This window comes from Apteryx mantelli, chromosome 8 (genome assembly GCF_036417845.1).
Source record: "Apteryx mantelli isolate bAptMan1 chromosome 8, bAptMan1.hap1, whole genome shotgun sequence".
Taxonomy (NCBI): Eukaryota; Metazoa; Chordata; class Aves; order Apterygiformes; family Apterygidae; genus Apteryx; species Apteryx mantelli.
This window is the reverse complement of record NC_089985.1, coordinates 41714415-41785775: the sequence shown is the minus strand read 5'-3', so window position 1 is coordinate 41785775 and position 71361 is coordinate 41714415. Positions and strand designations below refer to the sequence as shown.

General features: G+C 38.6%; 3 protein-coding genes across 6 annotated transcripts; 2 read left to right on the top strand and 1 right to left on the bottom strand.

The window, feature by feature from the left end:
- Positions 1-21283: 21283 nt before the first annotated feature.
- On the top strand, positions 21284-34403 carry DEPDC1 (DEP domain containing 1). Of its 4 annotated transcripts, none has more exons than XM_067301390.1 (12): positions 21284-21380; positions 22372-22637; positions 23282-23432; positions 24596-24714; positions 25177-25307; positions 25648-25692; positions 28167-28307; positions 28809-29687; positions 30340-30512; positions 31509-31685; positions 31955-32140; positions 33999-34403. In XM_067301390.1, the coding sequence occupies exons 1-12, from the start codon at positions 21333-21335 to the stop codon at positions 34137-34139; spliced, it is 2457 nt and encodes an 818-aa protein (XP_067157491.1). In that variant the 5' UTR covers positions 21284-21332; the 3' UTR covers positions 34140-34403. The 4 variants fall into 4 exon arrangements, with proteins under 4 accessions (XP_067157491.1, XP_067157492.1, XP_067157490.1 ...); XM_067301391.1 differs by having other exon boundaries at positions 25645-25692; positions 28809-29624; XM_067301389.1 differs by having other exon boundaries at positions 25645-25692.
- A 7888-nt stretch (positions 34404-42291) lies between these two features.
- Positions 42292-52426, top strand: RPE65 (retinoid isomerohydrolase RPE65). Its single transcript, XM_013945118.2, has 14 exons — positions 42292-42302; positions 43882-43964; positions 44344-44494; positions 45184-45291; positions 45389-45530; positions 46249-46396; positions 46702-46783; positions 47217-47349; positions 47476-47615; positions 48390-48519; positions 49489-49603; positions 49702-49796; positions 49912-50023; positions 51506-52426. Exons 1-14 carry the CDS (start codon positions 42292-42294, stop codon positions 51655-51657), a joined length of 1602 nt encoding a protein of 533 aa, XP_013800572.1. The 3' UTR covers positions 51658-52426.
- An 81-nt stretch (positions 52427-52507) lies between these two features.
- Positions 52508-66063, bottom strand: LOC106486525 (methylcrotonyl-CoA carboxylase subunit 2). Its single transcript, XM_067301388.1, has 13 exons — positions 66044-66063; positions 64768-65094; positions 62877-63073; positions 61577-61755; positions 60554-60634; positions 59940-60118; positions 58222-58414; positions 57703-57794; positions 56652-56808; positions 55729-55851; positions 55008-55156; positions 54434-54515; positions 52508-52726 (listed from the first exon to the last, which is right to left on the bottom strand). The coding sequence occupies exons 2-13, from the start codon at positions 65088-65090 to the stop codon at positions 52643-52645; spliced, it is 1839 nt and encodes a 612-aa protein (XP_067157489.1). The 5' UTR covers positions 65091-65094; positions 66044-66063; the 3' UTR covers positions 52508-52642.
- Between the last annotated feature and the right edge of the window lie 5298 nt (positions 66064-71361).

Sequence of the window (71361 nt, the reverse complement as noted above, 5' to 3'; positions counted from 1 at the left end):
CCAATTTCGTTTGTCATCTCAGTGCCATGAAGTAGCTGAATTATTCTCTCCTTGATGTAGCATTTCAAACTCCCTTTTCTGTTGGACTTTATCTGGCAAAAGGTTACCCACTTTGAAAACTGAGCCTTTTGATGCTCACCTTTTTATTGTAGTTGTGATTTTACGCACCTCAGTAGAGGCTCTTGCCATATTGCATAATCAGGGCATGCCATTCAGCCTTTATCCCTACTTGTCAGTCACAATATCTGTATTGCTAATATAAAAGCTTCACTTTCATATCTACATTTGTAATCCCATAATAAATACTATTTTTGCAAATAAAGTCATTGTCAAGTAATATACTATCTGGCACTGCTCTTTTTAACTGAATAATTTGCCAGGACAGATTTACTATAGCCTGTATTAAATGTTGAGATTATTGAACGTGTGCTTGTACAGAATTAATATTTTATAGCTTCTAGGTCCTGTGTGGGCTGGCTGTTCTCCTGGAATGCTTTAGCACCATGGAAACGTTGGGAGATATTTTCTCTTAATTGCATGAATGGTTGACAGATAACAGTACAGTACCATGGAATTAAACTCCGATTGCTGATGAATTCTGATGAGCTGGTACACTCTTTCTGTTGTTTTAGTTTTATTTTTAAACTTGGCAACATCTGTCCTTGTCCATTATAATTTCTTAAAGCTTTAATGTCAGTAGGTATTGTATCTGTATGACATGTAGCATATAATTACCACAACTATAACTCACACAGAGGTAAACTCTTTTAACTTAGAATTTCAGTTTTTGAGAAAGAACAGAATAAAAAATTCTTGAGTGATTAAAACCCTAATGAAATGTTTCTTTTCTTTTTAATTGTTATTTTTATGGCAAGACTCTAATTCTCTAAATGATTATGATAAGGCCTTGGTTTTACAGTTGTTTAAAAATATAGTATTTAAACACTGTTATTCACAACCATTGACAGCAAATACAGGTAACTGTATGGTTATAAATTGACTTTTTGTATTTTCCAAGTTAGAATTGTTCACTATTTTGTAGGACTGAGTCCTAGAAATCACTGAGAATTATTACATCATGAAGCATTTTTATAGAGCATCTTGGGTTTTTTGTGAGCATAGTATGCACTGTTTGCTTCACCATACTGTAACCATTTGGGATGCATGTTTTATCTAGATAGATAAAATGAATGTACAAAAGAGCCTGAGAAATAATAAGTGATAAGTAAAAATTGATAATCTTATTAAAATACTTTTACAGCTGTGTAATTTCCTCAAACATGGGTACTAGAGGCTAGTAGGTGTGCTGTTACCACCTGAATTCAGTAAAATGAGTAAAAGGAGATGGTGGGCTTGGTCAGTTGATTTTTTTCTGATAATTACAGTTCTTGTCTCATCTGTGTCCTCTTTTTTGTCTGAGTTTGCACCTTTCAGATCTCAGGGGTCTGAGTTTCTCAGAGCTGGAGCTGCCCAATTCTTAGGCCTTAACAACAGCATCTTAAATACCAAAGGGTTTTATTATGCAAGGTCAAGTAGGCCTCCACATATTGCCCAGCCTTCTAGCAGCCTGATACTAGTAATTCAATGATCCAGCCAGCCTTCTTGAAACAGAATTTTTTAAAGCTTTACAGTATGAACAGCAACACATGAGTAAAACAAAGAGGATTTTAAATCATAAGAAGTCCCCCACACCAATCTAGCTTACCAGAGTCTGTGTAGTCCAGACCCCAAATCTTCAGTAATCGCAGTTCCAGTTTGCTCAGCTCTTCCCTCTGTAGAAAAGACATGTCTTTACATTCACTGACTCCAAATTTAACTCCAAATTAATACTAAATTTTGTTACAGCAATGAGATAAGCAATCACATAAGTAATTAAAAGTATTTCTATATTACAAGTTAACCATACAAAAATGATGTAAGGCATTCAGCAGTTTTCTATAGGAATATTTTACTTCCTTTCTCCTAGTAATTTCTTTCTATAATAATTGGAGGCAATAGGAGGCAACAGAGGGAGGGAAGGAAGGAGAACACTTATGAAAATTATTCCACCTTCCAGTTGCTTTGAAGTTTTGTGACTTTAACCACAAAAAATTTAGGATCATGTAAAAAATAAGGAAATTCTGCTATATACAGCTATCCACACTGTGTACTAATAAAAACAGATGGCATATTATCTTTGAAAAAATATTTAATCTGCCCATATGAACTTGTGACATATATACACCTTCTCTGCATCACTTGTTCTACATTACAGAGTATCACTAAGGTAGCCTAGGTACATTTGCTTAACATCATGGGACTATTTGAGGGATAACATAAATTACAGTAATTATCCCTAACTATACAAACAAAAGAAATGCATTCTTTGTAGAAGGCTAAACATCTAGTACCAAGACTAAGCATAGCAACATTCCCTTTTCAATACAACAGTAAGTGTGTTGTTAGTATTAGCAGTTGAATATACAAGCTTTACAGTATGCTTGAAGGCTTATGATATGAGGACTGTGAGTTCCCAAAGCACCTTCCACTTACGAATGCAAGCGTTTTTCATGTCGTTTGCATGCTTTAGTGCTTTGTCACTAATAGGTTCAGGGCTAGATATTTCAGCCTACTCTAGAGGCTGGGAATCAGAACAAGAAGGAACAGGTTTTGTTTTGTTCATATTTATAGAAATCTTTGGACCAGCACATTATATTCCTTAAGACAACAGAAATCATGTAATAAATTTAGCTAAATTGCATGAAGTTTCTGCCAATTTTTAAAAGCAGAACATTAAAAGTTCCATCACTAAAACTATGGCTGAGCCTTTGCCCTAACTTAAATACTAATATAAATTCATACCCTGGATGTAATCTGAACCAGATACTGTTTCTAGGATCCATTGCTACCATTTCCTCAAAAGTTTTCTATAGGCACTTTAAACAGCAAATTCTAAAGTATTTTCAGAAGACTTTTCTTGTTTCTAATCAAAGTATATCACACATACACAAGAGGAAAAACTGAATTCTCTTTATAGGTGATAGACTGATAGTCTAGAAGGGAATGATAGATTTTTATTCACCTTGTCCCTATAATAACAGTTACACAGAAAGTATTCACATGATAATGGAGTAGTTTTGAGAGCTCAGAGATTTTTTCTGTCTCTGTGTCCACTTGCTTCATGGTCTCTGCTAAAACTCTCAAGGAGTCGATGTTTAAGAAAGCCAAAGGTTATTAATGCTATTAATATTATTATCATTAATATTAATATGCCATTAGAAACTTCCAGTAAAACCTTTAGATAGTAAAACCTTTTACATGAGATGGATCTGAGCCAAATCCGAAACTCCAAACAAGATGTCTCTAAAAAAGGGGGGGGTTACAGTTCTACACTTGGATCTAGATCTGATTTTGTCACTGGCCCCTTTTTTAACATGTGGAAGTAAAGCCTGGGTCTAATCAAGTTCTCAAATTTCTAGTTGTTCAAAATCCAGATTTGGGCTTTACACTTTGAAGTCATCACTGCTATCAACCAAGAACAGTATCTAAACAAAAGCCATGAGGAAAAAGACACTCTTGTACATCCATTCTTTTAATATTCCCTACATCACGAGGTGACTCCTTATCTTTCTGCATATCCAGCTGCACTGTGTTACACAGACTGTACAACAGGAATAGTGTCTGCCTCTATATTTGAAGAAGGCAGGACACTTATCCTACAGAATTCGTTGAGCCTTGACCTCAGTAACAGCAGGATACAGTCCAGGTTACCTACCTTCATAAGACCTCCACTTTTTTTGTGCTATGATACAACAGTACAAATATATCAATAAACACATGATCAGATATGAATGCACTGCCACTGAATCCTCACAATGTTCCTTTCATAGAGGACTTCCTTTTATAGTCTGAAAGGAAAGAGGCCTGAATTTGCTAAAACAGGTGCACAATATGCAAATGTATATGTTTACTGCAACTACATTTTCACAGAACACATTTCTAATCATACAGACATATATACAGGTGAAACATATCTGGGGTCTCTTTCAATTTTGGAAGACCCGAGTAACGGCAACACGGCCCTGCTACTTATTGACACAAGTTCTACAGCTCCAGTAATAGACGTTTGTGTTCCTGGTGCTAGAAGTCCTGGAGTTCAACCCTCTCCTTTGTTTGGTTCCTGCATACTTTCTTTTGAAAATACCAAGATGACAATCATGTCTAAAATGTCTAAATTTAGTAAAACAAGCTAAACATAGTCATTTCAGGATACATCTGTTTATTCTCCATAGTTGTTAAGAAAATGACACCATTATTTATATTTTAAAACACAGTAAACTACCTTCAAAATGCTCATCTGTCTAGGAAGGAGTTTGCTTTTTCCATGAGAGTTATGGTTCCAGCAGAAGAAAAGCTTTTCATTAGCCAAATAAGGAATTTCTGTAGTTCAACTGCAGTAATTTGTCCTGTGTTTACAGGACTGTAGGTAAATACATACTTAGGAACTGCCACATTCTATGGGGGAAGTCTCCCCAGAGCATTAGTTTCATATTTTCTTATAAATTCATCTATAGGAGGGCAGATGAATTATGGTCTAATAGCTTCAGAAGTTGAACTGCCTAAACCTGGCACTTCTAAGAGGAAATGTTCAAAGTGTTGGATGGTGTTTGACTTGCATTGAAATTAAGAGTAGCTGTGAAACCCTGCACAATGGGTTGAAAATGTAGGGATTCTTGTAAATATTGCATGGCTTTGTCTGATCAGTGAGTAGAAAAGCGTTTAACTCCCTGTGTGGTTTATACCCAGCCTGAATTCAGATTACAGATTTAAGGAGTATGTTTCTGTCAACTCACATGCACAACTCCCATTCACAGCAATGTTAATGCCCTGGAAAGAATAACGTTAACATTAATGAAAGAAATTCATGCACAAACAGAGAAATAGGCCCCTTTGGTTGAAAAGCAGACCTCAGTGGTGTAACTAACCTACATACATCAATGAGAAGTAGTCAGGTAACCAGATACTTTTTCTGCATACACTGAGCTGAAAATATACGTAACTGGCAATGCAAAAGCATGACTCCTTCGGATTGCTCTTTGACAGTATAAATGTGGGTAGTTTGGCACATTTCCACCAGCATCATTCAAGACTAAATCAAACCAATTTTCAGCATATTATTACACCACTTTTGGCACTGGTAAATCTGTGTACGTATATCTATTCTAAAATTAGAGTTGTTGAAAATGAGTAATTGGGGGGAAAAAATCTAGCTGAAAAGAATTGGAAACCAAGCTAATTATGAATGGGGTTGGTTGCATTTCCTATTATTGAGATTGCTCAACACTTAAGACTGGGTCTTTATACGAAATAGTTCTCATATCAGAAAACATTTGGTATTTCATTAGTGTTTACATTCTACTTCAGGTATAAAAGAGATTGCCTATGATATTTTTTCTTCTTCTTTATTGTGGACTTCTATTAAAAAAGACTCACTTTCCAAAAGCAGTGTAGTTCAGGTACTCGTATGGAACAGATGAGAGCTCCTTCAGGGACCTGAACACGAACCTTGACATGAACTTCGATCTACCGTAATCCTTATGCTACCAACTCGTCTGCACTGGTTGTCTCTAAATCATTCCTGTTGTGCTGTTTTACTTTGCATAAATATTGCATCAGGCTAGAAACAGAGAAGCTAAAGAAAAGCCAGGACATAAATATCTCAGACCGGCTAAACAAAGAGATTGTAACAACTGAGGTCTGAAGGAAAGACACGCATCAGGCATATACCTACAGTCAGAGAAGCCAAAGTATTGAGATGGACGAAAGGGTTTGTATCTATTAGATTACATCCCCAAATGGGGTCTGACATGAAACCCAAGATCACTACCTACAAGTTCCCTGCTATCCTCTGGGGCAGTTCTCAGTTCCATCATGCTGATTTCTTTGCCGATCTGTCCTTTCCCTTCTATCTTTCTAGGCTCTCTAGTTATTCACAAGATTCTTCTTAATCCAATTATTTATACAGCTAGAGCTAAAGCCCTTCCCTTCCTCTTCTCAATTGTCCCAACAGCTGGCCCTAAATGTGGCAAAGTCCTGGGATTTTTTTTAGACTCTCAAGTTCATCAGTTCAGTTAATGTTCTAGCACTTCTTTCAGTTTATCAAAATCTGCTCTACTGAAATTGAGAACTTTTATTTCTAGCATTCTATTTAAACAAAATCACCTACTATTATATGAAGGTCATTTTTAACAAGCTCTAAAATACTTTTTAGAACAGTATCACCTCTTTTTGAATCAGTGAATATTTGACTAGAAACTGAATAGCTGTAATCTGAAATAAAAGATACCATCTGATAATAATGTGGACTGTGATCTAGAAAAAAACTAAAAAGACTGACATTTTTGTAGAAAGCTTACAAAATAATTAGGAAATTTGACAAAATATTTATTCCATGCAACTAACTCAAACCCTATTCATAGTAAATTACACTGTAGTGTTACTATGACACTGAGGCAAGTATGTAAGAGAATTGCATTGACAGAATGCTCATGGAAAAGTACTATCACAGTGTTAGAGCCTGTAAAGTAGAGATAATGCTGTCATCAATACCAAACAGTGAACACTTACAAATATTATGAAATGCTTAAGAAGAATATGGCTATTCCTCATTCTATCCTATGATAATTATGCCTTCTTCTCTTTTTAACATACATTGAAATGAACATTCATGTTAATACAACAAAATAAATTGAACTACATATGACAAGCAGTATCATCAACTGCAAAATGTTTCATTTTATCTTTGTAAGAACTAATACATACATTATCAAGATCAGAATCATTAGATAACGTAACTAAAGTGCACATAAGTGAATGGCTTCCTTGGGGGAAGAAGAGGAGGGAAAAAACTCAACAGCACTCCCAATCTCTTGTCAGAACAGTGGTACTTGTATGTTAATCATACAAATGTTTATCAAGCCTCTCACTTCCTCAGTATATTGATCCTGTCCTTGTTTCACATGGCCAGTTTGTTCCCTCTGTCTTTCCTCTAGGATTTTTCTTAGAGTCCATTGTTTCTAATCAAATCACAGAGTTTTTCAAGTGGCTTTTCTCCTATTTAGCTAATTTCAGCTTTTCTGTGTCAGCCCTCTAAGAAAAATATTTGCATAAATAAGGTCTACCCTCTAGAGATTTTCTGCATATACATCACCCAGGAATCAGCAGGAATAATAGTAATAGGAATGCCAAAAGCATACAGAGGAAGGAGAGGGGCAAAGCTGGTTGGTACAGAACAGGAACTCTTTGTATCATCCCTTATCTTCTGCGCATTGCCAGTGCTCCCAGTCCTGGCAGCTACTTGCACAGATACTTCCAGGACTCCTTCTTCATGGCCCTGTACCTGCCAGGCTTCCTCCTGAAAGGAGACTCTGTAACAAAGGAAAGTCACAGTAGTGATGCAAGTGCTTTCACTGATGTTGGTGCTTTTGTTGCTTTCTCTTCTTGTCCAAGGAAGCATTCTGTTTACAAGTAGGACAAAAATAGAGAAGTATTTCAAGGTCAACAGTTTTACAGGGTCCATGAAAAACCCAAATAAAAGTGTCATCTGCCCATACCACTAAGCTACAACACACAAGAAGTGTTCAAACTAAGACTATCAAGGGATGGAAAAGCATGAACTATGTCACTTTTACAGTTCTTTCATTGATTAGAATCAAGTTTTTCAGTCGAGTTACTAAATCCCCAGCCCATAGACACAGAAAGCTGAGAACTGCAGGATTTCAGGGACTTTTCAATTACCTCTTTTTCCCATAGTTTTCTCTGGCTACTTCCCAGACTTTCAGGAAGGCTTTCATATCCTATAAGTTCTTATAAGAGCCAAGTAGATCTGGGCCATACAAGCCTACTTCACGAGCTCAGGGACAGCATACAGCAGCAACTATTGCCTCTGTGTGCTACTGAGCATTATATGAATCATTCTGCCTGAGCAAGCTGGTTACCAAGCTGACAGGCATATCTCTGGAGATTTCAGCCTGTGCTAACACAAATTTGAACTAATACATTTCTCATAACATGATGCCTAAACTGCCTTTTCACAAACAAGAACTTTAATTACATAAAGTGATGTCTAATGACTCCAAGCAAAGTGTTGATAAGTTCTCTTTGAAAAAATGGCTTATCCCTTTTCCTCGGGGGACAAAATAGTGACAGATAAGCCAAGTGCAGTAAAAATGTTAGCTGCAAAGGACTGGAAAGCAGGAAATAACAACCTTGCTAATGTACAATGGATCTGTTATATATTGAAAGCATAGTACTAGTATACTCCGGCTGTAAAAGTAACATGAAAATTGCACGAACATTTGTTAAACCAACATGTTATCATTAAGTTGCATTAAACAGATAAGAGCTGGTTTTCACATTGCTCCAGCTGGTCTCAAAAGCAACTTTTCAAGATTAGAGGGAAAAAAAAAAAAAAAGCAACACCACCACCATGCGGTAGAAATCAATCACATCACAACAAAGTCATGCAGAAAGACAAGCCCTGAAACCAGAAAAGCAAGGACGTGCTACATCTTGTTTTTAAATGGTCAGAGGTGCTAGAGTAGGTTCCTGAATTCATTTGAAGAAATCAAGGCTTCATACAGTTATATGGACTTCCACTATTACTTCCCACTGCAGTACAGGACACTGTACTTTAAATTCTGGGAGTCACGGATTACTTGTCTGCTTTGATTTTCTAGCATACATTGCTTAGTTGGTCCCCAATACTCATTAGATGTTTCAGGTGTTAACAGATACAAAACTGTTGATATTATACAAAGTTACAGGGAATACCCCTGGAATTATAAGGTTGGAACAGGGTAGACTCTGGCCCTGTAGTTAACCAGTTAATTCTGGTATTGACCACATTCTGCCAAACAGGCAGGTAGAAATAGCCTATTTTCAAAATGTTGCTTCAAATTATGACAAAGCATTCTGACAACAAGACGGAAACAATAGCTTACATGCAGGTAATAAGCCAGTCATTAGGAAAATAGCTTCCACAGGCCCAGTAGTCCCATGTCTGAGCAGCCCCAGGCAGAAGGCTTGCTCCAGGTCAGCATCCCAAAGAGGACGGGGTGCCCTAGAAGCGCAGTTTCCTCTCCCCTTTTCTTGCTTGTCTGATAGGAGACTGCTGTCAGTTTGGGCATGTTTCTCCCACCAGGCAGAACACACAGTAAAGCTGCCTGCATACGGCTCCTCGACTCTTCGCATGCCAGAATGTAAATTTATCTGATCTCAGACCAGGTAAACTGCTAATGTTGCCAGAGTGAAAACATATCCTCATGCAGTGGGATCCAGTAGGTCCTAATCAGGCGGTAAATCCTGGTGATTTTCTAACTCTGCATGAACTTGCTGACCATCTCTGCAATGCCTGTTGCAAATTTCTAATATTTGAAAAGATTACTGTGGGCCATTACAGAGTGCAATTTGTGCTTTGTGTTTTCTTAATATGTTCTCCTATTAGTTTTTTCCAATTGTTTGGATCTTCCAACTTACTTTACTAAGTCAAAAGATAACTGTGCTTTAAATTTGGGGAAAAAAATGCAACCTCAGATGGTGAAGCAAGAAGACTAAGACCATCAGTAACCACCTTAAGGTTGTATGCATGCAATAGCTTAACCTAAAACCAAAATAAACTAATCTGTAAAAAACTGGTATATTTTTTAACAATGTAAGGGAGCTAGACATTCTGAAAAAATCACGTGTGACTGCAATGATGCAGAAAAGATCATACATTGTCAACTAAAATTAAACCTAGTATTTAAACCTTCACCCACTGTATTGTTTGAATATATGATACAATTTATATGCTTTATAGCAAATTTAAAAAGAAGAAGGAAAGACCTCTGATCCAGTAGATTATAATTACAAACATGCATTATGCCCAGACAATCACTGATTACAATACTATTGTTCCAAAAAGAAATAATTCATTCAAGACCTGCTGTGAGCAGGCAAACTCTCCTGCTACTGTAGAGTGAGAATTGGCTAGGAAGCTCCCACTGATTTGGAGCTGGAAGCCCAGAGTGACCCCAAAATGCAGCAACAGAACCGATCTATTGCATCATACAGATTCAGCTATGTACATACGGACTGGCAGACAGAAGGGAGGTAGAAAGTGATTTTGTGGCTTTTGAAGATAAGGACTTCTTTCTAGATCTGGAAGATAAGGCTACTCTCTGCATACTAAGAGAATTTCAGAATCCTTGGTTGCTGCCTGGGAAAACACAGGAGTCTATCCAGGTGCCTGTTTTACACAGCTCTGTGTAGACCGCTGTACTGTCAATGCTATTTATAGATTGATTCCTCCAGGCCATAAGTACAAGAATATCTAGAAATTTGGAGAGTAGCTAAGGTACATAGGTGATTTTGGCCTCAAGATTGTTTCCAGGCTATGTTTAAACATTTTTTAACAAACTAGTTCCAGAATTTACAGATTAAATTTTTTTACTCAAAGGACATATCCCTCTAAAATCCTTCTGAAGAAGATAGACAGTAGAAGACCACATGAGACTGCATGAATAACAAGAATAGCTTTTACATGAATCCTAAAAGGACTGTAGGAATGCCTGCTACGTGATGTTGGAATTTAATAGAAAGTTAGGACAACCTCACAGGTGGAGGCTGTCCATCTGATATGGAGATCAGATAGTCAGCTAGTTGATATTTAGATATCAAAAAGATGTTGAGCTAGACGACTAAGGAAATTTTGACAAAGTATAGAATACTTCATCAAGAGCTGGCAAATTTAGACTACTATAGACCAATATGATTTAAAGCTGTTACTGTGGCTGCTAAGAGTTGTGTTACTAATTTGAAGATCTCATCCTTTGTTTCTGAACATATGGCCAAGTCTCAAAAAACAACACTTTAGCTGGGTGAAAAGGCAGCAGTATTAAGGCACAAATGCGCATACGCTACCAGTTCAATAAGAACTGAGGTGGCTACGGGGGAAAGCAGTCCTGTCACTTCACTTATTCTACCTGCCCTGTGGGCAAAGAAACTCTAGTGCTTGCTATAGCAGCTAATAAAGACAGAGCTGATTAACGTAATATTTTTTGTATGTGTATAACCCTCCAATATTTCAGAGAGTTATACTTGAATAATAAAAACCCCATATGTGATCCCATCCTTTGATGTTTTGAGCAACTGCCTTTCAAATTGCTGCACTATGAAGCTTTTTAATGTATACTTTGTATGGATGGTTACAACCAAATGAATGATTTAGTAACAAAATGTTTGGAGTAAACCAATTGAGTAAAACGGCAGAGGGCGTGTGCAATCAAGCTGGATTTGAGCAACAGCTGCTACACATTTGTAGAATAATAGATCTGATGAACTAATCTGTGAGGAAACTGGGCCCATCTGTACTGCAGCTCAGAAATGAAAAGCAACAAATTGTAAGCAACTGCATAGAAGGATTATGTTTTTCAGACCGACTTGGCTAAAACTGCATTTATTTTTTTTAATTAAACAGTTTGGCGGATAAGAGCAGCAGGGGGGAAAAGAATGCTTATATCTGAAACAATTGTTATTTAAAGGTCTGTAGCAGAGTCATAAAATCAGTTTTCTTTTAGAGTAAGAGATTGATTCAACTGAGTTCAATGAAAGCTATGTGAACAAATAAACATGTCAAATCCAAATTCTCCTTTGTTTCAAAGAGTCATGATAGATAAAAATTCTTAGCATACCAAAGCACAAATATTAAATTATCGGAGCAAACTTTCATTTGCTGTTATACCCAGAAGGGAGCTACACAGTTTGCACCTTCCCATGGAAGCAGTCGCCTTCTAAAAATCATGTCATGAGTAGATGTCACATAATACAGGAGTCACAAGACTTGCACAAAGCCATTAGGAAGCACATGCCAATGGATTATGTTAATATGGAACTAATCTGTAATAACTATTACAAAGTTATCGGTAAAATAATATACAATTAAAACTATCATTTAAAAAGAGCTCAGTTGAAATAATAGTTTGGTCAGTATACATTAAAGCTAAGCAAAGCTAAAGACAAATCATACAGACATACGTAGTGACTGAACAGTAGAAATGATGTAATGAGTTTAAAAATAAATTCCATAGAAAGTGCTCTTGTTGGACTGAGGCAGTACAATTAATTGTTTTATAATTTAATCCCTTAGCTATAGACTGCCATAGGAATGAGGGAGAATTTATGGTGGGATGGAAAGCTAGGGAACTATAGCCTGCCCTATTCATAGGCATCATAGAAAAATTTAGGTTGGAAGGGACCTGTGAAGGTCCCTCGTGAAACATCCCTGGCTCAAATCAGGGCTAACTTGAAAGTTAGATCAGGTTGCTCAGGGCTGTGTCCAACTGAGATCTGAAAATGTCCAAGGCTGGAGATCCCACAGCCTCTCTGGGCCTGTTCCGGCGTCTGACCTCCATCACTGTTTCCTTGTGTCCACCCAGAACTGTGCTTGCTGCAACTTGTGTCCTTTGCTCTTGTCCTTTTACTGTGCATGTCAGGGAAGTACCTTCCTCCATCTTCTCTATAAGCCCACGTTAAGTAGTAGAAGCCCTCAATTACATCCCCCTTCTCTCCTTAGCCTCTCCTCACACACCATGTGCTCCCTATTCTTCCTGGTGGTCTCCACTGGCCTCTCATCAGTTTGCCAATCTCTCTCTCGTACTAGGAGGCCCAAAACTGAATACAGTACTGCAGACCTTGCCTGACAAGTGCCAAGTAGAGACAAATAATCATGTCCCTTCACATGCTGACCAGGCTCTTGTTAATGCACCATGATAGGGTTGGCCTTCATTGCCATAAGGGCATGCTACAACTCATGTTCAGCTTGTTGCCCATCAGGACTCCCAGATCCTTTTCTGTAGAGATACTGCCTAGTCAGCCCCCAAGCCATACTGCTGTATGGGGTTAGTCTGTCCCAAGAGCAGGACTTGGCATTAGTTTTTGTTGAAGTTCATAAAATTTTTGTTAGTCCATTCCTCCAATCCATTCCTCCATGGCAGCCCTGCCTTCCAGTGTGCCTTTCACTCCCATCCACCTGCAAAACTGCTGAGGGCACTTTCTGTTCCATCCTTAAGATTATTGAAAGAGATGTCAAGGAGCATCAGCCCCAGTATCAACCCTGGAGGTATGCCTCTCATAACCAGGTTCTACTTAGACTGTGAATCACTGACCTTTGAGCCTCACTCCATATTTCCTGAGTTGTCTCCACCTTCACCTGCCATGGTTCAGGACTGTCTTTAACTTTTCTTCCCTTGTTCGCTGTATAATGTTCAACAGTTCCCTACCCATCCTTACTCCCGGCCAGAAAATAAATAGTTTTTTAAAAAGCATCTAGATAGCTGTTTAGCTGTTTTCTCTCTGCTTTTATCAGATAGATATTCAAAAATAGTTCAGCTGTACTGAATGCATGAAGTTGTTGGTTGATTTGATGTGCTGCCAATTTTTTCATTTCATCATATATTTTCAAAGAACTGATAGCTCAGCATAAGCAAGAGCAGCAGAAGGCATTGACATTTCCATTAAACATCCAAATAACTTTTTTTTATAGTTGTAACTAAAATGATTTGAGAAATGCTCTTCAGAGAGAAAATAAATATCCAGAGGAATTCCCTCCTGTTTGGGGAAAAGTCTACCAAGACAGCAGCCAGAAACATCCAGCTTACTTTTGTAATTCTGTTAGCAACCTCTAGGCATTGCATAACAATGATGCTCTACAGAACAGAAATAATGTTCTGATTTATTCCGAGAACACATTTAAGAGGAATTATTTTACTAATAACATGCTGTAATACACACAGACCCACACAGTACAGTTGATAGTATCAAAGGCAATGGTTTAAACACAAAAGTATCAGTTTTAAGTATTGCAGCACAAGTAGGTTATTTCTTTTTTTTTTTCTGCTCCCTCTGCCTGTTTGTCCATTCCAAGGTTTCATTCTGAATTTTGCTGGTGCAGAAATTGTAGCTCTCAACATGTAATAGAATTTTCAATAGCCTTGAGACATCCAAATCTTACTATGAGAAACTGAATTGAAAAGTCACTGCTCAAACAGCCCCTGTTAGATGTAGGGTCACATATCAGGCAGGGTCAATATGCTTTGTACTACGAGTCAAGCCTGTACTGTAATTATCTGAAAAATCTCCCATAGTTTCCCCACAGAAATAGTAAACATATCGGTGTAGGCAGCTCAACATTTTTAGCCATCATATTATTTAAGAAAAGATTTTCAAAGGCACTTATATATTTAGGCTAACCATCAGACTTGGATTTTCAAAAAAAGCACAGAGGATGGCAAAGTACCTAACTCATTTAAAAAAATCCTTAAAATTTAGAAGTCAAAATTTTAGACAGACATTGATCTACTTAGCAGTACAATCTGTAAGTGATTTACAAGATTACCTCCTGTTTCAAAAGTTTTACAGATTGCGTTCCTATCAGCACCCATTTGCAGATAATACAGTTTTACTAGAGCATATGCACCTTTGCTGGTGCTCTGTATCTTCACAAACCATACTGTTGTGCTTGACACAAAGAAAAAATTTAGCATTCCTTGTATCATTCTCTTACAAACACATCATAGAATAGCGGTTGGATCAGGGCATTGGTAAAGTTTGGTGTCCTATAATCTGTTCTTCCAGTCTTATGTTCTAAAATCCTCCTTTCCGCTATTATTATCTTTCATCCTGGTTTTCAGTCTTTTCAACATCTAGCTCAGAGACAGCAGTGTTCCCCTCTCTGTTTTGAAGATACAGTATCCAATTCTTCTGTGTTCAAGGGTGTCCACCAGAAGATAATATAATAACGAAAAACATAATGCTAACGTATATTTAATACTCTAGGATTTTTTTTTAACTTCTGCTTGCAATATTCCAGCAGTTCTGCACTCCTTAAGAGGCAAGCATCATGCATCTTACCAACAAGCCAATACTGATGTCAGTGAAATTTTCCTCTTTATCACTTCCTTCATGTTTAACTATGGAGAATTATCTTTTCCCATTTGTGAATTCAGAAGTCATAACATGGGAAAAACAATATTCTTTATCTAAGCTGAGAATTATTACATTTCTAATGATAGTCACATCCTACAGAGCAGGATTAAAAACTCTGAGCAGAGCAACCCCTGTAGTGAGAGGGAGCTGTGGGATTGTTCTAGGGTACCAGTTCAACACCACTGGAAATGCATGGTCCACATTCCCACTCTACCAAGTAGAGGATTTATATTCAATTGGGGATAATTTAACCTGGTAAGACTCAAAGAACAACAGGACTCCAATGGAAGGTGGATGCAGAGACAGAATTCTATAGAGCAAGTTTTGTTAGTAAAATCTTGTAATATAGAGTAGCTTTTTATTCCTTGAAAAGTCAAATTAATTCAGAACTTCAAAAAAATTAGACACCTAACAAGGAGTTAAACAGCAAAATGCCATTGGGAGATCTTCATATCAGCCCTAGCAGCACTATATAGAGCAAAAAGCAAAATCCTTTAAAAACCCAGCTCTCTGAACCCAGATGACTGTGAATTTTAAAACTCCTCTAATTATCTAAAAACTTTCAAAGAACTTGCTTTGTGGATCTGAGAAATCCAGAAGATATTTAGATATGCATCAACACTGAAACATATTTTGTGATAAAATGTTGCAGTGGTTAAAGAGGACACTTCACAATAAGAAATCATTCTTAGCTTTATGAGTCTGTACATTGGTTAGAAATGTCTGGGATGGCATTAGAATTTGCAACCTTTTCCATAAAAAGACAGCTAAATGACTACAGATAGCAATGACTTCATTTTTGTCTCATTTGGAATATCCTGGGGGCATTCACTGTGTACCTAATTTGCATATAAACATTAGGTGCATCAGGAAACAAGCCTCTCTAGGTAAGTACCTGTGTCCCCCAGGTCATCAGCTGAGAGACCAATGCCTTGCAGAACTCCAGAGATACTATCTACCTAATTTATGCAGATGAGTTCCTTCTCCATAACTGTTGGTCTTTCTGAACAGGAAGTATAGGTACTACTCTAGAAGGACCACTTCATTAGGCATCTGAAACTTAGGTATTTATTATGTGCTTTGATTAGATGGGCTGGGTTCCACACCAAGGAAGTATGTTCTTCCTACATAGTGGAGTGAATGAATGGCTTCAGTGCCCATTCTGGGCAGCTAAGTTAGCGAAAAAGCAAACTCAGCTGATTCCCTTTACTAAGCTATACTTAGCACCACCTATTTAATTAAGTCTTAAGCCAAATGACTGGGGAAAAAAAGCACATGAGTTAATTAATATGTCTTGGTGCAGTATATAAAAAACCTTTGACAGGATAATAAATAATATATGAAAGGCAAAGCTAAAGGGCTTTAACTTAGGGTTGATTCAAAATACCTCAGGCCTCAAACTATCTTTGTTAATTAAATGTTTGGATCCAGGGCATCTCATGTCTACATTTGCAAAGGTGTTATTTACAGCTAGAAGGTTAGCTACATGGTTAGTATCAGTGCTCAGTAATCTCAGGTATCGCAGCTACAATAGATATAGCTATGTCATTTTTGTGTGCAATATATTTGAAGCCTATTAAAATAAAATAGTTTTTCATTAAAACTGCAGCCTTCATCTAAGATGCGTGCACGTACTGGTTGTTAATTATAGATTAAACGTATCTGCTAGACTTTGAAATTGTACTTGAAACTAACCCCAATAAACTGAGCTCCAAGCTCAATACTTTTGAAAATTCAAAGATCACCCAACTTCATATATAATTGTCTGTGCATATTTAACATTACATGAATGTTTTCTTGAAAAGAGGCTCTTTGCACACATCACCCTATAAGAGTATAATATTCATCATATGACTACTACTAGTATAGTTTCTCACACTCGGTTAAGTATGATCCCCTCATCCCCTTGATAGACATTTTTAGTCTAACAAACAATAACAAACATGTTTGTTAATTGATTGTTGTTTCTACTCTAATTGAAACGTTCCACAAACATGCTTTCTTAACATTTATAGTCAGCTGGAAATTGAAAGATGTTTATATTTTTGAGGTATTAATATGAATATTGGGCGCATAGCAGAAATTAAGCTCTTACAAAATAAGGGATTGCATATCCATAAAAACTGATTTTATTGAAGACTTCAAGGCTTTCCTCTATGACTTCTACAAAACACACATGTATTTTTAGATTTCTGTAAACCACTGCAGAATGGTCACTTAAAACACCTACGCTGGAGAAATAGGAATAAGCCTACTGAGGGAACGAAGCAACATTTTCCTACCTGGTATCCACTGAGGACTTACAATCTCTATGGCCACCACTAGACAAACTGACAGGAGGTCCATGGGACTTACCAAAGAACACCAGAAGGCAGCTCTTTATGCAGATAATATGCTTTATAGATGATGCATTACTTCTGTTAATCAGTAGACTAGTCAGGAAATGACCCCCACCTCAGCAGGCTGAATGTTTGCGAGGAGGAATCCACAACATATGCAGCAGGGGATAGGGAAGAAGGGCAAGAGTCCTGAGCAGCTCACAGGATTCTTGTTAAGGCATCAAGAAGGGAGATGGTAGGGAAGTGTGTAAACCTGTCAGATGACTTGAGAAGTGAATGAGGAAAGATGCATGGTATTTTTCAGTACATGCAAGGTGCAAACAGAACAATATGTTGATACAGAGTCTCCTAGAGGAGGAAAGAGAATAACACAGTGCTCAGGTTGCTTGAGTTTAGAGGGTGATGACACATGGAGTTCTTCGACATTTGCAGGAGAGAGGAAAGTGCTTGGGGAGCCTGAGTTACAGAGGGGGTGGAGCAGGGGATCTCAAATAATTGGTCAAAGTTGAACAAGAGGGGTGTTTATCCCTTTCAGTCTTCCAGGTTTGGGGGGGGGGGGGGTTGGCTACACTACTGCATAGCAGCCTCCCATCTAAGTGGCTATTTGTACAAGTTATTGACTCTACAGAGGGTAAAGTCCAGCAGAATTAGAAAAAGATAGGGTTCCCAAGTGAGATTCTTTCATCTCTCAAATTCTCACATGCATATTTTCATAATAACCTTCGAAAGCATTCTCCTCTTTCTATTATTCCTCCCACACCAATCCTTCTTAAATGTGTCTACATTGTCATTATTAAAGTATGGCCATTTCATCTCCAGAAAGCAGCAAATCAGCTGTAACATGCTGTTATATGAAAGCTAGTAAATTCCACAGGCAAATAATTGCTTTTCTAAAAAAAAGTTTTCATTATAATGAAATGGTGGTAATTCCTGTAGTATTTCTTTAAAAGGTACTTCTCCCATAGGCACATTCGGACCAGATTAGGTTCTTTTTACCAAATGTCATTCTTATAAAGTCTGTACTGTGCATTAAAAAATCCAGCCCTTGCTGCTTAATATCTTCAACAAATAATGCAAAATGTTGTTGGAAAAACAATTTGCCTAAATGTTTCACCTGGAAATGGAAACAGATTAATTCCTCTTACCTTGTTATCTCAGTGACACAATAATAATTTTGCACTAAGGAACCTTCAATTTCTTTCAATTGTTATGTATTGTTATGCTTCTTGTTTGTTTAATTTCACTAAATACCAGGCAGACATGTTTCACCTACTGCAAGTATAGAAGCCATCCCCTTAAAAATATAATTTCAACAGGCATGCATGAAAGAGAATAGCAACAGAGCATTACCAAAGGATGGTTCTATAAATCTTCAAAGCACTTCACAAATATTGCACTATACCCCGCTCAGTTTATCTACTGACTGTACTTACACCAGCAAATTCAAAGACTTATATTCACCATCACTGTTACTGATTGTCCCAACAGCAATGCTGTCATAGCTGCTATTACATTCTGTATGCTTTACATTACCTGAGGAACCACGGCGAAGAAGACAGATTTTTACTTCATTGTATGCTGTATCTCTGCGTACAGAAAATTCCAGTTCAGTGAAAGGAGACGAGGAAAATCGCTCACCTGTGGTAAAGAGAAAGTTGTAAACATAGGGATAACAGACAATCCTGTGGGATCAAATATTGTGTCTGCTTTGGAATGTGGGCCCTGATATCTGTATTGTTTTGGACACAGGCTACTGAATTTTCTTTCACTGGACGTTCAAAGAGTGCAGTCAGTAACTGACTGCAGGGCTTGCACACTGAGTCCTGCAAAGACTGTAATAGTATAACATCGCTTACATTATGATGGACTTATATTAAGATGGACTGTAACATTTCCCAGACTACTCCAATTATCACTTTCACTGTACTTCCAGAGATGTCTCTAAAATCTCTTTATTTGATTAAGATGCACAGTTTCCACAAAATGTATTAAGTCATCTATAGGTAGTAGGTTGAATGTGAATTTATCAAATGTTATGTTTTAAAAAACAACCTGAGAGAGGGAGTATGGGAAGCAATCAATAGTAAAACTGCTGTAGTCATCACTTTCTCTAAGTTTTACTCATGGAGATTACCCTAAGATAATCAATAAATTGATTTATACTCTTGAACAGGTTTAGAGCTAACATATTAAGGGTCATTGAAAAAAATCAATACCACTTTTTATCTTGGCAACCACTCAACAAGCAAATTTGTTAGAAAGAAAAACAGAAAGTCAATTGTTGAAATACATAAGAGCATCTCTAGTTTTTGAATCTAGTGAGAGAATCCACACCTTTCTTCTTCTAATCAGATGGAAAACATAAGTGAAATAACACAGGTTAATTTGAGTTATTTACTATAATGACTCATAAGTTAACAACTGGTGGCTTATCAACAGGTGCTACAGCTCAGAGATCTGGTAAAAGTTATTAGGAAGCAGCTTTGGCTCCTGTCTCAAGCATATAAAAGTAGAATAGTTAACAACTGCTCAGTGTAGGAGCAGTTGTGTAACCAGTTTTGCCAATGCTGATCTGGTCCTGCTGTGATACATGTTGGTTACTGTATGTTTTGTCTTTTCCCTAGGCTACAGCTGAAGGTCTGACTGCTAAATCCACTTGTTATTTTTATGCATGTTTTCTTTTAGCAGTGAAGGTTTTAATTACTTCCTGTAAAGATGTCTAAAGTATTCATTTGTCTTTACTGACTATAAAAGAAGCTTAGATGATGAACCTTTAGAATTTGAGCAATGGCTGACTATATTGAGATAAACCACTTCTGAGGTGTTTATAACCCACAGGTTATAAGCAAATATGCTTAAGTCTACTGGTTCTGAGAAAACTTTCACAGTTACTTCTAAGTGTTCTCCCTGTGCTAATGTTTTTGTTTGTTTTTCTCCAGGAGGCCTGTATCTGTAGGAAATTCACAGGATAAGATAGGGTAGTTAAGAAAAATGTGCTCTCTTCTGAGAGTAACTAGTGTATGTGTTCAGGCAGCTGTGTGTAAGCTATGTGCTAGTCCTACCAGACATGAAGCATGTAAACACTACACAGGCCTTCTAGAGGATGTCTGTGGGGATAAAAGGTCTAAACTGAGTCATCAAATATATTTTCTTTCTCTCTTTATCAAACAACTAATGTGAATTTCTCACTTTTGAGAAAATGCAATTTTTTAAACCTCTGTTTGGGGCCAATTTATGGCTGTAATATATGCTTGTCTTTTTTTTTATATTGTCTTTTTCCTTCCTTCATGACCATGAGAGAGAACGTAAACTATCACAGCCCTGGAGCTGACTAACACTGGCTACGCCTCTACAGCTCCCTGCGACATCTCAGTCGTATTGCTAAGCCATCAGACTCAAAGCTGTGTTTAGGTAGACCGAAATGCTTTACTGAGACTTTTAGAGGAACAGCTTAGTACAAGTCAACTCCATGTGAAGAAAAAATATACGAATTAAAATGTGAAATTATAAAGGTCCAGAGAACCCTGAAATAGCTTGGCCTTGGGCTCTAGGATGGCTAGTTTCAAGAGACTCTGGATGCAGGTGACCAGGTCCTTTTTCAAGGAAAGCTTACATTCGTCTTAAAACGCACATATTAAAAAAAAAAAAAAAAAAAAAAAAAAAAAAAGCTCACTTTTCTTCTGAGGCACGCTTAAAACGATGAGCCTCGCAGCAGGACTGTCGGCGCTTCCCCCGCCGCCGCTGAGGTGCGGCGGTTGGCAGCAGCCTCCCCTCAGCGCGTGGCCAACGGCCGCCGCGGAGCCCGCGCGTCACCAGACGCAGCCCCGCCTGCCCGGCTCGTCCAATCGGCTCGCGCCGCCGGCTCGCGCAGGGAATTCAAACCGCTGTTAGGCGGCGACGGTTAGCCGGGACGGGGGGGGGGGGCGTGGCTATACCCCCCCCGCCCCCCTCCCAACGGTCGGGCCGCCTGAGGGGGCTCCGCGCAGCGCCATGGAGAGCCGCCCGGCGGCCCCGGGCCCCTACCGCGCCACCAAGCTGGTGAGGACGCCGGGGCCGGAGCTCCGGTGGCGGGGGGGGAGGGACCGGGGCCGGCTGGCGGCGAGCTGTCACCGCGCGGGGCGCCCGGCGGGCTCAGGCGCGGCGGGTAGAGGGGACTCGGCTGCTCTCACAAGATCTAGGTTCCTTGTAGCCTTTCCCTTGGCCTTATAAATAAAACAGAAAGCTGGCAGTAAAACTGCAGGCGTCCAGCTTGGTCTGGGCGCTCTCCAGAGCATCACAGTGCAGGGAAGAATCAAGTAGTAGTTGGGTTTTTTGGGGGATTACCACGCTCGCCTTTCGTCGATGTTTGAATTCAGCGTGTGGAAATCTAAACGCTGTGAAACAAAAGATGGCTTTTTCCTTCAGTAAGGTCGTTGTGGTATAACGTGCATGGGCTGCGTGACCTTTGTCATAGAAAAAGCATGTGGTGGTGTTACTGCATTAGTCATCGAAAATTAGACTGCTGCCCTAATAATGATAGCAGCAGCCCTAAGCTTATTGATCGCGGTGCATCTGACAGCATAACTTATTTTGTCAGTGAATACCATATGAAGAAACAAAATACACTGAAATTCGTAACTTGTTGTTTATGTACTCTGACTAGTTTCTAAGAGTTATTTCAAATTTGCAGGCTGTGGATTGATAGTACCTCAGCAGGCAGAGTTTATGCGAGTGATGGATATGTGCACACTGAATCAATAAGATTTGTCATCTTTCTGAAGCTTTAATGTTATTTTTGGTTATAAAAGCAGGAGACAAACCTAAATATATTTACATATTTTTTTAATCTGAGCTTTAAATGTAAAGTATTAATATGGTACCATTAAAAGATTTTAGTATTATATTTAATAATGGTAGTATCAATGTTATTTATATTTCTATATTTGTATTATATTGCTGTGTATTAATATTTCTTAAATTTAATAAGATTTATTATTATAACCTTTAGGTTTTAATCCTCTATTCATTGCTTTTTTTGTTTCCCATGCAGTGGAATGAAGTTACTAAACATTTCCGGGCAGGGATGCCATTAAGGAAACACAGGCAACATTTCAAAAAACATGGAAGTTGTTTTACTGCATCAGAAGCAATAGACTGGCTCCATGAAGTATTAAAGAATAATAGTAACTTTGGTCCAGAAGTTACTAGGCAACAGACCATTCAGTTATTGAGAAAGTTTCTCAAGAATCATGTAATTGAGGATATAAAAGGAAGATGGGGATCGGAAAATTTAGAAGACAATGGTGGCCTGTACAGGTACTGTAAAGATGTGCCTGAAATGAAGACCACTTAACAGAGCTCTTTGGGTTGAGAATTTTACTTAAAAGTACTAACGCTCAGGTCACAAAGATCTTGCTTTGGGTTGAGCAGTGGGCCCCAAATTAATTTTTAGCACAGTTTGACTTACAGACCAGAAATCCTGTATGCTGAGTGCTGTTAAGGTGCTTGTTGTCTGTCCAAGGTTTTCCCTGGCATAGGTACTAAATTTAAGGTCTTTGGTGGGGAGCCAAATAGGACTTCTTGTAGCAGCTCTGTGCTGTGCTACCAGTCATGTGCTTCGTCTCTTGTATACTTTACAGAAGGTCTAAATGGGGAACAGAGCCTGCCCTAAATTCTTAAATTGAAGGTATTGATGTCCCTCGCTTCTCAGATTGTAGTCTCTCTGCTGTATAAATACCTGAGTATCTTCAACTTGACTTTGGAATTGAGACAAGTAGTCCAAAGCTAATTTACAATATAATTATGTTAAACAATATTCTAAAGAAAAAATTTAAGCATTTTTCTTTTTACTTCTTCAGAATCTTATGGAGTCACAATGATAGGATATGGTTTTGGTTAAGTGATTTCCTGTGTTTTTAATCTATTCTAAATGTATTTAACATCTCTCCAATTAATTACAGATTTCCTTCAACCTCTCCTGTTAAACCTCTACCAACCTGGTGTCCACCAAAAGAGAACTCGGAAAACTTCTCTAGAGACAAAGAAAAACTTTTTAAATTGCCACATTTATCCAAGAGAACTCTTAAAAAAACAGAATTACTGGAGTCTCTGGTAATAACTTATATTTCTTCTTTAACTACAGTTGTCATGTATTTTCTTTATCCTAAAAAACAACAAAAACAAAAGACTAGAAGTAGTCATCTTTTAGTGACACTGTTCTCTGTTTTTTGTGTCATCTTTCCTTCTAGCTGAAGAAATAATTTGATAGGTTCTCCTAGACAGTGAAATACAGCATTTAAATGGGTATAATAGAAAGATGAAGCTATATTTTGTAATACAGTGCCTTGATAATATGTGCTGTTTCTCTTTCTGCATGTATAAAGAGAGCTTGAAGTATAAGATATTCAGTAACCTGTATATGTTCAAGCAAAATGCACATGTGGAAAAATCATAGCAGTAACTGTAACATGAAATTATTAAAACACTGACAGCAAGTGAAAGGAAGCATTTGTACATCTGACAGATGAAATTAAATACACTCTTAAACCTATATGAAGCTGTTCTCTTGTTCCCAATGTCATACTGGCAATAGGTTTGTTGACAGGGGGTTTATTAATACTGCCACATTATCTAATCCCCATGAATTGCAATATAGGGCTAATTTTGCATCATAATGATCTGGGATTATATAAGTGTTTAATTGTCCTTCAATGCAGAATTATCCCTCCTACATTATTTTAAAATACTGGGAGGGCTGGAAGGAGGGGTTCTAGAAATAACCAGAGCAATATGTTCTGGTAGAAACCTAAAATATTTTGCATTTAGGGCAAATAAATAAAGGGTGCCAATTATATAACTGTTCTGCTTACTTTGCTGAAAAAGATGGAATGCAAGTGTTTGGACCTTTATTATTATTCTCTTGAGATGTGCATGTGTGCATACTTTGTGAATATAGATTGTGATACTAAAGGAGGATTCTTATCTTCCTAATATGTTTGGATTTGACATGTTTCTATTCTGTAAATTGCTTACTGTTTAAAGAATTTATTATTATTTTTCCATATTGTCCTTTTTGCTTTAAAATAGTGTATGCTTACACTTCAGTGCTGAGACTGCTTAAGTTACTCAGTGGATCAAGCTTTGGAATTTAGTGTTCTGCAGAAATTCATATATAATTGAGAAAAAAATTACTTAATTTTTGAGTTAAGAGGTTCAAATTTATTTTACATGTATGTTTATCATTTATCTAATATGTATAAATCACTCATTTCCAGGAAAACTTAGAAAAAACAAACCTAGATATAATAGAGGAAAACAAGGAAGGCTCCCAGCACAGGAAGGAAATAAGCCAGGAATATGTACAAGAAATTTGGAGAAATATCATTCTGATACAGTAAGTAATAAACTGTGAAGTGTTGTACAAAGTACTTTCTTGTGTACGTGTTTTGTGCCTGTAATGCAGGGATTAAGCTTTTTGACTTGCAAATTTTTCTGAAATTTTTGAAATAATTATGTTTTAGGGTGGAAATTTGTACTAAATGGTGCAAGATTTACATACACTTTCTATTATATTTATTAACATTAAGAATGTTGGACTTAGGAAATTTGTTGAAGATAATTGTTGAAGATGTTGAAGAAGTATATGTTAAGTAGCATAGCTGCTCATTTCTTATTGTTTTTTATTGTTTCTTTTGGTGTTTCTCCCAGGAACAAGTGTATTCTCAAGGTGTCCTTCTGCATATGAGAATTTATTAAACTGCAAATTTGCTTATCAAGTAAATGCTTTTTGAATAGAGGTGGAAATAATTTGTTTTTTTTACGTATTAACAAACATCTGTTCTCTTTCTCCCAACAGTTTGCAAACCATTTTAGGTCTCCCATCTTTGGAAGAAGTTTTGCAGCCGGCACAGATAATTCCTGAGTATGTCATATACAATATGACTAACACAAGTAAACATGGTGTTGTTATTTTGCAGAACAAATCAGGTTAGTTTTTTTCTGGTTTTGCTTAATTTAAAGTTTCTGTACGATGTAATTATGTCCAACAGTAAATAACTGAACATAAAATCTAAAATAAATTAACCAAGGTAATAGGTTTCATAGCCTGTCTTCTACACTTTCTTTTCCAAATTAGAGAACAATTCAGTATATTTGTCTGGAAGGTTTTGTAGGTCTTTTAGAAGTACACGTGTATAGTAGTAATATTTCCTTTAAAAAAATTAATTTCAATGTATTATTTTGTACATGAGTGCCGTTATTTATATTAGTTATTATTAAGTCTTTATGGTTATGTATAAATAATATACTTATTTATTTATTTTAGAAGATCTACCTCACTGGGTGTTGTCAGCTATGAAATGCCTCGCATACTGTAAGTCATGGAATAGCTCTTAAGTTCAGAAGCTCATTTTGAGGGTTGAAATTGAAAAATACTTGCATTTTAAGATGAATTGTGATATTTCATTTTGGAAATCCAGATAAACCAAGTGTCTTGACATACTGAGAACTGATCAAAGCAATTGATCTTGAATTATTGCTTGCAAATGTAACCATAAAGAGTTAACAGACATGAAAGATGTTATACTTCAGGTAATGAAGATCTCAGTCCTTTAGCAGTCTAGCTAATTACTCTGCTTCCAGGTTGCATCTTCTGAATCTGTGTGCGAATTTTTGGCAACATGAAGTTTAATTTAGTATGAGAAAAGGTGTTAGTCTCCTTTAATCCATGAAATCAATGGGAGAATTCAAGTCCAAAAGCTTTCAGTGGAGCCATGCTCTTCCAGCCTATAAAAGAGATAATAATTACATAATCCTTATCTGCTTCTCCACCTTGTTCTCTAAACAGTGTTTGGGAAAAGCTTATGCTTAAAGCATACTGAGACACCTTTTATAGTTGCAGTTTAACAGCAGAGAATGAAGGCCTTAGATGTCTTATGAATCACTACATTCTAGACTAAGCTGGTTTTTAAAGTCAGACATTTTAGCTGTTAAAAATGAACTTTCATTATCTGCAGAATGTGAGTCAGTCTTCATAAGAAAGTTGAAACATTCGACTTTCAAACGAAAGTCGTTGAGGCTTCCTCTGTCAGATGTGTTTGAAATTGTGTTGCAAACACATGCAGATCACAATTCATAAGCTTTGCATCTTTACGAAACTAGTTTAGAAAAGGTTCTGGAGAAGTAGAGGATAGTGGTGTTTTTGTTTTTGTTTCTTAACAGTCTGTCTGAATGGCTGACAGGACACACAAGAGCTAGAACTAGTGCCTCTCAAATGAGATCTGAGATGATGAGTTCTTTTTATATTAGTGCTTGCCCTGCTGTTTAACTCTTTTGCCCCTGTCCCTGGCAATCTCCATTACCTCCAGGAAAAGCTATACTGACTATAACATATTTGGATGGTGTGTGTATGCACCTACATATATTTCTAGCTATTCAGTAGCAACTGTGGTAGCAATCCATATAGGGTTAGAGTGGCTTCAGAAGTTCGGTTTGTAGAATACACTCATGTGAAAATTGCCTTCTTTTCTTCAACTATCAAAAAACATAGAGCCTCTTACATGAAGAGTGCTATTAGGAAAAGCAGGACAGGAAAGAGGTTGGTGAGTAAGATTTAAATCAAAATTGAAAATATGGTTCAGCACTGATTTATAAGCATTTAAATACATTAACCCCTACATAAGTCATGTATTTAGAATTAATAGGCCTTTGTAATCCTGAATTGTGTTCAGGTATTGAGAATTGAGAACAAGCTTTTTTTTTCTTGAATTGTCAGTATGTCAATTTTGAGTGAATTAGTTCAAGTAGAGGTTTTATCTCTGCACCTACAAGCTATATTGTAGCCAAATGATTAAGGCAGAAGTTACTTTGCACAGTAAAAACACTTACATTTGAGGGGGGAAAATACTGCTCTACTATATTTTTAGTTATTTTTGTTTGTACTACGTGCTAATGTGATTATGGTTATAAAGTTAGAACCAGGAAAATATAACTTTTCATTTGATCAATGTTTAATTAAAACCACTATCTTCTAATTCCTTAAATTTACTTCATAAGGCAGCTTATTTCATTTGTATGTGTTATCTCAGTGGTGTATAATAACTCTAGGATTAACAAAGATCTTAACAATGTCAAATCTTACCATTCCAGGACCACCTTCATTCATTCCTTTTCTTCCCTGTAGCAAAACAGGCAAGATTTATTAACCAGGGCTCTTAGATTATTGGATTGCTTACCTCTCCACTTTTGAAGAAAATTAGTTGGATGTTACTATGATCATCCATGGGAATAGTTATGAACAAAACTTCCTCTTGGTAAACCATTTGAATAGGGGAGTTGAAAAGACAAGAGAGATTCCCCACAAAAGGAAAGGACACTTACCAGCTCTGTTTCGCCTGTGCGTAAAATAACATGTATGTATTGGCTGGCTTCTCAATATACACATCGTTCAAATTTGGGCATAGTTTGAGTTTCTTCTTGCTCTGGAAGCTAGAGCTGCCTGTGGGAGAACTGGGATTACTAGAGTTTAGAAGTGATGGAAAATGCTAAAAGCTTGTGATTATTTTGATGAGGACATATAAAGGGTATAAATGAGTTTTCATTTATTTTACTGCTATGGAACAGCTTGTTGAGCACTACTGCTCAGTGGTTATAGAGAATATTTTACATTTTTTTTCTTCTTACAAATGGTACAGTGCTGAACTAAAAACAAAATATTTGTATACTGCTGACATTCTTTTCTTGTAAAATACAGTCATTCCTACAAAAACTTCTAGTGTTGCTTTTTTATAACATGGAATTGTGAGAATAAATACTTTTGTGAATTTTCTTTCTTCACCTCTCTTTTAGGGCCTAGAAATAATGACATGAGCCAACCAACTTACAGTGGGTTTGAACGAGATGTATTCAGAACAGTTGCTGATTACTTTCTCAGTCTCCCTGAACCATTACTTACTTTTGAGTACTATGAACTTTTTGTAAATATCTTAGGTATGTATGAATTTAGAAGAAGACAGTGTAAACTATAAGTATATATCAACTGGGGAAACAAATCTGTAATTCAAAGCAGAAATTGACCCCTAATTTATATGGCAGCTTGAATCAAAGGAAGATCACCGATGCTGTCATTCTATGTTACAATATTAATTGAAATGTAGTTATATCTCATGATATCTGATGTAAATTGCTGTCTGATCTAACATTCTAAACATGCAATAGCCATAAGTTAGAAATATGTGGTCATCTCTGTCTGTTCCCCCCTATTGCACTGTATTAACTTTCTTTAATCTTGCATGTTTGTTGTGATGGTTGCAATTACCTTGTTAAACTGCTTCTGGACTAAGCTAAATTTTTCTTATATTTTACTAACCAAGTGAACGATAAATTAGTGTCTTATATTTGTTGACTTCTCTGTTCACTTAGCAACTTTCTTTCTAAACTTGTTCACTTTCATATCACTTGCATCTTAATTTATATTTCGTTTTCTGATAGTTATGTGTGGCTACATCACAATTCCAGATACATGCAGTGGAAAACATTCTGTCCAAGATGAGACATGTAATCCACAACCTTCAAAAATTCTTCACTTGAACTCTTTCAAGTCAACTGAATGTCTTCTTCTAAGCCTACTTCATAAAGACCCCGAGAAAAAAAAGAAAGAATATGAAACTTCCAGGAAGCCTTTTCCAGAAGAGCTAACTGTTCAGAAGGGATGTGCAAAGAAATTGTATCCACATAAATTGACATGTAAACAAGGCAGTGTTGATAATCTAATAGGAGGAAGTTGCCAAAATCTTTCTGGTTTAAAGAATGAACAGAACGTACCTCTAAAATTTAGGACAAGATGTTACTCTTTGGAAAGAATTGGAGATGCTACCTCAAGCTTATGTAATAAAGGAGAATCAAATTCCTTCAGGCAAACTGATGTAAAGATAGTGCTGGGCACTAGAAATGAAAACCAACCACTACCCTATGAATATAAAAATAAATCTATGCTGGAACTTGGTTTTGATAATACCTGTCAAAAACAAACTTTTGGTATCAAGAGAGTGTCTGCATCAACTATTCAGGATAAAGAGCTATTTAATGAAAATCATAGATTAAAGCAAATATGCAGGTCTCGAAGTTTACTTGTCAAAAGAAACTCCAAAAGTTGCACTAGCATTAATATACCAGTTGCTGAAATCACTGTAAAACCAAGGTTTGGACTTTGTGGGCAAAGAAATCCAAGTACCTCTGGTGTGGCTACTTCAACGGAGATCAAGACTGAGGTTTCTGATATCACCATCAATAAAAGACTCTGCAAAAGTACTGTAGAACTTTCAGAATATTCTTGCACTCACGATACTTATGTGTTGGCTGGCACGCAAAGTAAGATGGCTTTCTAAAGCATGTTGTATTGGCTTATTGTGTTGACTAACTAATCCTCTTTCTTGCTCTCTTTGACACTTGCTAGGTTTTTTAATATCCCTATAGCATGATTTGTGTTTTAAAAAAAAAAAAAGGAAGAAGAAAAAAGGAAAAAAAACACTTCAGGTTGTTTTGAAGTTACACTTTTTAAAGGTAGACTTTCATATCTCTCCTAACAAATATTAGCATGTACTATCTTTGGATTCTTAACTGTGTTGTGTCAGTAATTCACCTTTCTTTTCAGGTAAGTGATAGTATGACCTAAACACTGTCTACCACTGAGGAGGAGAATTTACACAGACTTGCCTGTTGTACAGTCTTTGAAATGCATTTTCTGGCTAATACTTTCTGGAGTAAAATTAGCGTTATTCCTGAATTATATTTTGGTCTTAATTGTACCAGCAGTTTATCATCAAAGTGAGTTGAAGATGACCATTCAAAAAGAAAAGGCCACCTAACATTGATCTACTTATGTTACTGCTAATTGCTGTGAAACAGAGATTGTCTTCACTGGGGGGAAAAAAAAAAGAAATTTCTCTTACTGAGGTAAAAATGTTCTGAAAATTGCTTTAAATCTTAATGACAGCTGTCTTTCTTTACAATTAACTTGTAGATCTCCTTCAGCCTCATTTAGAAAGGATTGCTGTTGAAGCACTACAGATATGCTGTTTATTGCTTCCACCTCCAAATCGTAGAAAGATTCAGCTCTTGATGCGTATGATCTCTCGGATCAGTGAAAATGTTGATATGCCACGACTGCATGATGCAATGGGCACACGTTCTTTGGTAAGGAAAGTCTTTCTAAGAGAATCATGAGGTGCAGTGTGTCTGTTATTTTAGGAATGCTGCTGAAAAAGTGCTAAGAATACTAGTAGTCTGAACTCTAGGTTCTTTTCTCATTGCAGTACATCTAATGATTAATGGACAGATCTTTCATCTCTGGAATACTTAGTGCTTGCTTCAAGTCAGATTTACTTTTCTTGACTCTTCCCTAACACATTTAAAATACTGATGTTGGCTTTGTTTACTTTTGGGAGGAGAAGGGGAATAATTTTTGAAAAGAATGCAAATGATCGTTTAGTCTGATTTTCCACCCAATTGCAAACATAATTAAAGTGTCTGTGGAAGACGTTTCTTGGGCTAAACACTTGTGTTATGACATGAACAGTTCTAAAGAAGAAAGAAGTCTTTCTGCCTGATAGGTTTAAAGACGAATTTCTAGGTCTGAAATTAGTCTTTCATTGGAAAGACTAAAGATTCTTGTAATATTTTCACCCAATAAGATTAGATAAAAGAACAAAGTACCTAAACATGCTATTTAAAGAAGGCCAACTGAAAGCTTTAAAACTGTGACAGCTTTGAAAAGGTATTTAAAAGTGGTTCTTGGTGTGCATTAAATTTTGCTTAGGCTGGCTCTGCAGGTTTGTTTTGTTGTCTCACTTGTCTCTCAAGGCTGTTAATTGAAGATGTGCACTTTTCTACAAAGGAAGACTTTTTCTTCCCATTTCTCTTTAAAACACATATTTCTCAACTGAAGGTACTATTCAGTGCCAAAAAAAAAAAAAAAATCTACAAATCTAACCTTAAAAGTGCTTTATCTTAGATGGGGGGGAAGTTTTCCTTTTCCTTTCCAAAAAGTTTTCCCTATCTCTTGACCAATGGTGTAGGCAAGAGATACTGCAGTGAAAGCTGGTATTGGAGACTTCACTGTGGAACTCCATAGACTGGAAAGAAGGCAAATCCTTCAACTGCACATACTAATGATCTGCTAAACACTTCCAGATGATACAGACTTTTGCTCGATGTGTGTTATGCTGTGCAGAAGAAGTAGATCTTGATGAGCTGCTTTCTACACGATTGGTTTCATTTCTAATGGACCATCAACAAGAAGTATTTAAAGTACCAACTTACCTGCAGGTTGCAGTGCAAGATCACATAGAATATATGAAGATGGACCAGGTTGGTGGCATGAAGTACCCTTGCTAATTGCAGAGTATTTGTTACTTATTAAGGTGGGATGGGAAAACTGCAAATAAAACTGTGGTATTTTAAATTCAAACTTTTATTAAACTTACTCATATAATTGTTAGTGTTAGCTACATTATAATATATTACAATTTATAATGTCATTGTAGGCTAACGTTCTTGGGTTAACAAAGTGGCATCCTCCTGAAATAGTACATAATCATTTGAATACATGTAGACCTCTTGTTCGATTTTTGTTTCAGTGCAAATATCCAAGGGAAGAAATTTGTGCCATATTGCCCACATATTCATACTGTAAACAAATAACTCCTCAGGAGTTTGAAGAACAAAAGGTGTCTACCTCTCAAGCTGCAGTGGCAGAACTCTTAGAGAACATTATCAAAGATAAGAACTTGTCTCTGAAAGACAAAAAGAAGAAGTTAAAACAGGTAAGAGTCTTGGTGGATGTTTAATCTATTTCTGAGAACATTCTTGTGGAGGAAAGAACTGATGAATTTAATCACCAGACCCATGAACAGACTGCATAGAAAGAAATGTTTGTTTGATAGAAGAGAGGTAAATCTACTTTAAGTTTAATGTCTCTGTGAATGCATCTTCTGATTATTTTTTTTTAAAGATAGTGTCTAATACAGTGTTTGTTACTGCCTAGTAGCCATGGTGTTCAAACAAAAAATGGTTTAAGAACACGGTATAAAATCATTGTAAGATCCTATTAAATACTGTGTGATAGAAATTGAATATTGTTCTTTGCAGTGTACTAGCTATACAAGCTACCAGTAAAATGCCATGGGTAGGGTTAAAATCAATAGGAGACAAAAAGTAGTGATTTTTCTCTTTCAGAGTTCAAGCTCCATCTGTTTGCAATTTTGAAGCATTCTTTTCCATGGAATTGGCTTTAAGTTTTATAACATGAATATTGCTCAAGATTATCTAGTACTTTTGTGGCACACTAACATGTTGCCTAAATAGTAAAGCTAAAATGCAACAGTTCTGGCAGGATTTAACACTGGAAGATTTTTTTTTTCTTTTTCAGAAAACTTTTGGCAAGTATCTCTGACCAATTGAATACTACTGTACTTGTCCTAGAATCTCTTAAGCAAGTCTTGTGACTCAAATTTGAAAAAGCAGCTTTTCAAAGCTTGCTCATTCTCTCTCAGTCTTGCCCCCCCCCCCTTTTTTTTTTTTTAAGGCCCCAGCTCAAGCAGAGGTGGATGGGATTTGTTTTGTTTTGTTTTTAACTTGTGGAACTACCCTTATTGCAGTCTTCCATTTGTGCTGGGATGCCTACTAGCAACCGCAACTTTTATAAGCAATTATTCTATATTGGTACTTTCAGTTGGGGAAAGCCAAATACATGCCACTTCCTAGAGGGATAGATCCAAGTTATGTCAACACCAACATTACAAATGATGTCGTTTTCAGTAGGTTGAATCAATCAACAGAAAGCTTTTCCTGATGCATAGATGTAGGTACCATTATGCTTTCCTTCCTGAGGCCTCGCATTAAAAAAAAAAAAAAAAAGACATCAAAAGCATGTCTCTGAAGCCAGATACTTTTTGTTAAGTTGTGTAACTGTAGGGGATTGAAAAATTCTCCTTTAAGTAGCAAGCTTTTCTTAAAGAATACCTTTAAAGTCTGCCCAATCTTAACTTCCATGGAGGTAGAATGTATTCATCGTTGTGATTCTTCGGTGGCAGCTTTCCAGGTATAAACAGAATATGCACCAGTGCTGGCTGGATAGTGTGACTTCAAATGGGCAACTACCATTCCTCTCTTGGAGAGTGACAACTGAGCATACTATTTAGAATTAAATAGACAGTGACAGAAGTGATAAGCAGCACTGCAGTGTTTTTCAGCTGCTGGGCAATGTCATGAGCAACTGCAGATTGTCATTTCAAATGGTGATAAAAGCAATTAGTTAATTGTTCAAGACCAGTAGAGTTTTTGCTTATAGCACTATTCCAGTCGCAATAATTAGAAGTCCTTGGGAAGAAAACGAGATGAGAAACTTCTCCCATTTCAGCAGAAAATGAAGTGTCTAGTAAAATCTCCGTTTGATTCATTGTTTATGAGTTGCAAACTCATATGCGCAAGGTGGCCTTTTCTTGTGTCAAGTGTCACAGCAGATTTATTTTATATGCTGTTAGTTTTGTTCTTCCTACTGATGGGTAAATGCTCAAGGTCATTCATTCTCAGGTCCTTCATGGTGTGTTTTGTTTTGTTTTTTGTTTTGTTTTTTTTAATGGAGTGTGATTTAATATTTTTTTTTGATTCTGTGTCTTCTAGTTTCAGAAGGAATATCCCCTGATCTACAGGAACAGATTTCCAACTACAGAAAATGAGGCAATGCTATTTGAGAGCAAACCTACCATCAAACAACCGATGCTCAGCCTAAGAAAACCAAAATTTCGTAGCCTAAGATACTAATTTAACCACATTTCAGCCACATATTGTATGAATGGTTTATCAAAAGGCAGTGGCTATGGAAATTTGATGGTGGTTGTGTGTGATGAAGGAATAAATGTTTACATGGACACTATGCTGAAAGGTGCCAAAATAACACTTTTCTGGAGATAAATTTTAAATGACTACAGAGAGAAATAAATATTTATATGTTTACAAATTATTCAATATATTGTTCTTCAGTAAAATAAATGTGAAAATAAACTTGAAGCTATTAGTAACCAAAAATTTATATATGGTTTTTGTATGGGAAACTAATGATATGCATATAGCAGTAACTTTTTGTTCTGGAGTTTATGCCATATAATTATAGTTCGGGTAGGTTTTTAATTGTCTGTATGTCCTGCATAAGTGCCTTCCTTGAGTTCTCAAAATACTTGTTTTTAAACAAAACAGTGTTATTTGAGATTGGGACTAATTAAAAAGTTGGCTCTGTTGTTTCCAAGGGAGCCAGAAATCGCCATATATACATGACTGTCTGACTCCATAAAATACTTATGTTCATCTCATCTGTAAAGCTGTCTCTTAAATTTTTGTATATTTATTCATATTAGGTTTTGGGCATATTTCTGACCTTGTATGGAAAATTGATTTCAGATCTGTTGATACGCTTCTTGAACCATACTGTAGAGAATGGATGATATTGAAGTGACAATGAACAGAATCAGAATAGATTAAATTTCAGTATTTTGTTTTTAGGGTTAGCAGTCTGCTTATTCATTTTGATGGGACCAAGACTGCCTCACAGGAATGTGAATCTGGATAACTACTTCCATAAGAGGACAATTCAAAACAAGTGCTTTCATAATTGAGGTCTCAGTTTAATATTTAGTCAAGCATGCTTCAGGCAACAAATTAAAAAGTCACAATTTGTGAATGATGTTGAAGTGTTCAGTGGTGGGCTTGAGAAGAGAAATGGATGCTTTTCTCCCCCCAAATTTCGATCCTTCAAAAATGAAGCCTGAAGTCCTTCTGTTTTCCCTAATTGTTCTATTTTAATTTTTGCTGCCTTTGTGTGTTTTATTTACATTAAACCCTAAGGCAGAAGAACTTGTGCAACTAGCAGCATGTGGGTAAAACCTGGGCAGTTAATTTAATTCAAATCCTTTTCCTGTTTTCTTTAGCATTCCTGCAACATGGTTGAAACAGCACAGTATAGCAAAAAGTTCCACGAGCCTTTTAAGGACTCAGTGAAACATTGTTTACATAAAAAGCATTGTCGCTTTGGAAAGATGTAACCTGCAACTATTGTCAGCTAACATGCCCAAAATGAACTCCAACATGAGACCTATAGATACTGCTGCTTCTGATCTGGAAAAATGATTATTATGTGCTGGAATAACATCAAATTGTATGAATTTTAAGGTTTTTGTAGAAAATGTCCTGCAAGTAGGAGCACTAATGGGTCTGCTTCTCAGTCTGATCACAACTCTTTCATCACCTTGTCATCCAAGTCCGATGAGAACGCGATGACATAGGGTTAAAAACAGTGCTGGCAATGGTGTAGCTCTGTCTGTGGGCAGTTAGAGAGCAGGGAAGGTTAGCTGATAAGTAATCCAGTTGAGTTGACTAAATTAGTTTGTTATAGTGCAGCTAAAGATTCTTGGCGGGAATGAGGCCACCATGTGAAATATGTAATTTCTATATATGCTCTTGTTTATATCCACTAGTTTTGTACATTCCAATCCTGTGCCAAAATTACTGCTTAATAGTAAGGTACAAACGTGAGTGTTGGTTGTGCCTGGTTTTCTGTCATCCATACATATGCAATTCAGTGTCTTGAACGTTAGCTCTTTGCACGTTGCTGTGCTTGAGGCTTTCATATTTGCCTGTTCACCTGATTTTTCAGGCCTGCAGTCCAACCTATGTTCTGTCTCCAGCATAATCTAAATTGCTGTTCAGGTGGACTTAATGCTGCATAATACTTCTTTCACTATGGTCTCTATTTCTTCTACTTAAGTTGAAGATTTCATTAAGCTCATGATATCACGATCAATAAATTGCCATACACTAAAACCATTCTGCTTTTGGAACAATTGGTTTTTGTTGCAAGGAATTTGTGTCTATTTTACACTTCAGTTATATTATTGCTGCTGGATAAATCTTAAACTAGTCATCTGCCTGTTTTGGTTGTATTTGCAGAAAAATGGAAAGGATGTATTGCAAGCATTGGGCTTCGTAAGAGTGGGTACATTTGAAGTCTGCCTTTGTTTTCACCTTAAGGTTTTTTTTATTCAGCTGTTTTGTGCTTTAGAGAGATCTGAAATGCTGTGTAAACAGGATGGGTGCTTTTCCATGGCGTGAACTGCTTAGTTGTCTGTGTTGCCTTGTTTGGTTATCTACGTAACTCTTGGCTGTGCACTGTAGACGTATTGTATATGCTTTGTCATGGCTTCTCATTTCTAGGACAAGACACTGAACGCCTGTTGTACCTGCACATACAGACTCTTACAGTAATTGTCATAAAACCAAGCAAAGTATCAAAATTAAAATGACAGTAAATCTTAGCAGCTCATCTGTTTGCTTGGATATTTCTTTTTTGGCATCTCATGGAGAAGTTCCATAATAGAATCTTGTACAAAAACGTACTGGGTCAGATATTTTGCCAGTGTTATTTTTAAAGGTCTTAGCTGAGGGTTGTCACTTGGATATTTAACATCCTAGTACATAATTGCTATGGTTTAAAACCATGGGACTGCACTACGGTTATTTCAGGTTGTTCTCCCCTCCCTTGGAAAAAGTGAGCTAAAACACCTTTCCCTTCTGAATCTGATATTTAATTGTTCTTTATAACTGAATGTTACTTCTCTGCACAATGGTCAACCATTCCAAAAAGTTAGTTTGTTTGTTTTGCTTTGCTTTTTAAGATGAAAAAAATGAACAAAACAGAAATAATGCTTTTACTTTACAAATTGAAATAAGCCATTGAGTATAAAGTGATTCCTGATCCTCATCACTTTTCATTGTACCATCTGAAAGTCTTCCTACACTGCTTAAGGTTCTAATTTTTCATCCTGTTGTGTTCCCATATATTTAAGTTGGATTTCTTTGTGTATGTCGGCTCCAGCTTTTGGGTTCAAGATTAGAACAGCTGGTGCAGGAAGAAGGCTTCATGAGGAGTCCTGCATCCTCCCTGTGAGGAACTGCTTCAGCAGTCCTCGGTTCTTGCTCCTGAGATGCAGGTTCTCCAGAAAGTCAAGGCCACGCACACGTGGAGATTCACTGGTCCAAGATCTTATGTTTTAGGGTACGTATCGGTTTGGTCCACCAAATGAAGTGATAGGAAGTAATTTTCTTCTTTTTTTCTTTTTTTCTCTGTCCTGTAAATGATAATACAATCTCAACTAATCCTGAAATTCTCGGCGAGCTAGAAAGTGGAGGGGAATTTTTCTTTCTTCTGGGTCTTCTAGTCTATACTGTTCCCTGCCCTCCCTCCCAATGAACGGCCATTATCATATGGAAAAGACCTCAGTAAAGTCAGAGTAGAAAGCTGCTGAAGATGGCTCTGTGTGGACAGTTGAATCTCTCCATGCAGAAGGATTTTTTGCTATGAATGAACTCCAAAAGTTTTAGCATTAGTGAACACTGCTTTAGGCTATCTTTCCCTACACAGCTTTAGTTTTGTGGTCTTCTTATCCTTACTGATGCGTGAAGAGACTGATATAAAATATCAAATTAGTCTTAGGTTAGCTTTATGGGATTTTTCTGTGCAGAAATTCATTTCCAGGTAACCAGAGTATATCTGGCAGAATATATATTTTGTGATATATCATTTTCTTCTTTTCCATGTGAGAAGAAGGCTTTCTAAATGAGACACTAAGATAAGCCCAGTTTCAGCCAATATTCATAATAAATGCTTTAATGACCTGTACGTATCGTTGCCCTAACATAGTAGGGACAGATGTATAGTCATCTACCATGATGCCTATAGTCAGCTACTTTTACAAATCCGGTACCTGCTCTAATTATTTTCATCTTGTTAAGTATTGCATAAATGCTATATTTATTTACGTGTTCCAGTTAAGCAACTTATTAGGTGAGCAGCTCACATTTCTTAGGATTTAGCTTTCAAAGGACTGTTCTCATTATTCAGAGTTCTTGACCCATGTTATTTAATGTGGCCTTCTAAGGTCTTAACAGAAACTTAATAAAAACTTGAATAACTAGGCCATTTGACTAGCAGTAGAACAAATAAAACATTCCAAATAAATGACATGAAATGTCTACTTCAAACTTTATAAACTTTTCTTTAAGTATCATATTGAAAAAAATAAAACTCTCTATGGGGAGCTGTTCATCAGATGTGAATTCATGGTTATTTGTAATCTACCAGTTGTGTACAACATGGTAATGGATAATTCTGTTCTTTGAAGCATAGTTATGTTCTGAAAACTGACATTGTAAAATTGTTTCATCATTGTCTTATATTGACTCAAGAGAAAAAATGTTATATTACAGTCTAGCACTGAACCATGTGTACCAACAATAAAGGTTATGTCCCGGGGATTTAAGCAATGATTTTATTGGACTTCAGTCCCCTTTCTTTATTCTGAATCAGTAGGGTGAAGTGGACAGAGGATTAGAAGCTGGCTATTTGTAAAAGACTATGTGTGTGTGTGTCTGTATACAAACGCACATGCACCCCCACACACAAACAAATGTTTTTTTAACCTCTGTTATGAGAGAATTAAGCTCATATAAACTTATTTAATTTTTTTAAGACTTTTTTTGTTTGAGTATTTTAGTTCACTTGAAATGGCTTACTTTTATTAAAAAAAATGTTCAGCTGAAATGTGACACAACACTGGTTAGTTCTCATAAATATGGTTTTAGGCAAATCAGAAACTCTGTTCACTTGGTCTATGGCTGATTCAGGTGCACTGTCATGCCAGGGTATTTTGGTTTTGAACATGCACTTACCATCTTTGTATACAGTGATCCTAAACTCTTTTCTTCTGCAGTTTTTCACTCTTTTGATGTGTTTTCTCACTGTTTGTGATCTGTGTCTGCAATAGCACTTGGTCTGTTGGCAGTTGGAGGTAAATAAATTGTGGCCTCCCTTTCCTACATAAAAAGGCAGAATGAGATGCTCTTACTTGTGTTTGACAGCCACATTTCACAAAATCGGTCTCGATGACAATTCATTTTTAGTTGTATTACTCAAAACAAAGATTAGTCTTACATGTTGGTAGTTTATATGCTTCTATGCTGTTCTTGCCGTTAACATCAAACAAAACATAAAAGATACCAGGTCTAGTTTTGGCTGATGTGCAGTGGCACATGGTGATTCCAAGAAAGCAACTGGTGTGTGACAGTCAGGAGGTTATGTGGATAAAATGTTGATGACTAATCTCGGCACTGAGTCGTGGTGCAACTGTGTAGACCAAATTCAACTGCACGTGGGCAGCAGACTGATAGAAGTGGCAAAATTAAGATCTTAAGGGGAGGTGGCAAAGACTCAAAATACTTTCTGCCTTCCTCTTCAAAAACTGCACAGAAGGAAGCCAACCTTTCACTTGATCTTTGTAGCAGCAGCTCTAACACGGAGGCTGGTTAATGTCTTATTTTCTCCTTTCACCATTGTTTTGATCGCTGGAGGCCCAGTTTCTATTTGTGTGGGAGCTTCTGCTTTGCATAGGAAGGTATGTTATAAAATGTCTTCATCCTGTGCAATGGGTTAGAAGTGAGAGGGGCAGTAATCTTCCTACTCTTACTAATCTTTGAAATGAATCTCTACAGCGCCATTGTTTTCCATAAATGTCTGCTATTAACAGGTAATTTCTTAGTGATCAAGCTATGCTCTGACAGCAGTTGCGGTGCTGTATATAAAACAAACAAGGGTGAAGTTTACTTATGTCCTCTGAGAAAGTGTAACCTTTAGCTCTCCCAAAAGACAACGATGAAAGAAGATGCAGTAGAAAACTGGGGCTTCAAAGATTAAGCAGAACAGGAGATTTCAGGTGATGGTCCAGAAGCAACCTTGATTCCAGCTCATAAGGAAAGGCCTCTGTGGTGGCTGTGTTAACTAGACTCTGTTAACATCTGATGTAAAAATATTACTGTATGTACATATGAATTAGTCTTAAGAAGTCTGCCTAAAGTAGCAACTAGAAATACCAGCATACGCTACTGTATTGAAATGAGCACCGAAGTAAAAGAAACGGGAGGAGAGGGGAAACCATGGCCATAGACAGACAGCAATTTATAGCAATAGAAAGAACAGCAATCACGGATGATGCTTCTTCCTGACAGCCTCCCAGCTTTCTGCCCGAGTTCAGCTCTCAGGGCTTCCTGAGCTGGATGTAATTTTCTGCACTCAGCTTCCATAGGTTTTTTTTTTTTTTTTCCTTCCACTTACCCAGTGGTACATGAATCAGTATAAACTTTTATTATTTGCAGTGTCCCCTGGCAGAACAATCCATGGGTTGGCTACCTGTTGCATGAAAAATCAACTTTTCGCTTGTTTTAATCCTGGCTCCTGACAGTGTCATTCAATGCCTGTTGGGTAAAGTGCTAATTTTCATCAGCTAAGGGTCTGACCATCACAGGTTTTTAACTACGAAAAAAAAACCAAAGCTGGTATGTCCAGTGATTCAGAAACATCTTGTGTCTGAGCTGCAGCCAAATAAAGTAGGTGAAATGTCTTGGCAATGCTTTGTACCGTATTAGACTGGCATTTTGCTAGGAGAGTCTTATAACGTGCATTTGGGAATGGTGAGCACAGCTGATAGCTATGTGAGCTACAGCTTCACTCCCTAAAAAATCTCTCATCACTTAACTAGCCTTTTTTGTCTTTGAGTAAATAATTATCAAAGACATTTGTATCTTGTTTACTGCTAATATTTTGCATAAGGCTGTACAAGAGAAAAAACACAACATTCTTGGTCCCCTTATAATAGCAGCAATCACAACATAGTAGTTTTTGTGTTTTATGTAAACTATTATCGATAACAATATTGTAGATTTTCTTGGACAATTGTTATGCCAATGTACAAGCCTTCACAAACCTAACAATTTCAGGGAAAAAAGGTTGAATTATTAGAAATCTTTTTACATGCTTTTTTGTGACTATTGATTGATAATCAGCAACATCGCATTTCAGTACTTAAGGACTGAACAGGAAAACCAAAACCATTCATTTAGAAAAGCCATAGCAAAATTTTTTTTAGCTTTTAATTTCTAAGAAAAAGAATAAATATTTACCTCTCCCTGTAAATTGTCTTTACTTTGAGCAAGACAGCAATTTCTAATGAAAATCCTTTATGGAAAAAAAAAATTACCTCTTTCTAAGGAGTGTATTGTTCAGTAACAGTACACTCCTTGGAAAGATACTGATATTTGACTGATGGCAGTCCCAAAAATGGTGAAGGTGGATACAAGTAGTGGTGTATTTTTGCTGTTCTTGTACACACACATTGAAGCCTGGAAAGAAAATCTTTCATGGATGCCTGGAACAGAGGGAAAAGTTAGTGTCTGATGTGTATGGGAAACAGGAATTACAGTATTTGACGATGACATCTCACTTTTTACCTCTTGATATCTTTAATGTCCTTCCATTAATCCCTAAGCCACTCATCTTTATTCTACAGGTGAGGTAGCAGATGGAGAGATGCACTGTGTTACATGGGACCGAGGTGACTTTTTTGGCAGGGGCAGTTCCTTTCTGCCTGCAGCCTGTGCTGTAACGGGAAGCTTTGGGAACGTTTCCCTCCCACTCACGTAGGGCAGCAGGTGCAGGGCCCATCGCCGTGGAGGAGGTGGCGAGGAGCTGAGCGGCAGGGCCGAGCGTGCGCGACTCCAGCGTACTCCATTTCACTACTTTTTTTTTTTTCCTTTGTAATCACTCTGCTTGGGAAGAATTTAGGTCTCTGAAAAACATTCAAAGACTCTTTTTGTGTGAGCAGCAAGACAAAACCTAATAAAGCATCAGGAGGATTTCGGTGGTGAAAGCCACTTCTGTTCCCAGCAGTGAGCCGATTGGTTGCTTGGGATGTTTGCTCGAACCTATTACTTCCTTCAATGGGACTTAACGCTCGTATAAATACTCAGCGCGCAGCTCTACCTACCACGCTTTGCCATTGGCTTCGGAGGGCGCACATCTGTCATCGGGGAGAAAATGTACAGCCAGTGAGTATTCCTACGGGTTTTCCTCTATAGGAGCAACCCAGTTATTGGTATGATTTTGTGAATTGTGCTACATAAATGTGTGCAATGCATGTAGAGGTGCCCACGGTGCTGTGATTTCCCCTACGCTACTGCTGGAATGGGTTTCTGAGCGTAGCAGGCTGCTGTGCACAAGGGTCCAAGGTAGCCGTGACAGATTCAGCCTCTCTAGAAAGCGAGGTGAGCACATAGGATACGGCACCTATTCTGACAAGTTTATACTTTAAACAGAAGATAACGAGGGTGATGGGCAAGGAAGGAGTGAGCTGCACAAACCAGCTGTGTCTCTCAACTGCTGGATGAGCTGGAAATGTGATTAGTGCAGCTGTGCTGCTGTGAGGAGTTAGCTCAGGAATGGGAAGAGATGAAGGCAGGTGTGACAGGCCCCGTCAGCCCCGGGGAACAGGAGAGGGGCGGCTGCTCCAGCCACGCTCTCGGGCAGAGGCCAAAGGCCTGTAGCAGGCCGCTGTGGAGTCCCCCCTGCGGAGTTCTGTCTCTAGGCAGCGGTGGGAGAAAGGGTATTTTCAGCCGGCTCTCAGCTCCTTCCTAATGCGAGTAGTAGAAAGCGCTGTATGCAAAAAAATGTTTTGTAGCCCTAGAAATGCCTTGCTTGCTCCCCCCGTTTCAGGCTCACGCAGTAGGTAAGAGTTGCACAGGAACCAGCTTTCCGAGAAACGGGTCGGCGATCTCTCAAAGCGACGTTAGGCGACCAAGGTGGGATACACTTATCTCCGCGGGACTTGTTAACGCTGGCAGACAGCAGGGCTAGAAGCGAGTCACGGTGTCTGCCGCAACTTATACTCAGGAAAGGAGATGATTTCGAGCTGTATGGAAGAGCGCAGTTTGGAGGCTGAGGGCGAATGCGCTCTGCTGGGAGCGAGGGGAAGGAAAGGGGGTGGTTTTCTGTGCGCGCGTGTTCATGCTACTATAGTCTGTACAGAGGAATGGCTCTGGTCGGTGAGGGGGCAGGCTGTCCGGAGATGGTCCATCCTGGTCCTTCAGGTCCGTCCTTGAGAGGAAGGACAGTGTACAACCCAGCCTATATCTGGTGTGTCTTCATGTGCTTTATAAGTAGACTAAAACTGAAATAATTCTCAGCTAAGTGCTCAAATACAATTGGTTTGAAAAAAGAAAAAAGAAGAAAAACAACTTATCAGAGACTTGGGAAAGAGAAACTGGATTTTTGATTCTAAAAAGTTGGCCTGCTTCCTGATGTTTCCGGATCTCCTGGAATTGTGCGGTGTTTGAGGGTGTTTGCCTTGTTAGAGACAGGTTGGCAGGGGCTGAGGCACTCGGTGTCCTGTTATTTCTCGTTCATCTGTACGCTCGGTCTCTAGACATGGACTATTTGTGGTCTGCTACCGCAGCTTCTCAGAGTCTTTGAAGCCTTTCTTCTCATGAGGGCTAGTGCTTCTCCCTGCTGGTTTGTCAAGTTATTTGCAAGAGACAGATGATTCCATCCAGAAGTAAAATCCCGTTGCTCTAGTGGGTTCCCAAAGCTCCTCCAGATCAAGCTGATTTCAAGGTCTCGTGACTCTTTCAGAGTTGAACACCCCGCTGGAGGGTACAAGAAGCTCTTTGAGACTGTGGAGGAGTTGTCCTCTCCGGTAACTGCTCACGTCACAGGTTTGTATGGTCGCGCTAATCTCCTTTCGTGCTCTTTCTGAGCCCAGCTCTTATTCTCTGAGCACGTGGGTCACCAGCTCGCAGAGGTGCTGGAGGTCCTGGAGTGCAGGGCTGAAACATGGGGCTGCCATATTCTGCAGTAGAGGAAGCACAGCTTGGATGTGGGATCTCTAGACTTTTCAGTGCTGGACACCCTCTGTTAGGTCTGTAGAGGAAGAAGAAGGCATAGTTCAAAGTGCTCATAAGAATGCATGATCTTTTTTTTTAAAAAAGTTTAAAATAGACTAAATAATTTTAAGTTTTATTCTTTTGTTACAAGAAAAACTTCTTGGTTTAACTTGCCTTGGTCTGAATAAATACAAAGCTTTATTTTCCACAGGTAGGATTCCCGCCTGGCTTAAAGGAAGTCTTCTTAGATGTGGGCCTGGCTTGTTTGAGGTCGGTGCAGAGCCATTTTACCATTTGTTTGATGGCCAAGCACTCCTTCACAAGTTTGACTTTAAGGAGGGGCATGTTACATATCATCGAAGGTATGTGGAAAATTTCCAAGCAAAATTTGAACCATTTGCTAAACTGTAATGTGTTGGGGCCGGATTCTGCTGTCTAGCACGTGGGAGGCTCCCACTGATTTCAAGTCCATGCAGTTATTGGAAGAGCTCTAACGGTGAGAGCATTATAGAGGGCTGAAAATAACTGAAACTTGCTTGTATTTAGCAGAGATGCAACACTTCCCATTACATTTCCCTGGAAAACATTACATGGATTGTATTTTCCCCAGAAGATTACAAAACTTATTTTATAGGTGAGAAGGTGAGAGCAGAGAGGTTTGTTTGTGGCTACAGTCAGGAAGTGACAGAACTACAAATTACTTTGAAAACTAAAATATATTTTCAGTTGAAAACTGTGAGCTATTGGTTTTCAGGTCTTTGAAGAATAAATGGACAAAATATGATATTTCTGGTCATCCTCAGACGTAAGCTGATCATGAGTTTCCCTGTGCTCCCGACTCAGCAGCTGAAGGGAAGAAGCAGGTTTCAGGACCTTGCCCGCCCTAGGTGCAGCCTGACGCTCTTCCCCAGCAAAGCCTTGTGGTTTTAAGTCTGCAGTTTTTGAAGGTCTTACAGGTTTCATCACAAGAATATTTTCAGTTTAGTTATGTGGCCTGCTTTTTTTTTATGATGCTGCCAATAAGATTTTTTCTCTTTCTCACCTTCTCCAGGTTCGTTAGGACCGACGCTTACGTGAGGGCAATGATCGAGAAGCGAATTGTGATAACGGAGTTTGGCACCTATGCTTATCCAGATCCATGCAAGAACATTTTCTCCAGGTACCTCGGGACCATTTAGAGGACTTGCTGCAGTGATGTGCTATGTAATTTCTACTTCCAAGAAATCCCTGACTCTCTGTTGATTTTCTTTGCTCAGGTTTTTTTCATACTTCAAAGGTGTGGAAGTCACTGATAACGCCCTGGTTAATGTCTACCCTGTTGGTGAAGATTACTACGCCTGTACTGAGACCAACTTTATAACCAGAATTAACCCAGAAACTTTAGAGACGATTAAGCAGGTAGGTGTTTGTACTGAGCTTCTAAAAACACGGAGGAGTAGAGCTGAAATGAAAACGTTTAACAGCCTCTTACAGAGAGGCGAGTGTTTAGGATGAACGTCAGAGATATGATTCGGAGACAACAAGCAAGCTAGGAGCTTCTGTGAGAGCAAAGTTCAAAGCAAGCTTGTAAATGAATTTCCGCTGCTGCTCTAACTGTTCTAAGTAATATTTAATTTGGAGACTACAAGGGGTCCATGGTCCATGTTCTCGCACTTGGGTTAGGATGTAGGTTACAGTTTGCAAACTGGAGCCAGATTACAGCCTGAGTTTAAAAGGAGCTGCCAAAATAATCAGAGGGCTCCTACTAGGTTTTTAATGCTGGCTTAACTTAAACTGGAGCCGAGCATTATTTAGCCTGAAGAACCATGTTTAAGGTAGAATATGTTTTTCAGAGTTGTTCTTTGATTTATTATCAATGTTCAGTTTGTTGAACCTTTCCTTTTGGACCCCCAAATCCCAAAACTCCCACTGTGACAAAGTAAAGCGTGCCTGACTCTCCCAAACTGCTCAGCTTAGCTGATGTTTCCTCTTCACAAAATGGATGATGTTCTGGGCTAAGAGAAGAACTTTCCATATATAAAGTAAGAAGGCATCTGTCTGCTAAATCATAGCAGGAGCGGATAACTTCCTGTCTCCTGCTGAGGAAGCTCATGAATCTCTGCGTCTTGTTCTCCAGGTGGATCTCTGTAAATATGTTTCAGTTAATGGAGCAACTGCTCATCCCCACGTTGAAAATGATGGGACAGTTTATAACATTGGCAATTGCTTTGGAAAAAAATTTTCACTTGCCTATAATATTATACGGATTCCTCCACTTCAGGCAGGTCAGTTAATCCAACTTCTGAATGAACTTCAGAAAATCATGTCCAATAAATAATTTTTTATTCCTGAGATGATTTTTGTTATCAAGGTGGGGGGTTTTTTGTTTTTTGGTTTTTTTTTTACATTTCATTAGCTTCTTTTAATTAACAGAAATGTTATCTTTAAAACAACTATTTACATGGCTTCTGCATCATAAAGTTCCTTTGTGTTGAAGGCAGAAATTTTGCAAGGTAAACGTCAGTAATACAACCAAAGTAAGTATGGATGAAACTTCCTCCATAATTGTTCAAATATCATCATATTCCAGACAAGGAAGACCCAATAAACAAGTCTGAGGTGGTTGTGCAGTTTCCTTGCAGTGACAGATTTAAGCCCTCTTATGTTCACAGGTAATTTCTCACTGGTCCTATAGACTGAAAATGTAGGTCCATTGACAGCAAAGAGAGACGTTGCTTACAGTAAAACTCTTATCTTGTGTACTATGCTCACATGTCAAAACAGCTGCTTTGACAAGTGAGTATTTATTAAGAGCATCCATTTTTATTTATGCAAATACACAAAAGTATGGATACGCTTGTACAACGTTGCTGGGGGTTTTAGCATGTTCTGTAGAAACGGCAAGCAGAACTTGTTCTCACATGTAATAAGCAGCTACAGTTGAGGAGTTACCAAAATCAGGATGTTTATATTGCTGTTATCTTAAGCTACATTCTACATACTACATCTGGTGCTCAAAATAAACTATTGCATGGTGCATGAGCGCGTGTTTTGCCCAAAGTAACCACGGTGAACTTGATGTGCTCCCCCTGTATTTCTGAACAGCTTTGGGCTGACCCCAAACTACATAGTGTTCGTTGAAACGCCAGTGAAAATCAACCTTTTCAAGTTCCTTTCCTCCTGGAGCCTTTGGGGAGCCAACTACATGGACTGCTTCGAGTCTAATGAAACTATGGGGGTAAGTTGCGTAGCTTGCCAAAATACCGCTATGCTGGGCAGTCGACCTTCTGAATTGGAAGGTCTGTCGTATTAATTTCACCTTCATTGCTCGTAGATCTAAAACAACGTGCTGCTTGCTTTTTAGGTCTGGGTTCACGTGGCAGAGAAAAAAAAAGGAAGGCTCCTCAATATCAAATACCGGACTTCTGCCTTTAACCTTTTCCATCACATTAACACCTATGAAGATAATGGATTCCTTATTGTGGATCTCTGCACCTGGAAAGGGTGAGTATCTGCGGTGCCGTTTGCGGACTGAGTGTAGGGATGGCCAAGACGGCGGCGCAGGAACGAGAATGCGTGTGTCGCTGCACCTCTCCCCACACGCACTGGCGACAGCGGACAGGCTCTCCGCAAACGACGTGCGATGACCCCGACTACTGCGTGTGAGCAGATTCGTACAGCGGCCTGTGTCCTCTGGACACCCTCCCCTTTCTCCGTGGGAATCGGCATCCAGCATTAAGGCTGAAAGCCATCCCCGTTTCAATTGGTTTAAATGTTCCCACTTGTTAATATGTAGGTTAGATAGCGTGTAAGTTACCAAGATGTGTGGAAAGCCCGTTTTAAACTGATTTTCTGAGGTTTTCCACTTGCCTTTATCTTTAATAGATGTTAGGGACTACTGAAGTGCTGATGCTGTTTCAGTCTCTGGGATAGCGATGGGCACAATCTGGTATGGGTTTGAATGGTGCTTTTGACATAAACACGGCAAGAAATCTGCACTCCTACGGGCCCTGGAATGAGGACTCCAAACATCGCAGCTGCACTGAAACCGTGATTATCCTGCCTGCTCTCAGGAGGTGCTAGGGGAGCAGACAGTGCAAAGGAGCAGTCCATGGGCTTGTCTGACGGAGAGCGGTAATGCACACGCACAGTTCCCGCTGCCAGAGCTAGAACAGGACTCGCGTTACTCGATGGCATTTTAGGAAAGAACACCCGCATTTAAAACTTTGCTTGCAAATGCCATCTTTGTTTTGTGTCTGTGATCCTGTTCTTGTACAGATTCGAGTTTGTTTACAACTACCTCTATTTAGCCAATTTACGAGCGAACTGGGATGAAGTGAAGAGACAGGCAGAAAAAGCCCCTCAGCCCGAGGCCCGCAGATACGTGCTGCCCTTGAACGTTGACAAGGTAACGGTTCAGCTCTGCACATGTGGAACTTCAAATGCATCTCCGAAATGCTGATGTCTGCGTGACTCCCCTGCAGAGTTCATTGCAGAGTATTACCAGATGCTCTGCCTGATTCAGTTTAATTCATATTAAACCTTTGGGGGGGGGAGGAATCCTTAAAGCTTGGATCTTCACAGAAACTTTTTATTTTCCATAGCTTATCAACAGTATTGCATTCTATTTCCCATGTGCTGCCTTACAAATTTGAGACTGTGGGATAGCAGTTATTCATAGAGGGTGCAGAGGACCGGAGACTGACTTTTCTCCTGGAGTTCATCACTGGGCGAACAGAGAAGGGAAGTGGCTGCAGCCGGAGCATGTGATTAAATCCATTCCCAACTCATGGTGTGAGGTCCATCAAACAGCTGGCCTGATGGAAACTTCTGTGGCTGGGAATTTCTAGATGATTTCTAGCTACCCCAGCTGTTGTTGTCCTCCTCTTCTTCCTCCTTGCTGATGAAGTCTAGTTGGAGCTGGTGCTGAGCTGGCGAACACAAGGTTTCGGCGCTCTCTGAACTTAAGGCTTTTCCTCTGCCCACCTTGTCCTCTTTCTGTCTTGTGCTGATGAAACAAAACGTGCAACCACGTGCGTCAGCGCTTAGTTAACCTCCAAATGTCTCGGTGAGAAGAAAGGCACACGTGTGCATCTAATTTTTAATCCAAGGTAAGCACAGCGAAGGCTGCGATAAAGGATTGTTTTACCGTGATGGATAGACATTCTCATTACAGCTCCTGCCCACTGAAAGCTAGCTAAGAAAATGGAAGCACTGTTTCTCACAAGCGTACTCTAATTTTGCAGCTTTATGAGGCTTTGCAGCACGCTGTGAACCTTACTGCTTAACAAAGTTTGCAATGGTTGTGTGCAAACGGCTAAGAAAACGAACACAACCGCTGCTCTTTGTCTGTCTTGGCTATTTCTCTTTGTCGCAGGCTGACACGGGTAAGAATTTAGTTACCCTGCCCTATACAACAGCTACAGCAACTCTGCGCAGCGATGAGACCATCTGGCTGGAGCCGGAAGTTATTTTCTCAGGGCCACGCCATGGTAAGATGTTAACTCTGACTCTCAGCCGGAGGCAACAACAGGAGCGTCAGCAATCTGTGCCCCACTAATCCTAGCGCATATATATATATCTTTTGTAGCCTTTGAATTTCCACAAATCAATTATAAGAAATATGGCGGGAAACCATATACCTATTCATATGGCCTTGGACTGAATCACTTCGTTCCAGACAGGGTAACTATTAACAAATGGGTGGGGTGCCTTTTTTTTTTTTTTTCCGGATGAGCTTTTAGCTTCAGGACAAGAAAGGCTATTTGCTGAGATGAGGGTTTGTCACCTTCTCTTGTAGCTTTGTAAACTAAATGTTCAAACGAGAGAGACCTGGGTGTGGCAGGAACCAGATTCGTACCCCTCAGAACCGATCTTTGTTTCGCATCCTGATGCCCTGGAGGAAGATGATGGTAATAACTGGTTTTATTTTGGTCTTTTAATTATTTAATATCTCACACGTTTGTGTCTCCTGGCCCAGAGTGTGCTGTCCTGACTTTACCTGGACAGATAGCACCCAGAGGAGTATTATGTGCAGGAAAACTTCCAGATAGCTCCCCGATTAGATGTATTCCTTATTGTAAAACTGTTGGGAAATTTCTGAGGAGAACACAGAAAAATTAAGACTAAATGAAAATAAAGGAGGAGAAAGACCTCTAGGTTGAGATGGTCTGTTGTCCTCGTTTCCCAGCCTTTCCATCAGGAGTTACAGTATTTAAAGAAATCCAGATGGCAGAACTTTGTAAAATTAAATCTCTCTTAAGCCAAGCATGTTTTTATTCTTACCCATCTTCCTTGTGTAGGAGTGGAGTGACTTTAGTCTTTGTCACTCGAGGACACATAGTTGTATTCATGCCAAGCACTGTACGCATTTCTTCCTGCATCCTCAGACCAGTACCTATTTTTGAAGGTGAGCTGCCACATTTAGATTGAACGGGTGTCCACTTATTCCCTCAGTGCCTCATTTCTGAGCAGGATGACATGAAGCTGGGAGAAATCTTGGCTCAGCTGAAGTCAAGAGCAAGCTCACAGGTATATATGGAGCCCCAGTTTGGTATGCTCTGTCCCCAGTTGAGGAAAGTGCTTGTGCAGGGGCTTAAGTCCCCTTGAAGTTGAAAAGGTTTAAGCATATTCTTAGAAGCTTTCTTTAAATGAAGATGGAGAACAAGCATTTTAAGAATATGCTTAAGTCTTTTTTATCCTTTTTAACTTCATGGGACTTGAGCCCCTGCACAAGCACTTTCCTGAATCTAAATTAACGCCAGGTCGCACGCTCACGTTTCTGCGCTCTTCCCCAAGGCTGTATGTCTGCTGCTGCTGCTATGGATTATTTTGTATGTTTATTCAGCTCTTGGCTCCAGCTTAGGGCATTAGTAGCAGTTCTAGCTATGTGACTGAGACAGAATACAAATGAGCGAAGGGGGCTGACGGGAGTCACGGGAGAGAGATCCTGTCTTGTGTTTTCCTGCAATCACTGACCAGAAGAGTGTATACAGGCACAGAAATCTTAAGAGCTAGAACCTTCCATATGAAGATGCCAGGATCCAGAAATGGGCATCTTGGTGCCCGAGAAGCAGAACTGTAAGGCAAATCACTCCTTTTTTTCAACTTCTAATGTGGACAAATTTGATATAAATTCCACTAAGTGACATTTGTCAGAGGCCCCTGCAATGGCTTTTCATAGTTGCTTTTCAGACTACAAACGTACTTCATGGTGCTAGAGGGAAACTGTGAGCTATGCTGGCAAGCAGAACGACAGCAAGAACTCAAAACCCTATGAAGGGGGAAAAATAACTGAGATTTACTAGGGCCCTGTGTGTGAGTGCTTACTTATGGCGTGGCAAGTCCAAGTTGAAGGATAAGGAATGACACGTGTTCCTTTTCTTGCTGACCAGGGGTTGTGCTGAGCATAGTCATCAGCCCCGGTGCAGGGCCGAAGCCTGCCTACCTGCTGATCCTCAACGCCAAAGACATGAGCGAAGTTGCCAGGGCCGAAGTGGAGACGAACATTCCTGTGACTTTCCATGGACTTTTCAAAAGAGCGTGACTGCTGCCTGCAACATATTTCTTCCAACTTTGAAGGGTGAAGTCTCTATTTACAAACACTCAAATGACCTAAATTCCTTCAATATCTTTTTTTATTTGCATGGTTACTTAATTGTTTCAATTTCCTTGATGATTCTCTAAAATACTTACCCAGATATTTTTCATATATACCCTTTGACATAATTTTAAAATGTGCAGTGCTAAGACTTATTCATTTAAAATAACAAAAGTTTTATTTTACAAGATTAAAATTTGCAGCAGGATGAAAGATGCATGAAATAGCACAGTGTAAACTCTGTATTTGTCAGCATGGTAACATGACACAGAACAGACCATGTGTCCCTCTGTTACATGCTTCAAGAAGAGGTAATTTTATCCTGTGTTGAAGTGCTGTGGATTTAAACCAACTCCTGGTCACTGTAGGAGTATTCTCAGAGCAATCTGAGCGGAGCTATCATAAACCCACCTCCCCTCTTGTTCATTGCCTTTCCATAGCTGTTCTGCAAATCTGGACTTGTCACTCAAGCACTAGGTCAGAGGTGTTGAAGCAGGCAGCATTTGTCCGCTGCTAACATTTACATTCCTGAAAACTCCTACTGCCTAGATAGAATAATAGCTTCTCTGTTTCCCGTTTCTTTTGTCAAAGTACAATTTCTTTAGTTCTGCATTTCTTAATAAAACATAAATAAAAATAATTAAGCAATCGTTATGGCTCAGGATGAGTTTGCTTCATTAGTGTGCTACAGAACCACAGATTAAACTTTCCTTTTCACAAAATAGAAATTTTAACTCATGTAGTAACAAACTATGAAAAAATGCAAACTTATTGCAAATAGACTTAAAATCCAGGATTTCTTGTTTACCTGCTCATGGTTTAACCGTTTTATTAATGGTATCAAAGAATTAGAAAGTCATTTACATTTAAAGTTAGCACTGTGGTGTTAGTATTCTTTAAAGGCCAATTACTTGAAAATGGCAGACTGCAATTACATTCTGATGACGGGATATTGACACGGAGATATGACCTGGTATTTCTGCTGGTTTATAATTTCTAGGCACTGTGCAACCACCTGATTAAAAAACAAAAAGTATAAACAATGAGCCCCTGAAGCAAGAAAATTTAGTAAAATTTACTAATGTATGCGCTCATTCAATAATGGTTTTGTTCTTACTTTCTGCAAAACAATGAGTATTTAAAATGCACAGTAGCCAGCTGTACAGTTAGGGGAGATGGACATCAGTGTAATACAGCCCTGGGGAAGGGGAAACACCAAGGAAGAAATGTCCACAGGATCCCAAAATACACGTGTTGCACCTAGAAGCCATAGTGTGAGGAAATGAAACCATTTTAAAGCCACTGTGATGACAGGAGGATTACTTCTGGAACACTGAAAGCTTAGGGTAAAATAGCTTCTCAATCAAAATATATTATGTGATAGTTAAATAGTTAATAGATCAATATTTACTTAGTTATGCTCCTATGATCCCCAATCCCATGTGGAATAAATTATCAAAATATCCTGCTCTTCCCTTTATGTGTCTGTCTTCTTAGAAGAAGTCATATTTCTTGGTCTCCTGTGACAATGGTAATGACTGAAAACACAGAACACAGCTTTCAGACTTTAAAAATAACATAATTCTCTGTTAGGATTCTGTTAACTTTTATCTTATGGTGCATATAATAGTCTCCTTTGCCAAAACCTTTTGTATGTCTTGTTGGAAATTTAGAGTCAGGGTAAGGATTTTCCTAACTTCACAGTGAACATTCTACTGCTATTAGAGCACACACTGGCTTGAAAAAACCTATTAAAAAAAACCAGCTCACACATGAAGGCTCTGAATGAGCACATCCGCTCAGTTCAGACAAAGTTAAACATAGATTCCCCCTATTAGCAAGAACTGGGATAAGTAGCAAAACAGTATTGTAAAAAAGAATTAAACGTGCAGATGTGAACCTTGGTGGGCTGGTGAAACAGTGACTCATTTTGATTGTCACACATTTCCTTTTCACATACAGTTTCTAAAGATTCTACGGACTCTAGTACTTGAAAATGCTTCTCAGTGCTCTCCTGTTAGCAAAGTTCCCACAACCTCTACAAAAATATTTAACGTGTGTATGTAGCACCATAAATACGTACCATACTTAGAAGAATTAGTTGAAAGCAGCATGTATATGTGATCTTTAAATAAACAAGCTTCACAAGTGCAAATGACATTTTAAGTAGTGCTAATAAACAATATGGCGAGGCAAAACAAGAACAAAGGCGGCGATTTTTAGAAAAGATCCAATGGAGTGGATGTCTGCCAACTAAAAAAAATGGAGAGCACTCCACATGTAAGAAACAGATTAAAAGCAGGGAGAAGTTGCAAAAGAAACCTCCTTAGGAGAAAAGAACAGGAAGAATGCAAGTAGTGAAGAGCCTGAATTTAAAAGAACAGAGATATGGGTGATTATGCAAGACAGAAAAATTAAGGATTGGGATACTGAACCAAATTGGAAAGTCAATTAAGGGATTTAAGAGGAAATGCTGTAGTGAAGTAACTAGAATGAAAAAGGAATTCAACAGAACATTTTAGACAGACTAATGTGGAAGAGAAAAGATGAGAATTGAAAAGCTAAGTGCCAAGGAAACGGAGTGAGAACTGGGAGACTTGGTTCTGGGAGTCAGCATGCTGGCTGACCTCGAGCAAAGCACAGGCTCACGCATTCACTGCAAGATCTTTTGGAGATCTGAGGATAAAATGCACTACAAAGAACATATAAAGAAAAAACCGACCTTTCTAGTATTTTGAGGTAGAATTACACCATCGTCCCAGAGTCTGGCAGAAGAATAAAATGCACTGCTTTCTTCCTCTAGCCTGGAGAAGAGAGTATTAAGTAAGTTTAAAAGTACAAATATGTAACAAAAAACAGATCAGGCCAGTAAAAAAATCAGGGAGGAAAACGGCCTGCTCTTCAATTTCAAATGAATGCATGGCACTACTGTTAAAACTAGTTCTAGGCACAGCTACAGAAGATCAGATCTGATCCCTCTGCATTTCAGTCATTCTGCAATACAGCAGATCCTCTACATGCAGATCTCCATTGGTTTATACACAGCAGAATATTTTGATTTCAGAATATGTGGTTTGGGTTTTTTGTTTTTTTTTTTTTTTAAGTCAAACATTCAGGCTTCCTTGAGAAGACCCTCACAGCATACAAGGCAGAAAATACACGGTATTTAAAAATATTTTTCAGTAGATTTGGGTTTGCTTTAGCTGTTTACAATCTGGAATATAAACAAAAGTAGGCACTTTTTAACTAATTTAATCTCAGTGCAACTGCAGGGGCTTATTATTTAATGTCCTTACTTTTCTTTTAGATGGTTTAGTTCCGATTCATCTTCTTTACAGTCATTGTCCTCAGCTTTTGGGATTGTGAAGAAGTGTCTTGAATCCACAAGAGCAACTCTTGCATTAGGCCACAAGAACAAAAAGTTTGGACTGAACGATCTCCCACACTATGAAAAAATGCACAGGACAAACTCACTGAATTTAAATCACAAGAAACGGCCGTAGGATGACGCAATCAAGTTCGAGACAGAATGTAATACAGTGTAAGTCGTAAAGGACTAATAATACAGATTCCATGTCAGCATTTTATCATTTCCTTTTTCCTTCAAGCATTTACATGTTTAATTCTGAGCAAGCAAACAGCCCTATCGCACTTATAGCAGTGTGAACAGCACATGTTATAACACAGCTGAAGACAACATGGTCCCTGACCACTGCGAACAAGTGGTACGTGTTGAGAAAAAGGCAGCATTAGATCCTTAGTAGAAACAATTTCAAATAACCTGTTTTTTAGAACCAGCTCTAGGCTCTTAGTTGGGTGTCGAGTAAGTGACATTGGCGATCAAACTTTTTGTAATCACATTTTGTAATGTATTTCTAATTTTAAAAGTAGTTAAAATAATGGAGTTAAATGTCTATACCAACAGCTGACTGTGTTTTAAAAATGAAAGCATTGTGAAGGTTTGGTAAAGTGTACAAAATCTATTACCAAACACATTAACCTTTATGCTACCCATACCATAACATAACTTTCGCTCCCATAACATCCACCAATTACAACGGTTATTTTGGGGACAGCAGCACAAGCAACAGCAGCCATCATGGAGGCCTGGGCTTTTAATCTGTTGGTGTGAGCTTCTGCCTGAAATTAAAGAAAAGATTTTAATTCTTCTTCCTTCTAGATTCCTTCCACTCCCACCAAACCTGCAGAGTGTCTCTAAAAGATTTATTTCTTTACAATTCTGTAAATTGTTTCTCCCAAAACAGGAAGACAGCAGCATTAAATTAACTACCATAATCCATTATGCTACTTATTTTACAATGTAAATCAACAAGATAATTATAATCAGTGTGCATACCCCAGCACTGTTCTGCTGTGTTAAGCCCACAATATAGAGCAACTCCAGCTCTCCTAGACATTAGTGAAGCTCACACACAATGGAATTACACCAGGCTTTGTCTCTAAAGCTGGCGACAGTTGGGAAGAACAGGGCTGCAGGAACAGCCTGCTCAGAGAACCTAGTGTAGGCTTTACTGTGACGCTCTCTGTAGCCCTGGACAAAACATACTGTACCTCAATGCCTTCATTTTTAGAAAAGGGAAATATCTATTTTCTGTGGCACAGAATGGTATTAGAACAACTGACAGGCTCTATTTCAACGCAAAAAGCTCTGAGAACTCCAAGCTTTTACAAGCTTACATTGCAAGCTGGGCACTACCATTTCAGATGAGCCTACAGAACTGATTAAAACTGGAATAAAGTGAGAATGCTAATGGGAAGACTTAAGAATAAAGTAATTATGAGGCTGTTCAGTTTAACCATCAAGAGTGGATTAAGAAAATTAATTTTCCTAATAACTAGTTATTTTCAAAGTGAAATCTTAGTCAGAACAAGAGCTAGGAACTGCTTCAATTCAGCATACTGAACTAAAAATGCCATACCTGCGAAATGCTTGTTGGCTCTGCTGCATGTGGAGCAGTATTTTGGAAAAAGAGGATGGGAATGCTCCGCTGACTGCACAGCTGTACGAAATGGCCACCCTTGAGAGAAGCATCGTGAGAAAGTTCCCCATTGCTAGCCACTACCCCCACCAAGTGCCTGCAAGACAGACATGTGAGCACTCTCACTTTTGAACCCCAGAAATTACGAAAATGTAGCTCCTAATGATCTAAAGAATGGAAATGTAAATATCCATACACACAAATCTGTCCTGCTAAAGAAAGTTGAAACATAAGAGGATGCACTCACACATGTCATTGCATTCAAGGAACCCCATGTACATAACAAACGAGAAATCTCACAGCACTCCCTTTATATAAAGCATGGAAGTATTCGTATGGACTAACACCCGGAGGCCAGGTAAAGGTATAGGTGATCTGCTATAGTTCACACTGCAGGACAATGTACAAAGTGCCAGGATTCTGGTCTCTAACTACTGTAACGTACAAGATAACATTTAATCTGCAATGTTTATATTTTCAACACAGAAAGAGGCTTAAAAGAAATAACACATTTTACCATTTCTTTTTTAAGATTTGACTGGAATGTTATATGCTCTATGAATGTGTTAACAATATAGTCAATTATGTCAGATGGGAGACAGGATAATGGTGAGAACACAGCTTCCAACTCCGATTGAGATAGAACACTTTTAAAGATGCAATTTCTTATTTCTTAAGGAATCTGCTGAGACTTCAATGTTCCAACTGCTCAGGTAGTAACTTGAGTGAACAAAAAACTAATTTCCCAAAGTCGTGAAAATCATCCATTTGAAATCACTCTCTGCCACTATCAGCCTGAGACAAGATGAATTCAGAGCCCAGAGATAAGAGTAAGGCTTCCTGCTATTGTAAAGTATTTTATTACCAATCCTTGACCCATTCAGAATTTCATAAATATTGTTACTGGGATCCTGTAAAACCTAATAATGATATGAAAGCTTTCTAGACAAGTATGTTTGTATATTTTTAGAATGAAATCTTATAGCCTTACCCTTCCACATGGCCAAATCCTGTTACTAATGTTGTTCCATAGTCAGCCTTGAATTCCTGGAATCTGCTTCCATCCATCAGACGGCTCAGAATCTGCAAAGAAACATATATTCTTTCCTACAGAAACTGAAATGAAAATAGGATAGTTCTGCTAAAGGATACGCTCTGTTCAAATAGTAAGGAGACCTGTATTATGCAAGAAGTCAGACAAAATGGTCCTAGTGGCCATTTTATGTCTTACTCTACTAAAAAACCCAATACGCACAAAACAAATTCGTGTTTGTGTTTGATTGCTGACGGAGTATTTTGAGCCAAACTTTGACTCCAAAATTATTTTGGAGTTACAGAGCACAGTTGTTCATGGGCACAAAAACCTTACAAAAAAACCCAGCACGTGCAGTTATACTTTGTGTGCATAGAAAAACCCTTCTCAGAAGCATATTGCTCATGCTTTTTTCAAACACAAATACCAGATAAAGCAGACTGAAAGGATGAAGAAATACAGCACCTGTCAACTTACCAATTTTACAGGAAGAGTGTAGTTATAACCTCGTGGTGCCAGCCCCAAGAGCTCATCAGAACTATACAGAGGACCATCATATTCTATAACCTCCTCTGGCAGAGGCTCATAATTTAACGTTGAGATAATATTTCGAACGCATTCATAGGCTTCCTTTTCTGAAGATGCAAAATGGTCACTACAGCCACTGACTCTAGAAGAGAAAGCAAAATTTATTAGTATTAAATTAATGAAATCTGAATATTGAAAAAAAATCTAAACTAAAAGAAAAACTTTCATCTGCACTGTGAACCTCGGGACTCCCTGAAAACATTGTGCATTTTTGTTCTTGTGCATGGATGAGCTGAAACCAGTAAGTGAGTGGAATTTCTGTGCAATCTAAACAAAAATGCACAGTAGGGAGAAGGGAATTTCTTCCCTATGACTTTCTTTAATACAGGTTAAAAAAAAAAAAAAGACCTTTGTATATATTTTTACAATGATGTTGTTACAAACAATATAGAGAGAAAACTTTTAAAATTATTTTACAATAGTAGCACTTCCAGACTGGTTATAAAGAAAGTAAGTTATTATATGTATCACAGTTAGCTGACTGTCACACTAATTGCTTTTGTGAGACCTTGATAAGAAAGGTATGGAATCCAGTTTCCATTCACAAATTACACAATACCAAGAACTATGAAGCAAAGCAAACAGAAAAGGGTCTTTCCCCTATCTAGAATGGAATAACATTATTTTGACAACTACAGTAACTTCTGACATAGAAGAATAATGTTAAAGAAATGGTTAGATAGCTACTATTATCAGGTTCATCTCCTGTTTGCTCATCTCCTGCTATGAAGCCCTCAGTAATAGCAGAGGCAGACAGGCTTTCCTTTTTTCTGCTTTGCTTCAGGAGCTTTTACAAGCATTCAGATTCTTTGCGAAGAGTTCTCTAGTGTCTTAAGCAGCACATGAAAGAAAAGAAGTCAGGCTATCTCTCCATGCCCCAGTTTCAGGAGGAAAAAGAATTTCTTATAAGTTTCCTGACTATCACAGTATCTGAATACTCAATGTTTTTTATATATGTATTCTGACAATGTTTCCATTTGGAAAAGAAGTCATATCATTCCTCTTCCACAGCTGACGCTTTTGGGCAGAGAGGAACTGACTTGCCTAAAGTTGTTCAGTAAGCATGTGGAAGAATGGGGGACCAAATCCAGATTTGCCTAGTCCCAGCTTAAACCCCTAATATCACTTGATTTTTCTTCCATTTGGCTGATAGAACAAAAACCAGTATCTGAGAATGAAAAGAGCAAATCGTGTTGTGACAGGTTCCACTTTTGGCCCTGATCCTGCCCTCTATATTTATCTGAGATTTCTATCAGTTAAATATGTAACAACTGAGAAATTTGTCCAAAACGGAAGCAGAAAGTTGATTTGAACAGTAGTAAAGCAGAAATTACGATGCTACGTTATTTTGTTTGTTTGGAAGGCTTATATCTAACCCTATGATACTGCCACACATGTAACTAAATGCCACCAACCTTTATAATAATTCATGTATCATTTCTACCATGTTTTCATGACACGCTTCCCCATCTTTGAGGACCATATTGTCCCCTTTTAGTGGAGGCATCAGAAACAGCTTCAGTCATATTAATTTATGATAGAATGGCAGTTTCTTTAAAGATAAGTGTGCTGAGTTCTCTTCTACTTTACAAAATCATTTCACCTACTTAGAGTGAAGTTTGGCTCCTCCTAGGTCCTCCGGAGAGACATCTTCTCCTGTAGCAGCTTTTACCAGAGGTGGGCCAGCAAGGAACAGTGTACCAATTTTATCTATAATCACAGTTTCTTCTGCCATGGTTGGAACATAGGCACCTCCAGCTACACAGGATCCACACACTACTGCCACCTAAAGGACACAGAAAAAAACAAACAAGATACTGGCAAGAGAAGGGAAAAACAAAGCCATTACATTTATTTCAGAAACATTCAAAACCTTGGAAAACCAGGAACCAAAGCTATAAATACAGTCATGAACACCACCATTGTTTTTGATATCACACGCAGCTCAGTGCAGTTTACTCTAAAATCACCTAGTGGTTTGATGTTTTTACATTAAGACCAGTTGGTAAGCACTTAGAGGATATTTAAGGCTGAAGTATGATCATTCTGTTACGTGAGATACCATTTGAATCTCTCTTCCCCCACAAATAGAAAAGATGAGCTTTAAGAAATTTTTTGCATGTTTGTGAGTTGGTCCTAGAATCTGTATTAAAAGGAAACTTTTTCAGAATTCTATTAATCACATATACTACACTTACTTGTATTCAAAATGACACTGTACCTGAGGGATTTTCATGGCAGACATTATTGCTTCATTGTAGAAAACTCTACCACCATCTGACTTGTCAGGAAACAGCTCTGACTGACATTACATAGAAAAGACAATGTGAGTTTCAATATTAACTAGAGAAGCCAGTGCTTCATCTTTACTTCATTCATTCACAAACCATTGCAACTGATTCCGAGAAGGAAACCATTGACAATCATACCTGATAACTTTTCACATACAACATTCTCTACTATATTTATTCCTCTCATATATTGCTCAATTCCACAAAAATATCCATGGCCATCTGCGTCACAAAAGCAGAGATAAGTTTCACATTCTTGTGAAACCAATTTATTCTTCACAGGCAAAGACTGTAAACATGGGAATGGGGAAGCTCATGTTCATTCTGTACCTGTGAAACAACTTCAACACAGTCTTCCTTTTTTACTTAGTTTTCTAAAATTCCATAATTCAGGTAAAAACTTTTTCTACATGTTTGCTTTCAGTCTGGAGATGGAACAACTCTAGTCTGTGTAATGACATGACCTTTGTACATTGTAAAATAACCTGTGCAAGCTCTCTTGTTACAATAAGTATTTTAAAAATTACATTTTTAAAGGCCATGGATGTTTGTGCATTACTATTACAGACTTTACAACAAAATACAGAGTAATTTTAAATATTCTAAAGTCAAAAATAGAAACTCCAAACAATGTTTTAATTTATTAAAGACACCAAAGCCTTTCAGTGCACTGAGGAGTATCCATACGACTTACTTGGTCAGCATTTTGTCCCCACATTGATACTAAAGTTTCTAAACTTTGATCAGAAGCTAGATGCAAGATTAGCCAGGGCGAAAGCCACTGTTATATATGCTCAAATAATCTCCAAGGCTCTGATTTGTGGGCAAAATTCAATTTAACAGACAATGAGTGTCAGCCAGCCAAGATAACAAAAAATAAATCAGAGACTTATTTCTAAAGATTAATATGATTAAGATAAAAATTTTCCTTTGTGAATTTGTTGTGATATTACCTGTAGTGGTAGGAATGCTCCCCCGCTGTCAACTAGGTACACAGATAAAAGTCTGTTCTGCATGGCTATTTCCTGAGCTCTTAATTGTTTCTTCACTCCAATCGGATAAATAGTTCCTCCTTTTACAGTTGCATCATTTGCCATGAAGACACACCAGACCCCACAGATTTTTCCAATTCCTAGCAACAGTACCACAGTTATTTATCAGGAGTCTCTAGTGAAACATGGAGGCCAAACTATAGCTAGAGTTTTCTTTTGGTAACAGTATGTCAGTAAGATAGAAGACAAGACTTGAAATACAACTTCTTCACTATTGGTGACAATGTGTAAGAAAAAGAATAATATAATCTGACTTCTAACTCTTGAGACGAGTTTACAGGGAAGACTATAAAAATACTGATATAAAACTGAAAAAGTAGCAATCTGTGACAAAAGAAACATAGGACTTCATGATCCTATTCTTCCAGTTGCTTTTTAAACAGGAACTGCTCTTCAAAATGCAATGAGATTAGTCTATAATTTGAAAAATGTTACAAAATAAATGTCATAGGGTTTGGGTCACACAGCAACTTGGTCCCCTCTTTCATTCAACAGATATCAGTATATTTGACATCCCATTCTGAATTTGTTGAAACACAGACCGGTAACTGGTAAGTAGAATAAATTCCTACATCTAGAAGAAAGGAAAGAACTTTTTTTCTTTGAAAGTTTTTCCTAGATTCCTCAGAATAGATTATGGAAGAATACTACAGCCAGTGGCTGAACTGTTCCATTCCGGTAATTACTACTGGAAAGAGCTGATGTTCACTTTTCCCAGGAAAACACATTATTGAGATACTAAAATATTCCATAACCTTGATTAGATGTACAAGCACCTTAACTGCAATGAGCAGGATTGGTTACTATATGAAGGTGTGCAGCACGCAGACTACAACTCATCCACACTGCCTGCAATCACGTACTCTAAATACACAGGGCTATCTCACAGCAGAATGGTGAAGAAGGGCTTTTTTGACACTACCAAGAGTAACCAACTGAGCACTTCAGTCAGTCGTCAAAGGATGCCTGCGTATCAGTGCACCTGAACAGCTCCTCTCAAATCACCTTAAGGATCATATCAGTTCAAAACCTTCTTCCCTCCAGCCTGCGCCTCCAACGTGGGCAAACAATACCTTCAAAACAATACCCTCAACCCCTATCTGCCTTTAGATCTAATATGAATCATATTTAAAGATATGAGCAATTAAATAAACTTCATGAATTTCCTATTACATCTAATATTAAATTTGCTAGCAATTACCAGTAAGGCATCCAGCAGCAGGGACATCACCATATGGCAGATTGAGGCCTGCAAGAGGAGACAGCTCAAGAAAAGACTCATCATCAAGAAGCATTTTCAGGCGTTCGCGAACAAACAGCTTCTTGTTTCTCTGGGTATGGCGCAAGATGGCATTTTCTCCTCCTCCTTTACTGACCATCTCTAGCAATTCTGAATATCTGATTTAAAAACCAAAGCTTCAATTAATGAAAATAAGCTTTGCTTACAAATTACCTTTTAGGAAATTTAACACAGTACTTAAATGCATTGCACAGTTTTCACATCAGTAGTACAATAACGAAGATAAAGTCACAGTTTTGGATTACTGGTTCTGAAAGAAACTTGTTAACTACGGTGTAACAGATCACAGCATTCAAAAGCATAATTTTTCTCACAAAGTGAAACAAAAAGCAGAGGTATGTTACTTAAAGCAAGTATTTTATTTTCATTATTCAAAACTTACATTTCTGAGCCTAATAAAGGCAAAGAAGAGCCAAATAATAGATTCTGTCTGTAGCTTTTGTTCATTGCTAGTAGACGCTATTAGGTCAATCAGCCTTCCCTGGGTGTTTCCTATATAAACTCAACATATAGTATTTTACAATATATGGTCATTTTTAATCTCTGTTGGCAACCCAATCAGTGGAGTACTGAGAACAGTCTGACCACCGCAGCTGAAGACCTGACTTTGAGGGATATTGCAAATTTATGGGCTAGCGCTATCACTGTAGGGCAAATATTAATAAGGCTATCATAATTTGTGAGTCCTAATTCAGTGCGAACCTTTACCTCTATGTTCCAACCACTCTAGGGAAGAATCCAGTCGATGGTTTCCTCCCTGGCTCCCCCTCAACAAGCGCTGAACAGTTTATCTGACAGGCCTAAAGAATGTTCAACATCATGGCAGCTATATTTTAAAAGTAGTGAATAGTGCAGTGTCTGTATAACCACCCAAAGAAAAGCTCACTACCGAATGTTATTGACTGGGCAGCATAAAGTACAAATAATGAACCGAATAAACTCTAAACAAATGTGATCCTTGAAATAATTTTGATTTTAACAAACCAGGTTGTTCATTCATTTTAAATATATATTTTTCACCAAGATGCATCATCTTTACCTAAAATTATTGTCTGACATAATAATTTACGAACTACTCTGCACATAATTCCATTATCTGTATTGTGGCTTCCTGCAGAGGCTGAAAAACCTCAGGAGAAAAAGCTACAGATTTTTAATAATGCTGTAAATGCCACCACAGGAGGGCACAGTGTGTTTTCCATAGCTTTGCTTCCAGCTCATGTATCTTTCTTCTGAACAAAGGCCTTTGAGTATCTGCCATCTGCTCCTTAAGAACAAATACATAAAATATGTTTTCCTGCTTTTGTCAGTGAATCACGACAAATTGCAATAACTGTCACCTACTCTTTCAGGAGAGATTTGGAAATGTGTGAGTCACCATTTACGTCTTTGCATTCAAAATTAGACATAAGACAATTTTTATGAATGTCTAAAAAAATACTTCTTCGCAATATATGCAAAACAATGTCATATAGCAATATTTCAAATGCAGTCTGCACCTAAGTTTAGGCATTTTGACCAACAATTATGCACCTGCTTTGGTGGACTGAAATTTTTTAAGTGCTGATCCTTGTAAAGTGTTCTCTGTTGAGATGATGTCCAGGAAAACAGCAGAAAGGAGCTGCTATTTTAAGCTTCGAAGTGGTTGGAAAAAAATTACCCCAAATTTTTTAAAATCTCCGGATTTTTTAAAATAGTGATCTTCCTAAGTTAAAAATTCTTAGAAGTGCCTATAAGTAATGCTTTTATCATATTAAAAATATCAACATTATAAATACAAAAACATTTTTACCTTTGAATAACAGCCTTACTGTTCCTTAAATTTTCTTCAAACACATGTTGATATACAGTTGGGATACGTCCATCTAAAACAGGGTAAGTTTTTGTATACCGTCTATATTTTGCTTTATTACTTACTAAACGACTGGGAAGCATGTTGCATGTCCTTTTCGCAACTTGACCAGACCGATTCTGTAGTATCTGTGCTGTTTGTTTACACAAGTCCTTATACTTTCTTTCGAATACATGATGCAAAATTCGTGATCTTGAAAACAGTAAAGATGGGGAGCTAGGGGAGAACTTGCAAATAGAGCACAAAGTGATATTGTTCCACATGACCCTAAGAAGGAAAGAGAGAAGAATCAGCACTTACTTTCAAAATTAAAGTCAGATTCCCTAGACTGAAAAGTGATATGCCAATTCTGACAAATGCCAAACCCTGAAAATCTAAAACTATTTCCACTTTAACGCACCTTGCCACGTTCTTAGAATAAAAGAGACAACAAACCCTATTTTAGGATTAAGCATTACAGCCTTAACAGCAAAACCTGGAACTGCGGGTGCTGAGAACTGCTGCAAACCAGGCCAAATGGGCAACCCTCCTTTGCGGGGCAGCTGCTTCCAAAATGCTCCCTTTAAACCCAACCCCTGCTGTCGGCACAGCCAGAACAGGGCCGGGATCCAGGTGGATTTAACGCCCACACGGCACCGATGAGGTCCAGGCCCTGCGAGCTGCGCCCATGCCAGAGGGTGGTTTTCCAGGACAGTCCCCGGGCCCCAGCAGGGCCTGGCGCACGGCTGCCCCCGTGGCACGGCCAAGGCTCCCCCTTCGGCCTCGTTAAATTCCGTCTTAACGCCGGGAGCCCCCTCGGGGGAGCCCGCACGTTAACACGGCGCCTTTGAAGAGGGGCAGCGGCGGCAACAGCAGCCCCGGGGCCGGGCCGGCCACCGCCGCCCGCCTGCGCGCGTCAGGCCCGGCCGCCAGCAGAGGCGCCGCGGGCCGCGACGAGGGGCCGAGGCCAGGGGACCCGCAGCGGAGCGGAGCGGGGCGGCCGCCTCAGGGGGCATCGGCCTGGGCGCGGCGGCGCCTCAGCGACCGTTAGGGCCGTTGGCGCCGCGCGCGCGCCGACCGTTGGGGAGGGGGTGGGGGGAGGGGCGGGCAGCGCGGCCCCTCCGTCGGCCCGAGCCGCCCCCCTCACACACACACACCCCTTTCCCGGCGGCTGCGGCGGCCGCGCTTCCTCCCGCCGCCTCCGCGCCGCTCCCCGCGACCCCCCGCCGGCCCTTACGCGGGCAGCCGCCTCCGAGCCGTCGGCGCTGGGCACGCCCCGCGGGGCGGCTCCGCGGCGAAGGCGCCCGCCCTCGCCGCCGCCGCCTTCCTCCTCTTCCTCCTCCTCCTCCTTCTCCTCAGCGCCCCGGCGGCGCGCTCACCGGCGCTCAGGTATCTCCCTTCTCCCGCCTCAAAATGCGCCATAGCCATTACCAACCCCCCCCCCCCAAAAAAAAAAGAGCCAAGCGAATTGCTGCTCTAGGAAATAAGTACAATATATACACAGCATACGTATTTGATTTTTAAATTACGTACTCTTTAAAAAAACGCTGAATGATACAGGCCATACTGCAGCCTCACAAAAAATACATTTGTGGTTCGGTCACCGTTAACTGCAGGATGTTAAGGAATGGTCACAAAATGTCTAGTTTTCAACATCTTCCTTTCAGGTAAGATAATTGCACGTGCTGCAGGTAACACTGCTGGAAACTTGCAGGCTACGTTTTTACTGACACTTTTCCTGTCAAGAATAGTTTTAAACCGTTCGATTCTCCGACACTTCAGTCAGCCAAAGGCTTGCCGATTGAGTTTATAACTAAAATATAAAATGAGTTTGAAATTTGGCTTCCATGCCTCACACTGTTTCTGGGCTGCCTCAGCCAGTTCGCTATTGTTAGTCACGGCATAACCTTCTAGAAATTACAGCTTGTTGCCTCCCAGCGACTTCATTAAAATGCGTTCCTGCCAGATAGCTCTTTATGCATACATATTAATAAGGCTTCTTAGGCATAATTAAGCAATGACTAATACATCGGTGAACGTAACTATCCAGCACGGGCAGAAAAAAAGGATGTGTAAGTAAATAAGTTGTATGTGTTACTAAAAAATGTTGACAATGATAATTAAGATTCACTGACCTATAATAATTTAAAATATTTTTTTTTCATACTTCAAATAGATAGGATTCTCTTTGATATTGCTCTCTGCATTAAGAAAATCGATGAATGGAGAATTTGTTGAAACCGTTGTTATTGCCCTGCGTAGCATTCGGCTGTAGTTATTAAAAGTCTAAGAGTCTATCTCCCTCTAGTGGTTTGGCCGTATAGAGCATAAAGTTCAGTTGAATCTGTTAGCTAATGTGTTTTTTTTCTTTATTTAACTGGAAAGATTAAGATCTATCCCGAAGGTCTGGCGCTCAGAACCCAGTGGCAGCTATGGAAGGAACTGTCAGAACTGTTCTCGGACTAAGTGAAAATGTAGCACTTAAGGGCAATATAAACACTTCAGAGGTAGAAGAGGATCGTGTTTAAATTGGGCGGGGAAAGAAGGGGGTTCTGCTCTTGTAAAGAATCCCTTCAGAAAAAGAAAAGCAGGATTACAGATCTGACTTGCAGTCTCCTAAAATGCTCATTAATTCTTTCTGGGCAGATCAGAATGGTGCAAGTGGTGGACTGATACTGATATCAGTGGTTACTGATACTGAAACTGTTGAACAAAAATTTCTATCCCTATCTGGAAGCGTGTTGTAGGCACAGATACAGCCACTGAAAGGTTGCTAGTATAACACATATGTGATATTAACAACCTACTACATCATTCAAGCTGGGTTTGGAAATCGGTTGCGGTTGCTGTCAATACCTCTGGTTCATGTCTTCCCTATCTCTATGGTATAACCAGAACTCTCTTCTCCCACCAGCTTGAAAACGTGTAAAGACTGAAGATGAGAGCCATAAGACACTTTGCAGCTTTATGAGGTTCTTTGTATTTCCTGGGGGATTTTATGTGAATTTTTGTGCTCTCTGTGGGGCAGGTGATAATGCAGAAGAAAGAGTGGTGACAGAAATTCATCTAAAGCAAGTACAACACATTTGTGGAGGTTAAAACTTGAGAGATGTGTTGCTGATAGTGACAATATGCTGGTGCTCAGCATTCTGCAGAGGAATTGCTGATGCAAATGCTTGAATGTGTATTTAAAGTGAGAATTGGGTGTTGGGGTTTTTTTTGACCCATATATCATTTCCCTGGCATCATAAGATGTTTTTAGTACTTTGTTTTGTGAATATATTATCATGACTACTGTTAATTATAATTTTCATGCTTCTTATCTCATCTTCCATAATTAAGTGTTAGACTTGTGAGATACATTATCTCTAAAACTCTAGCACTGCATAGGGATTTCAGTTTATATGAAGTTAATTTGCTGAGATTTTGTTTTTAAGAATACCTTTTGCAGTTAATGTATTGGCTTATGTTATTTGACTTGTTTTCCAGTAGATAGAATATATGTTCATAATCAGAATAAACTATACATAATACAGGTTACTTTTACACTGGTTTAAAAGGGGTTTAAACATTATTCTGATGAAAGCTGAACACTGCTTGCTCAGTGTAAAAATAAATACACATTATTCTAATTGCATTTCAGCCTTGACATATGTCTAAGTTAATGTTTATCATGAAGATAAGGCATCAGTTATCAGGGGGTTTTTGTACTGGTAGGCAGCCTGCTGTGAATAACAAATTCTGTAATTAGGAGCCAATAGATTCCAATTTATTTATGTTAGTCCTCAAGCTGAAATCTAGCCTTTCTTTATTGGCATAGCATGGAATATCCTTTCCATAATGAATACTGAAGGGAAATTGAGGTAAGAAAAAATAGCTTTTCTGAATGGATGAAGTGTTGTGCAAGTGTTTGCAGTTGTTACTTTAAGCGCTTATTTTAGAGACGTTCTAACACTGAGTATTTAGAATATATAGACTAGCATTTAGGAAAAATGTTAATGTGGTTGCCTACTTTAACATGAATTGCAGCTATGCCAACAAAGCTAAAGGGGAAAAAAAAAGACATGCCATTTAAGGAACAGTAAAGTTTGCGAGTGAAGTTTCTGCTCAACTTTATTTAGAAACTTGCTTAAGTGCACCGGATGCTGGGGGAAACCAGAACACACTTTTGGATTGTCATACCAAAGGCAGGAAGGTTCCCACAAAGCCCTGCTCCTTATGTAGCTTCTGTTTCTTATTTAGATTTTGTTTTTAATACACAAAAGCTTTTAGTGGTGTTCCGACAATCATGGCCTAGAAATCTGTCTAAATTAAAGCAGGTTTTGTTTGTTTACTTAAAAGTGCTAACAGACCCAAGCAGTCCCACAGCATTTTTCAGGCCTTACATAATTCTAAAATAGGCTCAATTGATTCAAAACAAATTTGACAGAAAGTAATTGTCTTTGGTCACTTGATCATAAAAAGAAGTACAGAAGGAACAGCTGAGCCTTGGCAGGTATGCTGTGCATAGTGTCTGGAAGTGATATGAAATGTTAAGAAGCTTAGTTTAGTTGCCAGAAGGTATGAGAGAACTCAAGGAGTTAAATGAACTGGTCTGGTTTAAAGATGTGAGACTAAACATGGGAGAAATTAAAACTCAGATCCTCAGTGAACGTAAACAAATGGAAGGACATTAAATCCCTTTAGTTCCATTGACTTTATATCAGACAAGAGCTGGTCCGATACTATTAAGTTTCCTATGTTGAGCGATTTGGGGATTTATAAATCCCAGATAGAGCTGTGAAGAGTCAGGTATACCGCCACAAATTGTGTAAAGAGTTGTGATGATCGATTTAGTCATGGATGTTTTCATTATATTTGTTTCATTCATTACAGCTATACCACACAGTAGCTGTATTACACCACCTATAAAAAAATAATAATTAGCATCAAACTCTCATCTATATTTATTTTTCACATATGGAAAAGCAGGATCACAATGTTTTTTAACTCCAGTTTAGCCTTTCCTGACTGTCAGTCAGTCTCCAGGAAAAGTGCATGAAAATACAAAGCCTTAAGCTGTGAAGAGAGGATTTACAGTCCAGGACCTCTTGCTGTGGTATTTCTGTCACTTCACTGCTGGTTTTTTGAGGAGAGATGCATTAGTGCAAGTGCCGCAAGATGTCAGTTATCACAGCCGTAGAGAAGGGAGACCTGGGCAGGGAGGTGTCTAGATGCTCCTGGAGGTTAACTCCTGGGCTACTCCTTTCGCCCGGTAGGACTAACCCACCTCCACAGTCACTGCTGAGAGGGGAACAGAACTAACCTAACCCATGAGAATCGCGTGGCCGTGGCCATTCCTGCATTGACTGCAGAGGGAGCATTGGGAGATTATTCTCTTTGAGTTGAAATAAGCTTTTGTAGGTAGCCACCTCTTTGTTTCTGCTGAGAAATGTTGTCTGCTGTGGCTGGAATGTGGTGTGGAAAAGTGAGAAACAGAAGGAGGAAGGTATGTGTTTACATGAAATTTGGATAGCTTGGGGAAATGAGTGGAGGAGAGGCAAGAACGCTCACATGACCTAGTCTGGGCTCTAAATTTTAGCAACTGAGAGATTTTCACACCACTTCATTCATCTTTCAAGGTAGAAGACTGTTAGGTAAGGCTACACATGTGTTGGGAATACTTTAAAAAAGAAATTCCCCAAAGAGTGAAGTCCTAGGCAACTCAGTTTATATATGGAAGCTCTTCTGCCTCAGACTCTGCCTCTTTACTCAAAAAATGTTGGAGACCAAACTCCTGGGAGAAATTGAAGGGGATGAGGGAAAGATGTGACAGTCAACTCCGTGGCAGTTGGATTTGCATTTGTCTCTTCTTTTTGTAAACTCTTTGTGAGAGGAATAATTACACGGCTGGACAGGAAAAGTAGTTATGGAAACATAGCTCATTTGGAGAAGACAAGAAGTGTGTAGTAGCATCAATCACTTGCTTACATTACTGAAAAATATGGATTTATGATTTGTCTTATTTCTGTAAAATGCACAGAGCTAAAGGAGCAGAATTATATTCTAGTTAGGGCATAATCTAACAGTGCGTATGATTCCCGGTTGCAGGACCAGAGTCTGTCCTGAATTGCATTGATACAAGCTGATGAGAACAGAATTTGATTCTGAGAATCCAGATTAACTCATGAGTATACCAAAATCAGAAGAAAGAAGTAAACTTGACTTTCACAGTTTGGTTTAAATTTGCAGACCTGGCAAATCACTTGCTGATTTTACCTGTGTGGTTATCTGAAATCACTGAATGGTGCCTGAGAAACTGTTTTACAGTTCCAGCATGAAACAGCTATTTGAAGATACATTGCTTTCTCTGTTTTAAAGGCCTGATCAAGAGTCTTCTGAAGTCATCTGAAATCTTTTTATTGTTTGGAGGAGATAGAGAATTCTAAACTCTAAACACTTAGGCTTCTCATTGGTATTTTAGTTTAGGAAAAGTGCTGATTTATTCTCTTGTGCAAATGTTTGCTGATGTGTGGTGATACCAAAGCCTCGGACCATGTTGGAATCTTTAGAGTC

What these genes read in the sequence shown, in the direction of transcription:
- DEPDC1 (XM_067301389.1), top strand. Translation starts at nt 21,333, where the DNA reads ATGGAGAGCCGCCCGGCGGCCCCGGGCCCCTACCGCGCCACCAAGCTG. An exon ending in GACAATGGTGGCCTGTACAG is followed by an intron (nt 22,638 to 23,281) that starts GTACTGTAAAGA and finishes AATTAATTACAG; the next exon opens with ATTTCCTTCAACCTCTCCTG. An exon ending in AAAAGAAGAAGTTAAAACAG is followed by an intron (nt 32,141 to 33,998) that starts GTAAGAGTCTTG and finishes TGTGTCTTCTAG; the next exon opens with TTTCAGAAGGAATATCCCCT.
- RPE65 (XM_013945118.2), top strand. An exon ending in TGCCCTTGAACGTTGACAAG is followed by an intron (nt 48,520 to 49,488) that starts GTAACGGTTCAG and finishes TCTTTGTCGCAG; the next exon opens with GCTGACACGGGTAAGAATTT. An exon ending in TGCCCTGGAGGAAGATGATG is followed by an intron (nt 50,024 to 51,505) that starts GTAATAACTGGT and finishes CTTGCTGACCAG; the next exon opens with GGGTTGTGCTGAGCATAGTC.
- LOC106486525 (XM_067301388.1), bottom strand. Translation starts at nt 65,090, where the DNA reads ATGTGGAACAATATCACTTTGTGCTCTATTTGCAAGTTCTCCCCTAGC. An exon ending in ACACTCTTCCTGTAAAATTG is followed by an intron (nt 57,795 to 58,221) that starts GTAAGTTGACAG and finishes GTTTCTTTGCAG; the next exon opens with ATTCTGAGCCGTCTGATGGA. An exon ending in CTAAACCATCTAAAAGAAAA is followed by an intron (nt 54,516 to 55,007) that starts GTAAGGACATTA and finishes TCTCTTCTCCAG; the next exon opens with GCTAGAGGAAGAAAGCAGTG.